The 72,089-nt window shown below is 42.3% G+C and overlaps 1 protein-coding gene across 2 annotated transcripts; it reads right to left on the reverse strand.

Moving 5' to 3' along the window:
- Window positions 1-15,471: 15,471 nt before the first annotated feature.
- On the reverse strand, window positions 15,472-60,201 carry wnt7bb (wingless-type MMTV integration site family, member 7Bb). 2 transcript variants are annotated; one of them, XM_049573251.1, is made up of 4 exons: window positions 59,555-60,201; window positions 51,926-52,152; window positions 29,378-29,649; window positions 15,472-21,492 (listed from the first exon to the last, which is right to left on the reverse strand). In XM_049573251.1, exons 1-4 carry the CDS (start codon window positions 59,623-59,625, stop codon window positions 21,013-21,015), a joined length of 1,050 nt encoding a protein of 349 aa, XP_049429208.1. In that variant the 5' UTR covers window positions 59,626-60,201; the 3' UTR covers window positions 15,472-21,012. The 2 variants fall into 2 exon arrangements, with proteins under 2 accessions (XP_049429208.1, XP_049429207.1); XM_049573250.1 differs by lacking the exon at window positions 59,555-60,201 and adding an exon at window positions 57,134-57,551.
- Between the last annotated feature and the right edge of the window lie 11,888 nt (window positions 60,202-72,089).

The following is a 72,089-nucleotide window of genomic DNA, read 5'->3' on the forward strand; positions in this document are numbered from 1 at the left end:
TCCGACCGTTGTTCGCTGGTGTCTGTGACAGCACTCATCAGCGCAGCATTAATTAAGGATAAATACAAAGCATAAACAATAAACACGTGACCACAAAAGCCACAACTACCTCCCATAGCAATTGAGAGCCTCGCCAAAGAAAGTAAATACAATAATCCTTTCAAGATTTGTTTCCCCCCCAACCAGCCAGAAAGCCCCCCCATATGAGGACTTAAGTGAAATGCATTATTCAACAGATAGGAGCGTAAGGATGTCATTCATTGGAATCAAGCAGACCAGCGTTAGATCGTATTTCACATGGCAGCTTGGCAGGATCCGACTGCAGATGTGCAACTTGGCATATCATGTCATTTCTAAAATAACCTGTTTTTGAGTGCTGTGGGTCTGGGTCCATGTCTGAGTTTTGCTGGAGCACCCGTTGGAACTGATTTGTACGTGTTTATGGAGAACTGTGTTTAAATGGTTCTGCCTGTGTGTGTATCTGTGTGTGTGTGTGTGTGTGTGTGTGTGTGTGTGTGTGTGTGTGTGTGTGTGTGTGGTTGAATGGGAGTAAGTGAGTGCGTGCAGAGGGGGGATGGTTGAGGGGACAGCTGTAACGGAATCACTTCATAAGTGAAATACCACTCCCTGTACAATAGCCAGCCACAAACCAGAGCTGTGGTGCAAATGTTTTTCCAACATGGCATGGATCTATCCCTGCATACTGAGATTAAAAAATGCATTTTTCACTTCCTTCAAACGAGAAACCAAAGAAGGTTATGACTGGTACGCTCAGGGTTTGGGGTCTCAGATGCACTTCACGCAAACAATTTCGAACAACGTTGGCTGCTTTTATGAACTTTAAAACCCGGAGATTTATGTTTCCAGTGCTGGAGTGCCGTCAGCATTGCTAGAGCTTGAGTTGATGATCACATATGTCTTCCCTGCTGTTTCACCATTTCATTTTGGAGACAAGTTTACCAAGACAGGCATCAGAATGCCTGTGTCAATGAAGACAGTCTATTGAGGGGCAGATAAAGGGTGCTAAAATGCATTCGTTCTACATAGTTTCACATGCTGAGAGCTATTTTGCATCCCCCTGAAGAGTTAAGATTCAATAGCCTCCAACCCTGAATTTGTAGAATGGCCTTATTGAGGAGGCTGAGGGGATGAACTACATTCCAGAGGCCTGCTGGGAGAAAACAAGATGGCCGTGTGTGACATGTGGCTTTGTTGGCGGGCGAGGGATGTCTCTCATGGCCATCAGGGTGTCAGAACTGGTTACCTCTAATCGCGCCTGATAGGCGGAGAGGGCCTGGGCACAACCGCAGGGCCTCGTGATTCAAATCACAACCGCTTACAAAAAACGCACCATGACCACACATTGACAGATTAACATTCCGCATTTTTAACTCATATCTCAGGAGCTGTGAACAAGCGGCGGCAAACTCCCTCCCAGATTCCAGATCACATTGTTCGACCTTTTTTCCCTCGCACCCTCCGTGATGTGAACCTGAGGGAACAGCAGCATTGGAATGTCCGAGAGGGAATTCCTCTGAATGGCCGTTTGACCTGACTCACCACTTAGTGTCAGCACAAGGAACACACTCAATCATTAACAACTGGACCATGGTGACCGCTGACTAGAATGGCTGTTGTGACCCAGGCCTCATGACTGGCATGGCCACTTACATACACAGGCAGGGAAATCCTATGGCCCTGATTCCACCATTAGCCATGACCTTCCTATTACAATGATGGAAAGGAAGCTTGGGAGGTATTTTGTTTGAGTTGTCAGCTGCTATTTGGATGAATGAGTTATCACCATGGTAATGATCTGTTGGGTGCTGGTGTGACGCTTAAATAGTGTTTGTTACTGAAGAAACAGCTCTGTAATTTGTAAGCCAGGTGGAACCATGAAACAAATGTACTTGTTTTTTGCACATACTCTGCTTTTGTGTTAACTTTGTAACCAGGAATGTGCGGATCCAACTTTTTCCTTCCCAAAACCCCTTCAGATACTTCAGCTCAGGGTATGTGGAGCAGTATATGACATTCAGAGCATTTGTAATGCTGCATTCAGGTGCTCCTTGGATGGTCCCAATTTCCAAGTTGCAGTGTTGTTCTTCTGACTTTGGTGTGTTCATGAGCTTTGAGTCATACTGTAGAAACAATATGGAAGCTATCAATCAGATGCAGGGTTCACGTTAGCCGGCATATGTCAGCTTTTTGATGGTATCATGTATAGTTGTCCGGCAGATGAAAATGGCCAAAATGTCCGTTCGAAAAAAGTGTAACATATTAAATAGCCTAATATTGTGTGGCCTATGAGATAGCGAGAGACAATTTAAACATAAACTTAGATTATGCCGTCTAGATTATTGGATATTAATTACCAATGGATCTATTTATCCACTGAAGCCGTACGGAGTGTGTCCCTGTCTCTTCAGAGCGTACACCACAGCAATCCCGGTCTTCCCCTTAGCGTGCTCAGTGTAGTTATGGATTAGCATCACAAATCACGTTCCCCAGGAAGACTTTCAACCCTCTGTGGGTCCCCTTGTAGAACAGACCAGAGATTTGCTTTACTCCACCATGGAGAGCCCGACGGTGGATAGCTGGCTTGGTGACTTACAGTGACACTTTGTGCACCGAGCTTTCCTTCTTCGCCTTTGCCACTAAACCTGTCATTAGCCACTCAGTTCAATGGACCACGTCTTCAAGTGTTTTATTGCTGTTTAAATGTAGGCTGGTATTTGGCTATTCAAATTTAGGTCTACTAGTCGTTCTATGTATATGGCAGTAATACTGGAATATTAACAGCCACATCAACCGTCAAAAAAAAGACGTCTAGCGTAAACCCTGATCAGATGTGTTGTATTTTTTTCTTTGCTTAGAGCGTTTAAACAACATGTTGATAACAGTTTGAAGCTTTATATTACAAACTGATTTATCCAAGACTTGTTACTGCATGAGTACACAGGACGCCTGCACTAACCACTGAGCCACTGGGTGCTCCATGAATAACTTCTCTAACTAATCTCGAGCCCTTTTAAACAGGAATTGTGCAAATTTGCAGGAAAGCCCAATCAGTCTTCTTTCAGCATTGGCAGTATAAAAACAAAATCGGGGAGTGCAGCAAAATGCCGCCTGCCTACTTTTGTTCATACAGAATGTGCCTTTTTCGGGGCAATGGGGGGCGTGAGCAGGTAACAAAACGTGTAGCTCAGCGTGTGACGTAAACAGTGACGTACTCCATGGGAAGCCGTGGCTGGTCAGTCCTTCGGCGATTCTCTCATAAGTCGGCCTGTCCTTCATCGTCCCCGTCATCTGACGGTTAATGGCCTCCTGGTTTGCGAGGGCAAGGAGGGTGTGCAATTCCTTGTCTACTCAGTTGCTCATCTTTACAGTGTCTGTCAGGTTTGCATTTCTCTCTTGCTACTAGCTGCTCGCTAATTCCTGCTATCAGCTGTTTCCCGTTTATCCACCGCCAGTGGGTCGCACGTGCGGCGTCATCAACAGCTCCTCCCACAAGCCATCAACAGCCCCTCCCGTTGCGGAAGGCCGCCTCGCTCTTTTCAAACTAAAAGGTTCCGCCAATATGTTTACCCTGTGAGGTGGAAAATTGGGCACCTCGGATCAACTCGCCAATCCAGCTCTGTGTGTCTAAACGCTCGCAGCTTGCCGGCAAAACGGCCCAACATTCGCGGAAAATCTGTCAGTGTAAAAAAGGCTTTGGTCACTCTACGTGGACAGTGACTAACACTTACAACCTAATACCATATTACAAATTACATATGAAAAGAAAATTGACCTGCAACATGTGAATCAATAAAAAGTTTATTACCCACAAACAAACATTTTTTTTTGACTGCCATGTTTCTGCAAAAATTTCGTCAACTTGCCAACTGGTCTACTAAAACTGTCTCAGACTTTCTGAGTTGTTGTTCGGACTTAAGGGGGCGTTTTCTCAGTAGGAAACTAATTTTTCCAATTATTCCAACACCACATGGATGCAGGGTACAATTCAGAGTAAGAGCCAGGATTTTTTGCACACGGCTCTCAACATGGAGATGGCTGGGCTGGCAGTTAGCAGCTTACTGGGATTTTCAGTGTAGATAAGATGAGGCCAAGCATTGTTAAGCCATTAAAAACGCAGTCCTGTTTTTAACAATGTGCCTTTTAGAGAGCTGTGACTGAATTAATATAAGTTGTAATTGATAGCAAATATAAGAGACACTGAAACTGTACCCATGAGAATAGATGTGATCAATTGGAAGGGACTGTTGTACCCTGTGTGTAACTTCTTTATAAATCAATGAGTTCCAGATCCTTGGTCGTTTTGCTCTGTATTTCCAGTCCACGGCCAGTTTGAGTTCATGTCAGCTACAATGGATTTCAACAGTGACCACTTTTCACAGTGGAAAAAATGTCCATACAAACTTCTCCAATCACTGCTGCAACAATATCCAGTTCTCCACTCTCCATCTGTATGCTCAGCGTGCTCCAAACACTCATATTTTCACCCAGAATATGGCTAAACACACAACTTCCAAGCTTTTTCCTCTATAATGTTACAGCTCATTTCCCACTGTGATGAAAAACACTTGTAAGTCACAAAATATTAACATTACTGATCACACTGGAGGCCATACCAGAACCCTCATTCACAAAACACAGCTTGAAACAAAGTCAACAACAAAGCAATGAAAATATGAAAAAATGTTAAAGAGAGACTGCTGTACAGCTTTGATAACTGAAATACTTGTAACAAATTCCACGTGTTTATGCAGCGACTAATTATATCGACCGCTAAAAGCATTCCATAAACCACAAACAGTGTCCAAATGTAAAATGTATGGCAATTGGACCATCTTCAAATGAATAGTTAAGCTGTGACATTTGTAATACTCATTCGGCCAGTTCAGAAAGCTTTGGTTGGCTGATAAGTTTAGTTCCTTGTCTCACACATGATTTCTGTGACTTCTGATATTGTTATTATAAATTTAAAATAAATCAGAGTTGAACTGATATAAAAATAAGCCAGATTTACACTGTGTACTGAAATGGTGTTGCAGTCTGGTAAAAATGTAAGCAGGTAGATCCTTAAATCTGCAATTGCCTCAAACAAATGACAGTGAAAGCAGCATCTGGTGGAGTTTTAGCACACGTGGCTGCCAACAGTGTGAGGCCTCCCTTCACCACTTTGACCACACGCGGCTCCCCTATAGCTCTTCTGGCACAGAACCATAACAGTATGCCATATCTCTTTTTCACGTGATGTATCCACCACCGTCCTCTTGCGCAATCCACAAGGTCTTTATGTGGATTGCGAGTGATAGTGGGTTGATTCTAGACATAAGACTCTTTCCATGAGGGTCGCGGTGGTGCACCTGTTTATCCAAAGCCCAGAAAATGTCAGAGCTACTGTGGTAGACGATGCCTTGTCTTTTCGAGTCAGAGCGAGTGTCAGTGAGTGTCTGAGACATCTCATTGCTTCGCCAAAATTGCAGAGCGGAGTTTTGCTCTCCACACGAAAACATGCCCTGTTGGTTTCATTTGATATCTGATCACAGATTATGTTCCCCAGTCATAATTAGGAAATATCTCTTTCAAACATTTTGTGCCAGCAACATTATATTATGGTTAAAGGAAACCATTCCTGCAATGTCGAAACAGCAGCGCTGAAAAAAATGTCACTTTTGAAAAATGTACTCAAGTGTTCACTCGCAATGGAGGCTTGTGTTATTTTTTTTTTTTTTTTCTATGAGCACCCAAATTAGTTTAACCAGCGCTTGTCAACAGCCAAACCATCAAATAACTTACATGCAACATATTTGGAACCAAATGCGAGCGAGCTACCACAACAACTCTAACAAAACCAAGCTCTCTACAGGCAGGGGGCCGTAAATGAGTAGAAATAATGACACAACGCCACCCAGAAACAGCTGTTGGGGAATGATGGGAAAGGAAAATGGACTGACAGAGCAGTGGGGACGCATGTGGGGTCCTTTTCAGGGCTGGGGAGGAGGAACCTGTGAAAGGGCCTGCCACGGGGGAGAAAGGAGCCCCTCATGGCCCATTGTGCATGAATGCTCCAACCTCTAGACCTGTCTCTCCAGCTCCAGCCATCAGCCTCCCTCCTGACCCATTCTCATTACCCAGGCTCGCCTGCTCTCACCCAGTAGGAATGTTTGTTTGTGTTTGTGTACCTCTTTCGCTTTCTTTCACCTCTGTTGTGACCCCTTTGACACTTAAGATCTGCAAACCTTTCCACATAACCACATATTGCTTTATAATGGGAGAGGAAAACATCCTCAAATTCAAATACACATGCATGCAAGGTGTTTCCAGTTTATAATGTTCGTCTATTTTCATGGTTTGCATTTAGCATTTATAGCATTAGCATTTAGCATTTAATAGCATTGAATGTCTTCTACAGCATACAAATCTACAATGTAAAACACTTGTCCTGCATTTACCTTTTTTCTTCCTTCAAATAATTAGGAAATACATGAACAATACATTTGATGACATGATGACATTATTTTTGATTACAAAAAGGAAGGACTGAATGTGATTTCAGTTTGACTGTAATTGCTGATATCGCTAAAAAGATGTCCAACAAACGAAGGAATACAAATCGATCACATAGTCGTGCAACTTTGAACCAAACCCCCAGGTCAGCCAAACTTATTTGGAAAGAGAAAAGGAATGCTTACTACTGTAAGTTCACTGTTTGACTTCCTTTTCTTTTCCTCTTGTAAACATCCATCACAATTTACAGGCTGACTTCTTGGCTAACCTCTGACCTACTTGCTGAACTACTTGATGTTTTTCTTTTGGATGCACTGATTCGACTTTTACTCTACTCATACCCATTTTTCTGCTGTGTTACTGAAATTCAAGGTATCTACTGAGTACTAATCTGATGCCAGTGCTCTCTTTTTCCAAATTTAAATTTGTATATTGCTCTGTGGAGCTTATTGGAATTGTTTTTAATGTAACATGAAGCCAAATGTTGCCATGTCATTAAAACCTGGGTCTATGGCCTGTCATGACTGAATTATGTGACTTCTTAGCAAAACACAAGATGTCAGTGCAGATCCGTCGCACTATAGCTAAAACTTGATCTACTTACTAAGGTCATTATCGGCCTAGTATCGGTGTGGCATATTGGGTTAGTGCATCCCTAGTTTTTCTGTGCATTGAGGGATTATTACTAACATTTTGTGTGCTTATTGTTCGTTTTTCAAATAAGGTGGTTTAGATAACCTGGCTAACCTGTTGGCTTGTTTATAACCTGTAACCTATAATCTGGTCATCTGACCACTTGTGTTTCCTTCCTTATTGAACATCATTGCAATGTCATTATGTTCTCAGATCTAAGCTATTAATGTGAGACTACAGTGCTGTCATTACGGACAGAAATGATGGCCACAACTGTAAAAATAAGACTTAATAATAAGTTGTAATAAACAGTAGTAATCCTTAAAGTTGAAGATAGAGTGCAGGATGTTCACATATAAATAAACATCCTAAACATTAAAGCCTATATCAAACAAGTTCACGCAATGCTGAAGCCTATTGCCAACATGGAAAGCTCTCATTTGTCAGTAGACCTAAAATAGTTCATGTTGGGCATCTGTGCCGACGTTCCTGTGCAGGGGCACTTGAAGTGATGTATTTAAAGTCAACCATCCTGAGCAAAATGGGGCATGGATTAATTTATTTATTTTACCTTACATTTGTGTTGTTTTTTCTGTTTGGCACTGCTTTTCGTTTTGTTTTTCTCAAAGCTTTATCTGTATTTGGGGAGTTTTTCCTTATCCGCTGTGAGGGTCCAAAGGACAGAGGGATGTCGTATGCTGTGAAGCCCTGTGAGGCAAATTGTGATTTGTGATATTGGGCTTTATAAATAAAATTGAAAATTGAATATTTAGCAGATTCTGGTGTTTTTGTCTGATACTATGCATGCTAACAGTTTGAAATAAAGATTTAAATGATATGATATAATGGCAAAGGAACACATGCTCAGTGGTCAGCTCTACTGTACACAATTTCAGTTTTTTCAGGCCTGTACTAGCATGACAAATTAAAATGCAGAATTCTTGGGTTTGAGGTCCTACAATACACAAATGGCAATAACTCAATATGACAGGGAAAACATGAAATACCCTGTACTGTTTCTCTAACTGCATATGGCCACCCTCTACCTATTTTATGAATCTCCATTCATCAGCCTCAATTTCATGCAGACTCAGCTTGACTTTGATAATTGAGTCTTCCATGCCATGTCTTTATATTGTGGCTATCCAGCACTGCCATCACGGGGCCTCTAAGTACCAAGTGTTGAGCTTGCAGATTGTTTTGCTTATACATCCAGCCTCTAATCTGCAAGATTTATACCTCGTCCCACCCCTGTAATTAACAGACTTCCTAATAACTCACCTCATACATTTATAACATTTACTATCCCCACATATCAGGACACAACAGGACCTATTGAGATGTCAGCTTCAAACTGAAAACATGAGGTGGTTGCCATGGTGACAGTCATCACTCATATTCCTCTAAAACCAACTCCGCTTCAAGCTGCGTTCGCTATTTATTCTTCAGCCAGATCTAAAGATCTCTCTGAGGCAACTTCAAGTAGCATATTTTAGGAAAGATAAAAGAAGGGATATGACCCAAGAACAGGATTACTGTGGGTCACAAATCACAGTTTGTTTAGCTGTGATGTTACTCAGCCAACTTATATAATAAGCTCAATCAAAGAAAGATGAATACACATGTAAAAGAAGCCGCGGACATCTTCTGTCAGAATTAGCCGATCCTAATGCGACAAAGCACACCCAGGAAGTCCAGATCATCGACACTGCCGAGTTTCACCCATGCTGTCATGGACCCCGACAACCACAGCACGTCAACCAGTAGTCTGAGGCAGGCTTTGGGGTCAACTCTCTGCCCGTGGCTCAGCGTAGCAGCACAAGTGTCTGGTCAGACCCGCTGGTCAGGCACCACGCCCTGCCAACAACCACCGTCTGACAGCTGCTGTTGCCTCACCAACCTGAGCGCATGGGAAAAGTCCACAGAGAGCCAAGCAGACGGTTGGGACATGACAAGACAGGAGTGCCCTATCACATTGTCTCCACGTGCAGCAGCTTGTATTCTTAAATGGTCTGAGTGATGAGAGGTGTAACTGCAGGTTGCAGGCCAGAAAACTGGCAGAAGTTAAAAATGGATTTAACCGCTGCTCTAAGACAGACCTAATAGCACTTCCCAATGAGGTCTAATGCGTTTATGTATTTGTGGATTACGTTTTATTGCAATTCAGCTCAATAAAACAGAGAAATATAAGGGTAGAAGTTTTCTTTGGAAGCATGCTATACAGGTCCATATGCAGAAACCATGATACTCAGAATTAGAAACACATTAATTTTTCCTCTGCTTTCTGCCCAAGCCCGCTAATTGATAGAACATATCCGAAAACTGGTAAGGTGATCCGAAAATGAACATACGGAGCAACTATTCTTTAAAACCACGTTTCATTTCAGATGTTGTGGGTGGCTAATGAAAATCATCACTGAACAAATTCAAAGTAAGGAATTTATTTTTACTGATCTTTCAAAACATAAAACAAAGATTTTGCTTTGCTAATATAAGAACATAAATTTGATTTGTTGTGTTTACAAAACTCAAAGCGAATGATCTGATTAACACCATATAATGAACCATTTCGCTCTGTTATGTTCTTATTAGATTTACAACACATATGGCACTTCATAGACGTGTTATACTCTCCCACCCACAGAAGTTAACCGGTTGAAAAAACAAGACTTCTTCACAGAATGGCTTGAAAGTACTATTCAGATGAACTATAAATAATTCTTAACACCAAGTTCTAGCTTAAAGCAAAACCTGTACCCTGTTTCTCAGAAGCAATATCGAATTAAATTACTTTGTGGTTGCACACAGCTTTCTGCATCCAAAAACATTGGGTTGTTTTGGTGCCAGTGAGGTTTCTGCTAACAGGCTGACACCTGCACTGCAAATAAAATGATTACTCACATTGCTGACTGAAACTGACTAATGGAACATGCTTCAAGCGTGTCTTACCAGTGCAATGTTTATGCATTACTTAAGTATTATTGGTACCCTAGGTATGTAACAGCTGTAAATATAAAGGTTAATTCAAAATGATTAATGTTAAATCAGATAATAAAAGATATGCATTGTGTAAGCCCTTTGCAGAGCAAAAATATCTGCCGTCTTGTTTCTTAGTGTAATAGTTTGACATTTTGGGAAGCACAGTATGCATTGCTTATCTTCAGGCAGAGCTAGGCAAGCTGCTTCCAGTCTTTATGCTAAGCTAAACTAACTGGCTGCTATCTGGCTGCCGGCTATAACCATGTACTCAACCCAGTTGCTGGAAAAATGTTGACATTGTATGTTTTTGCAAACCATGGATTTGTTACATTTGTATGTTACTATGTAGTGGATTTGTTGAAACTTAACATTCCAACACTGCCATGGTTAGTGCATGGTTAGGGTAAGGCACAAAAAAACTCTTGGGAATACTTAGGAAGAGATCATGTTTTAAAGTAAAATACCTGGTTTTGTGGCACAGTTCTGGCTGGAAATGGCACTATCTGGTGTTTAAACAGCGATGGGTTGGTAAAAAAAAACAATGTTTGGTGGCTAAGAAGCTGCTGGAAACACAGTGATGGCTAGCTAAAAAAAAAAAAAAGGTTTTGTTGCTTGTTGGTCTCAAACAGTAGTCTGCAGATTGGCAGGCTCACTTGGATGTCACGCCATCCACCATACCCTCCACATCCTGATGACAGTCAGCACATATACTACGTCACTTTAGATGTGATACGAATGAAATGTACAAATGTAACATATTTGCAGTTTGCAAAAATGTACAATGCCAGCATTTTCATCTGACGGATAGATATGACAGTGCTATCGAGCTCTTCATCTTGCTCTCAACAAGATATTTCCCAAAATGTCTGTTGCTTTTTATTGGTTAAACAATATGGTTGACTAAACAACTAGACAGGTCATTTAGAAAAAAAGCTGCAGGTTTTCTCATAGACTCTGGATCCTTCCTCTAGATCTTCTCCCTGGTAACTCTGGTGGGGTATTAAGAGAAGGAGAGGAGCTTGGAAGAGGACTGTCAGTGCCAGAGCTTTGCCTTAAACAAAGACATGTGTTACCAAAGGGATGTCAGCCTGCCCGCTCCCCAACACTGTGTAACTCAATCTCCCCACATTCTCATCCACTGAGGGGGGTTCTTAGGAAGAAAGGGTTAAGTATGTTGATCAAAGGCTCAATGATGGACCAAAGGACTTCTCTAGATCATCAGTGTGACCTCGGTGCATCCATCAGCCATTAGGACGTCAGGACTGCGGCGAGGCAAGGCCCAGTTGGTGTGGAGGCAGTGGAAGGGGGGCGGGGGGGGGCTGAGGGTCTTTTGGAGCTGGGGTGCTGACGGGCCTGTGTGGTAGATGGGGAGCTGGTGGGGGGAAACAGGACCCACAGAGACAAGAAAAAGAGGGGAAAAACTGGGAGGAGGGTTTGGCGGATTAAAGCCCCAACCAGCCTTTAACTTCTCCCAAACCACATGGAGCTGGTGTCCAATGCCCTACATATTCAAAGGCATGTACACTAGCCCACTTCCAGCCGGTGACACAGATGGAGACAGAAATATACAAGCGCCGGGCAACCAGTTTCTCTGATGTTGCTTTCCATGCGGTGCGCTCTGCTGACAGACTGAGTTAGCCATCAACTCTCTGAGCGGGAGATGGACAAGTTCACTTGTGTTAAGCAAACTTTGTCACCATGCTGCTCATCATTACCTGCCACAAACGCTTAAAATCTGGAGTACTTGTTGGGTTTGACACAGCTGAAAAATCCATTAAAAGTTGTAAGATAATTAGTATGAACAACAGGGCCCAGTGTTTCTTACAGCGTGCTGAGCTACATGTTGAGTTGGAGCTGTTTGTGTGTTGTTCCGGTGACCTTCCATCCCCATGGAAAAGCAAAGGATTCAGCAGAACTTTCCATGTATGTGACCCACACCATGGAACCTCTTCACCTCCACCACTGCTCTTTCCACAGGCGAGACAGGGAAGGATGATACACTGGCACAGAATCTCACTGGCACTGGCTGTGTGCTGGGGTTGGCTATTCCTGGACTATTCTTTGGACCCGACTCTAAAGTGTCGCTCTTTAGTGGAGAAAAAGAGTAATCGACTCATTGCCGGTGTTTAAACTTGTTGATTTACAGTAGCAAAGTAACTAACTCTGTCTCTCTGTGAGCTTGGAGATGGAGTGAAGTTGCTCGAGGTGAGCAAATTACTTCAAGACTGATTTTTGGAACTTGTTGACAACAATTGCGTGCTGTGTAAGTTAACCAAAACATAAAAATGCCAATATTTTCCAAGTGGCAGCTGTAGAGTGTCAAGTTCTGTGGTCTCAGCTGTGTAGCATATTGATGTTGTTTTATCAGAACAGATCATTTAGAGTACAGCGCTTGGAGCCTTTCTGAGTTTCTATGGTTTGGACTGAGTTAATTCTTCAGTTTTAGTGAGTTCAGTTTATTATTTGCAGCATTAACTTGAAATGCCAAATTCAATTTGCTAAAAAGATGAATCATGGTTTAGAGAAATGAATTGCTGAGCAATTAGCTGTAAAAATTCATACTGTGTCCTTGGAAATCCTGCACCTCAGTATATGTTAAAAGCAACAGGCCATGGAAAATGTATTTCCAAGACATAATTTGCGATCATCCTCGTGAAAATTGTAATTTGCCTCCCCCAGAACGTTTGTCTTCTGCTTAGTCTCACAGAGGGTGAGGGGTGAAGTGCTAAGAAAAAGGCCCTTAAGGGTCTTGTAGTTTTTCCCTAGGTGGAGTCTGCTTTTAGAACCCCGACCTCACTTCATGAAAACAAAACGTGAGGAGGAAAATAACCTCAAGGCGAAGCCGTGGCCGAGCCAACCACTGGACACTGAGCAGCACAAAAGCGCGTGTGGGCTGTCCTCGAACTCCCTCCGCCAAATGTCTCCACGTAGAAACCCACTTCCCATAGGGATGTGTCCGTCTCACACAAGCAGACGCAGACACTTGTACATATAGAGGTGGTATGCAGACAGAAACATGAAGTGAGGCGAGGAGACAAATAAATGCTTAGTCCCCTTTAAATCTAATCAGAATGAGCTTTGCACACATATGAACGCAGACACAAATACAGCAGTGCCTGGGGTTAAACCCATCCCATCGTCTCAGACTGCTGATGCTGTCCTTACTGTAGCTGTGAGGCCTGAGGGCGTCACCGCATAAGTATTAACCTCGCTCATATTTTACAAGCACCGCTTACTGCTCCAGTCCAACATAAACAGGTGTGCACGCCAAATTGGGCGTCATTACTCCCCAGGCTAATGTCTTGTCTGCTTATATATATAGTCAGAACTTTCACTTTAATATCTGTGAATCTGACGTTATTTACAGTGTCTGTGACAGACAGTTTTTGAACCTGTTCAGTCAGAGCCGTTTGTAGGAGAGAAGCTGTTTTTGTCTTTTGTCGTTGGTTAGGGGATTCACACCAAAACTCTTCAATTAAAACCCTGTTGCATCTTGTCCTGTTTTCTTTCCACTTAATCACTGTGCACAGTCATTGCTATTATGTTTGACAGTTGATTTCAGTTTAGTTTATTGTGCTCTGCATGCTACTTTGATGACACTGAAGATATCCTGAAAAGGCCTCTCGATTCTCTACTGTTTGTGCAGAAGAGACAGTACTCAGTTCTGCAATAACAACAACATAAAAAACAAGTATGTGTCAGAAACAGAGACCCCGCTGGCATGTTATTTGGACAATACAGTTGCAGATGGATGGAGGCAGTCAGGTAGCGTTCAGAGTCCTCAGTCTGGGGTCTTGACGATCCCCACTTTGCCTTGTGGTCTATGATGTCACACAGGGCTCTGCCTTTGAATGGCCATGTGTTCCTCACCACTAATATCAAACAGATGATGAGAAACCTCCAAATGATGGTCTTTCACTAAGACAAGCAGTCAAAACAAAGTTAAAGGAACACAGAAAAACACCAAGCGATCACATGAAAAAAATAAGAGAGGCTATACGTCCTTAATTGCTGCAGGCTGTGTTGCAGGCAGTGTTGAACTGCATTTTGCGCTCTTCCGCTTTGTTGAGTATTTTAACATTTTATATAAGCATTATTATGGTGCAAAGACTGATTGCATTTCTATCCACAAGGGCTGCAAAGAGATGTTTTCAGCACAGTAGTACTTCCATGTTTTTCCATGTTGTATCACCTTAACCAAAGCCTCCACATCCTGGAATAACAAACAAGACTTAAAGGATTGCCCCAGAATAATCCATCATCCATGGGACTGTTAAACATCTCCTTTCCTCAACTGTGGAGAAGTCTGTAATTGAAGAGTGGCGTCTGGAAGACAACAATCCTTTTCTTCTCACTTGGTATCTGGCTAATCTCAAGCGTCAGCTCGGAAGACCTCTGACTCCTCGATTTTTAATTTAATCCCTTCATTTGGGCAATTTATTTTTTTGCCACCCTTGCTTCTCTTCTCTTAACTCTCACAGATGTGTCTTATCTCTGAGAGGCCAAGCTTCTGATCTGAACGTTCCTGTCTCACTTTGCCAAAGTTACAAATTATAAGAAGGAGGCAGAATGTTGGAGCTAATTCAAAGGAATTTGGGAGGGCTTTTGTCACTCTACAAAAAGGGGGAAGAAAATTAGAAAAAAATAACTTGGCATGAAGCAATGTTGCTCCCAACAATAAAATTCTAAACTAAAAGTTGTTTTATATAGCTTTGGGTTGGATCCATTCAATTACCTAGACAGATGTTGTAAATTCTCTTTATAGCAGATAGTAAAAGGTTTTGTCAGCCAAATGAGGAAATCACTCTGGAGCATCGACCTGTTCTGAGCTACTTTATTGGCTGAAATCATTTTAGTTTAGTTCAGTTTTCTGTCTTTTCTGTCCCCTTCAATCACTGTAAATGAAAACAACCTCCTTCACATCCTCTTTGGAGTCAGCCGAACCTACCCTGGTTTCCGAAAGCACTATAGACGCTCATATGTCTTGCCAGTGAACTCTGAATAGCGGGATCATACGATAAATTTGCATATAGTTAATGCATGGCCTTGGCAGACGCAAGCATCCTTTCCAGTGATGTCAGCGGTCACGTTACCACGCGACTGTCTTTCCTCCCAACTGGGCCCTGAATTAGAAAAGTGGGTGCGTCGGTCGCTCCCAGTGTGAATTAGACCAGAAGCATTAGCTTGCAGAATATATCCCAATGAACTAATGATCCTGACACCCAAACAATAGCTGCTTTAGAAGAAGGCACACACAGCAGACTCTGTTTTTCTATCTCATATTTTTAATGACAAAATGTTTGTCAGAAACAAATGGATTTATTTTTCTCAATCCAGGGCATAGTATGGGGAGCTTATGCGGTTCCGGTCCCCAGGGCTTCAGACAACTAACAAAACACATCTTACTTCTGCTCTGCTGCCTGCCTACAATGCTTTTCACATACAGGAGGACGAGTGGGAGCGTCCAGCAAATGAATGAAATAGCATGGCTCTCTTTCACAGAGCTGGATAGAACCACTGACACTGATCATGTCCAAAATGGTAATTTATGAAGGATGTAAATTATCCCTCACTGCCTTACGAAGTACACACATCGATCCTCTTCTGTGCTTTTTCATTTTCTGTGATCAGCAACATTTAGAATAAAAAAAGAGTACCACAGAGATTTGAAAACTAGAACGAGTGAAAATGATGAATTAGCTCTCATGAAATTATTCCTAAACCGAAAACTGTTTTACCGTATATTTTACCATGCTTTGCACATAGTCCCTAACTTGGTCCGACAGCTGCTCCTACTTATATAGTGTACCCACTCTTTCTCCAAACCGCTCTCAATTAGCTCCTCTCCTAAATAACCACTCTTTTCACTTGCAGTTTCCGGCTACACATGCACCTCCTTGTTTCATCAAGCCATCCCATCCATCTCAAAAACACCCTCACAAAAGAACTACACTCTTGTTTGTGTGTCTAAAAACAAGAGGCACACTGAGCCACTTCCTATTCACATCAGGTCATTTGCATGAAGGTCCTCTTCCCATTTAGTGACTCCGAACGGCTCTGCCAACACAGAAAGCATGAGGGGAGGCTCAAGTGTTGAGCCCGTTATCCCGGTCATCCTGCACCCTAAATCCTCATTCAGTCAGTGGAGTATCATGAGTCGTACCACATCATGCTCTCAGAATACACTTCTAATATCATCAACCGTTCCAACCACAACAGAAAATAAACACGGAAAGTGGTGAGGTAAAAGAGTTACTGCGGGTGTCACAGGTGGGTGTGACCACCCAAGTAAGACAGCCCCAATGACCCTTAAAAAACAGCATGGGTGCTTTTCATCCTCAAACAAAAAACAATTCCAACTTGATGAATAATCACATTTTGCAGGCTTATGAGGGATTTATTTTGTGGGGGGGCATTGCTTTTTTGCTTTTAATGGAAAATAACAGTCTTCCATGATCCGTCTTGCTCTTTTCCTTCGCTTTCTGATCACATTTCTGCTTGACACAGACATGGAGAAGACGCTCCTTTCCATGCTCGGAGAGATAATTGACTTCTGTTCCGTGCGTGCCACAATCAAGACAGAAGACCACAGCACATTATGAAAATGTGCTGTGTACAAAATAACGTCAGCAAGTCAGCACACTGCTTGATTTATTTATTTCTGATTTTTTAATGATTTATGCTTCGTAATGCATTTGCCAGTTACTATATTAAGCGTGGTTGGAATGTTTGAATAACAGACTTCTACATAAAGTTTGGCTTCAAACCCGGACACACACAATGACCAGATTTAATGTGTGTGTTTTTCTTCGTAGGGAGAGAATTTATGAAAATAATAGCTTTGGATATTTGTTGGAACAGTCGATATGGGCAAGTGAACACTGAGCGGGAACATTCTTGTACCGACATGCGTTGAACAATAAAATGAAGAATGTGGATGCCTTACTCAGGGTTCAAGGATAAGCTTTCTTGTATAATACAACTCATCATTAAATTAAAGCCACATCAGCTCTTTGTCTGTGGAAATGTATTTGCATCCTTGTCAAGGGAAACACATTTTTTTAATGCCTCCAGTTGGAGTTAATGTAATCTATGTCAGAAGAAAATATAAATGTCAGAATGAGACTATATGCTATGATATATTAATAAGTTATTTTAACTGAGTAAATATGCAAATCTATATACATGACAACTGTGTCTGATCCATCTGAGTAGCCCCTCTACTGAAATAAAATAAGTTAAAAACTGATGCTCATACAAAATACTAATCATGCAAAGTGCAAGACTAGGCTACATCAGTCTCTAAATCTCTATAATGTGTGGTGTTATAAATGTGCAAAACTTATAATACATTCTAAACCTATGAATTAATATGTAAACCAAAAGATAAACTGGCCTGTATAGTCTGTAAACCTCACACGACCGTGAAAAAATATAAAAAAATATAGATTAAAGCTGAATAGACGGCAACAACAGGAACATGTCAACAACACAAAAGTGGTTATAACATAAAGTGCCACAAAGCACTGCACATTCTCAGCCCAAAGCTAAGTGTTAGCATATGGTTCATTTAGCTTCTTTTACGCTGCATGAATAAAAGGAATAATTTGGAAATTTGCTCACTGACTTTCTTGACCGCAGTTAGATAAGAATATCAATAGCACTTTTGTGTTTCTGTGTCACGTCAACCTGTTCTCATTCCCAGGTAGTCAAATACAGACGCTTTGTCACATAGCAATGCACACGGCCCCTTTAGCATATCGATCTGACACACAGCTGAAACACATTGTAATGTGGTTTGTGTAAAACAGTTGCGGTTAGGTTTAGGCAACAAAACCACTTGCTAAGATTTCGAAAAAATATCATACTTTGGGTTAAAAGAATAAGTTTGTTGCGTAATGCAACGTGACATAGCTATGTCACGTGACTAACATCAGTGCTTGATGACCATATGTAAATTGTGTCACATGGCATTAAAACGACACTTTTGCTTTCACATGGGACACAAGTGGTGGTGTCCTGGATAAAGGTCTGATAGAGTTTGTTAGACTTTCTTACTCTCTATACTTTGTCATTTGCTCTCAGAGTCAATTATTGCTGCAAACGGGTTAGATGGAAGCATCTCACAAACGCGTTAAAGGGTGCCTTTTGCGTCGATATCAAAATCGGAGAGGCCTGACAAAGCAATGATATTTAATGCCCTGAGAATGAGAACATGCTGGTCAAGCCACTTAAATGCTGTAGCAATTCCTTGTTAACAACATTTGGGCGCTTGGACTGTCTGGAGTGTTTTCGTCAGCAGCAACCATCGTAGATGCTGCATAGAGATACTGTTGTTTGTCAAGAAATAGTTACAATACCTAACAGACTTTTATAGTCAGCCAGTATTCCTATCAATTATGATAACGTTGTATTTACCAAATTATTAACAATGATCTGGGAATGATGAGGCATTGCTTAAAGCAAGTTAGCTAAAGTTATTTTGAAGAGGAAACACAGGGGAATAGCTGACAGACTGGGTCTCCACTGACCAACTGTACATGCCATGGTCGGGTGCCATGCCATTGTTCCAATAGCTCAATCATTTCAAAACTTAAGCGCTCCGAAAAATGTCACATTGGACCAAAACCCATTTATCGCCCACTGCTCCCTAAATACACACTCACTTTCTATGTAGTTAGAAAGATCCAAGGCCTGTAATGAGTTGTTCCATGCCATGTTTTTTTTGCCCATTATGGTGAAGGCTTGAGCCGGCCTACTCTGCCTCTGATTTGCTTACCCTGATATTCTTACCCTAACCATAACCAATCTCATTCCTCATGTCCAAACCTAATCAACTTAAGCAATGAGTACTCCAATCAAAGGCAAAGTACGGCAGGTCATGACTTCACCATAGTGAGAAAAAATGGCATCTGGGGAGGTCCTATTATCTGTGTGGGAAGGTGTGTATTTTTGGAGCAGTTGGCTGTAGAACCAATGGCAAAGGACTTTTTGGTCCAGTAAGACATTCCTCTGACTGTTAGGCTTTCAGAATAATAAACCACAGGAACAATAAGCAGTCCCCCTGCAGATGTGCACTCATTATAACCTAGTTTGTCTTTACCAACAAAGTGGTTTCAACAACTTCAGTCGGTAAACTGTCGCTGTCACTCTCTTGTTTTACAGCCTTTCTCAACTTTCTCATAATCTTACGTCTTGTGTTTTTGCCTAGTCCAACTTTGTTGTATCCCAGATCACAGCAATTATGTTGGTGGGTACAATGTTATTATAATTGATAGAAATTACATCCAAAACTGCTAAAATAACATCCAGATTGTAATAAAATCGAATTAACGTTGCAGCAGAACAGAGCTAATCTAGCCAGGACCAACATTCCCCTATAGCCCTAATGAGAACAAGCGAGTGTAAATCATCAGACCCAAGTTAGCCTTGCGTTAAGTGAAAAAAAATGTATACTCTGAACTGTAATTGCTTGTCCAGCAGCATGTCAGGCTAATTATAATAATAATCTCAGCTATATGTTTTATTTCTCTGCTTTTACATGCATGGGTGTGTAGGTTTAACTAATCATCACTCCACTGGACACAGTTTACATCTATTTAGCAATGATCTAATCAGAATCTCTCTTTAAGTTAGACTGCAAGTTCAACTCCAACTGATATTTTACTGTAGCAATGAACTGCCAAACTGAGTCAAATGGGAGTTTATTTAGTTCTCATGAGTCGTATCTGAATAGAAAATATCAGTGCAGCACTCGACAACACATCCAGCAACATATCAGCTTCATGTTCATTGAATTGAGGAAGGATCTCTGCAGTTAAATGAGTTTTCTTGCTACTGTCTATTAACTGAAAATAGATGTTACTGCTTGGGGGGGAAAGGACTGGAAACAATCTATGCTACAGTAAAATAGAACCAAGGTGTTTGAATGTGAAACACACTGTAATGATGTTTTTGTTGTCAACACACCAGTAGCAATGAAACCTTTTTTTTCTTTCTTTTTTCTTTTTTAAGAAAAGATGAGGTGTTTTGGGGGGGGGGGGGGCATTTTCTAATAGACACACATTTTCAGTCAGAGTTTCTAAAAAGTATTTTTCTTTACACTTAGTACAAAAAAGACATCTCTACCCGTTAGTGCTTCGTTTTAAGATACTATAACATAAATAAACAATTTATTTTCAGTGTTCAGAACAGACAGTTCCAGTGTGACTGGAAAACTAACATACTCCACCATATTCCAGTTGGCAGCAGAGGGTTTAACAGAGTTCTCCACTCAGATTTTGGCGCACCCCAACGCACCATACTTACAAAATGTTCTTCATTTCTACAAACCTCCAACATAAGCCCCAGCCAATTTGGGGGGTCATTCATGTCAAGATTCACTTTTGCTCCCCTTTAGTGAAAATACGACAAAACCCTTAAAAGTTTTCAATCAAAGACTTGACATATCTCTCCCAGTCACCCCTCATCAGCTGCTGTCATTTTGATCAACTCCCAGGTTACTGTGCGTCCTCTCCATGCGTGAGTCTCTTGTGAATTTAACAATTACAAATCCCAGAGTGCAAAGCACAGTTCCCACCGCGGGCCTCATTCATTACCTGTAGTCCCAACTTCACTGCGGATACATCAGTACATGAGCACAATCTCTATGTGACAGTAAAGTTCTGGGGTATTACCTACTGATATTTAGCATTTACTTTCTGAAAAGAAATTAGATAGATTCTGCTGTGCAAACGATGCCATGAAGAGCTGATAGTGTAAATTCCATTCCTTTATTTCGAAATCTCTCACTGGTCCACGTCACGCTTTATCTCGCTCCCTCGAGTCTTCCTCATTCAGTTAGTCCTTGGCGCCTCACTTCCTGGCACTGAGTTCCTCATGTCCTTATTTGCAGGTAAACACCTCCGTCCTCTCACTGCACGTGTTGCACTTGACGAAGCAGCACCATTGGAACTTACAATTGCACTGCCACACTTTGGTGTACTGGTGTGTATTGTAGCCCCGCCCGCAGCACATGAGGTCGCAGCCGTCTGTGTGTTGCGAGGTGCGGTTGCACAGGCGTCCCTGGGTGCCCACGCTCCCCGTGGCTGCGTCCTCCTCGCAGTAGTTGGGCGACCTCTCGATGTAGACGAGGTCTGTCTCCATGGGCTTGCGGTAGCCCTGAGTCTGCTTCACCTTGAGGTGGGTGGGCTGGCGCAGTCGGCTCGCCCTGACTACCTCCACATGCACGGCTTCGTTGTACTTGTCCTTGAGTACGTAGCCAATCTCTCGGAACTTGGGAAGTGTAGTCCAACAGGTCTTGGTGGTGCAGGAGCCCGAGACACCATGGCACTTGCACTCTAGCTTCATCCTTTCTTCTAGTACCTGGAGAGTAATAGAAAAACAAAACAGTTGTTGAACTGCAGCAACTATAGACATGGAATTAGACTCCAAACCCCAAATTATATTTCACTGCTCTAAAGATAGTCTTTTAATAAAACTGGGCTGTCTATGCAATAGAAAGATGCAAATCTTCCGGAAATTTGTGCTACTGTGCCATACCAGCTTGTCTGTTTTGACACAGGAAACAATATAGCAGCTGTCTGACAACAAACAATATCAAATTACAGTTAAACAGTAAGCTAAAATATGTTTATAAAAACATTTTTGGTGAGAAACAGGCAACACTGTAATGGAATCTTGGTACATATTTGATCAGCACTGCTCAGTTGGGAACTGCCCATTGGTTCGACATCCCATTGTTCCGACCATATTAAACTCATTGTTCCGAAGTCCGTTCCGAAATCATCATGATGCCCTGTGGTGAAGGTCTGTTTAGGTTTAGGCACAAAAACCACTTGGTTAGGGTCAGGAAAAGATCATGGTGTGGGTTAAAATGAAAAAGAAAGTGACAAACACATAAGCCGTGAGCCTGCTTCGCCTCAAGCTGGTGGCGGCGCACCATACACCCGCCGCGAGCCGTTCAGCACCGCGGACAGTCGGACTAATGGGATGTCGAACCAATGGGCTGTCGAACCAATGACATGGACCCGCTCAGTTTGACAGTTTGAGCTCAGTTTTTTCAGCCTGCATTTCTTTACAGCGCAGGAAACAGTATGGCGCCCACCTCCTGTTCGTGAATTCTCATATTACAGCCAGACAGAGCACTAAAATATGTTTCTCAAGACATTTCAGGCAAAAAAGGCACTACAGTAAAAGAACATTGGTTTATATTTCATTAGCACTGCCTAGTTTTACAGTTTGATGAGCTTCTTCTGAGTTTGAGAGAGAAACAGGTGGGCAAATTGCTTCTATACTCTTTGTGTGCGTGGTGGCGGCAAACATACAGAAAATTCGAAATTGAATCTGTAGTTCGAGCAAAAGCCCTCGAGCCAGTGAAAATCCACCAGGTGATGCATTTGAGCTGAGAGATGAACAGGGAGATCTGGGCCATGATTGTTGTTGATCATTGTTACGATACAAAGTAGGGGTGCAACAATCCAGCGATCTCGATCGATTTATCAGTTCAATGATCAACGATCCAATGTCAGTGATGCAAAACATTGATCCATATGTGCCCTTATTTTGAAAGTCTGTGTCACCAACGAGATGATAAGGATAAGGTTATTCACTCTGGAATAAATAAGCAATGTGGAAATATTTTAGATTTCGGAGAAAATGCAGGTCAAGAAAAAACACGTCGTGTGTAAACGATGCCATTCAGAGATAAAACACGACGTACCTGCCTGACTTGGCATGTCACTCTGCTAACTTCTCACTAAAGTAACATCAGCTGCTCTGTTTCAGTTATGCTGAAAAAACATGCATACAGGAATTGAAATCGTATCATGGCAGATTGTGTAATATCGGCAAATATTGTATCATTGTCCAAAGAATTGACACAGTGTGGTATTATGATGAAACTCCTGATTTACACCCATAAAGACAGAGGACTCTGTGTCTCTCTGAAAAGGTCAGTTCACCTGAATTACAAAACAATGTGCATGCCTTTACAGCATGCTCGTACTCGTACTCGTACTCATGCTACTAGAGGTAAAACTGCTATGGTGAACCAACCAAATTTAACTTCTGTTATTTTTTTGACCATGCACCAAGCCACTGATATTATCTTAGATGAAACACACATCAACAGCACTCTATAAGCTTGTAATGGTATTTGAACCATCGAAAGCTCTCCATTCTTTTTTTCTGCATTTCATAATCATTGATGGATAAATTGTTTGAGTTAAGAGGACACTAAACAGAGACTGGCTGAACGCTAGCTTTGTGTTGTGCCACACAGTGAAAACAAATGCAAACTATGTCAGATCAACTAGATGGTGAGATGTTTATTTGATTTTGTGTATTCGTGTGTGTATGTGTGTAAACTGTGATGGCAATTGGGCATTTCTTATTTGCACCCATGCTTCCAGTAAGCGATAATTGTGCTGGTAGCTTCTACTGTAAATTCAGTGCAGGTACTTCAAACTGCCGACCTGGCTTGAGTGCAGAGCTATAGATCTCTTTGAAGCAGACAAATCGGAGCATATCTGAATGTTCAGTCATGAATGACATGCAGTTGCATGTCCTGAGGGCGGGAAAATTGCACTTACTGGTAATATTCCATCCTGTAATTTCATCTACCTTCCCTAAACCACATCAATGACAGAGAAAAATAAACATGGCTCTCATACAGCTATCAATCATCTTGGATCATTTGAATCCAGATCAGTGTGTCATTAATCGTGTTGCACATGCAGCACAAAACAAAGACACTCTTAATCAATTGTTTACAGCTGGACAAGAGACACAGGGTTTATTTGACTGCTTAAACAATGTGATAAATAGAAGAAAGAAATGTTGCCACATGCATGAAAGTGCATCAGAGTTATAGATTCAGATGCTTTTAGTCAAAGAGTAATTTTAAATGCAATAATGTCACATTTTTTAGGTTATTCCCTTACTCAGACTTGGACTTAATTTCTCTTTGAGGTTATGTCCAACATATGGTACACAGGGCAGAATGTCTTCTCCTTGAGGCCTAATCCCGGGGCATATGGGAAATATTGTGTGCTGTCGTCAGTATTTAAGTGTCAATCCTTTGCCCTGTGGGACTAAGAAACTAGAAAACCTCAAAATAAAAACTGTACCCTCTTCATTTTCTGCTGAACTGTACTCAAAGGAACAGAGGAGAGGGGGGAGGGGGGAGTTGGAATGGGTCATATTAACGCGTCTGTAATAGTCCTGACATGACTCCTTTACCCAAATTATGAACCCCCGACTTGCTCGAACGAAGCGTGTGTCTTTGTTGTATGAGATGTAAGTTTGGTTGGCAGGGCATTTTTCCAGTGCAGCTTTTTCCTGGCACCTCGCCTCGCCAGAAGCACAAGTCATCATTTCTATCAGACACTTACGAAATGTACACAAGAGTTGTTCAATATCTCTGTCTGTCTTGTCCACGCACTCATGTGGTCACAGTTTCCCGATTTGAGGACATTTGATTGAAAAAACATGAGCTCCGCCGTCTTCATAAAAAGCCGGGGTCAGCTGTCAATCTCGCCTCGCATGTTGATTTAGAACGAGGATTTCCAAAAATGTATAGCGCAGAAACCACAAGGAATTCCTGGCATAAGGAGTCTGACAGATGCATGGAAACATTTACTTAAACTGTGTCCATCAAAGCCTCTGATCTGTTACTAATTAGTCCAGTATGAGCAGATTCCCATCTAAAGATCACTTGTCAAACACATAGCCCCGATGCAAGATGAAAGAGATCTGGGGATTCACTGGGTGTTCTTTTACATTCGGTTTAGTCACGGAAACTATTGTAATTATAGTTTTCTGTTTCAATGATGCTTCTTATCAGTGATTAGAAAACACAATCTCAGCTGGATCCCATTGGAAGAATCCACTTCCTTCCTCATCAGAGTCAGGATCATTTTCATCACCTCATTTGTCTTGAACATGTCAGCGCAAAGACCTTTTATATACTGAACTTCACTGGATGTGATTAAAGATTGATAGAAGAACGAAACAGACAAGGAAAACAAATAAGTAGTGTTGTGCACATTCACAAGAGCTAGCTCAAAGTTCAGTTCACACGGATTAAAATGAATTAGCTCAAATTCATACTGCACAACGTGAATTTTGAACTAAGTCCATCATCCCAAAAAAACCCCAAACTTTTTAACCCTTTATTTCATCAGTTTTCATAAAATAAAATCTTGTGATCATTGTTCACACACAGACATATCCCAAGGCTGGTCAGATTCTTTAATTCAATTTGTCGTTTCCAATTCACTGCAGATGTAGCTGATGTTTGAACTTGTTTTCTCAGACCTGGTGGGCACAAATTCCAAGACTTTTCCTGTTCGTATCTGCTAATTTATTCATAAATATCCTTGAAATACCCATATGAACTGGCTGCAGCAGTGCCAGTAGCTGCAAGGCCCCTGCATTGTCTAAGGTTCCCGTCAGTACTGCCAATGCTGTGTTGTGCCATTTCAAACTGATGCGTTCAGTTACCAGGTTCTTAAACAACCCTGCAAATCACAATAAAGTAAGCCTAGCAGAAAGGGGACGATAATCTCGTTCATAAAAACAACAGTTTTTGAATTTACATTTGTCATTTCAAGCCTCTCGTATCGCAACTGGTTCTCATTTCCAGGTTGTCAAATACCGTCCCTTTGTCATGGTCCTCAATGTCTCAAACCAACACACAGTGCATCAAGGTAGCTGTGGCTCACCGGTAGAGCAGGTCGCCCACCAATCCCTGGCTACAGTCCGCATGACGAAGTATCCTTGGGCAAGGTGCTGAGCCCCAATTTGCTTCCAAGCGTATTCCGTCAGTGTGTGAGTGTGTGAATGGTAACTGAGTAGCACCATGTATGGTAGCCTCGGCCACCGGTGTGTGAATGTTTGTGTAAATGAGTGAATGTGATATGTAGTGTAAACGTGCTGTGAGTGGTCTGAAGACTAGAATGGCGCTTTACAAGTGCAGTCCATTTACCATTTATATCCTTTGGCAGATCTGTGTGAAGCACAGCTAAAACACATCGTAACATGTGGTTAATGTTGTGAAACAGTCTCAGTTAGGTTTAGGCAACAAAACTACTCGGTCAGGTTTTGGGTTAAAATAAGTAAGTTTGTTATATAACCTGACGTGTGAGTGACTGAAGTGTGTGAAGACTGTATGTAAATTACACATTGTCGATATCTAACGTTATGTGAAAACAAACTTGGCTTTTGGTTTCAAACGGGACATGAACTGTGATCTCTTGTGTTCAAAGTGTTGCAGTGGATGGGCTTATACTGGAGTTAGTTAAAAGCATCTCAAACATGCCAAAGGGTGCCTTCGGCTTTAACATCACATTCCTAGGGGTGTGGTAGTGTGTTGCTATTTAATGACCTGGGAATGAGAATGGGCTGCGTTTCCAGACAAAATCCACATGCAACACTTTGATCTACACTTAACTTCATCGATGTGTCTCTGTCGGCTAGATCTCAGATCTGATGGCCATCTGTCTAGGTTTTCCCCGCCTACATGCAAATCACAATCTACGCCTCAGTCCACAAGGTGGTGGGAATCGAATAGAAATTGTTTGTTAACTTGTCAAGAATGCGAGACAAACACTAACTTGCACACAGTAGCAGTTTCATTAACAGTTAGCAATAATTGCGAGCTAACTAAGAGCTATCCATGAACCAACAGAAATGTATAGATGAATCCCATTTACAGACTATGAGCAAGACTAAAGTTTCAGAGGCTCAGACTTCTGTATCCTTAATAACCTCTTCCAGTCTAAGAGAGATTTCAGCTTCTTACTGTCTCAGCAAAGAGGAAATCTGACTTTTGCACATCCTCCTAGAATCCGAGTTTCCGAGCCCCAGAGTGAGAACAGCAACAGTGCCAACTGACAGTCCAACATGCCAGCACCCTGGCATGCAGCACAGACCCTATCAGTCTGCTGTGTTAACACCGGCATTGTCGGCCTGCTTTCACACCCTGAATAGACGCAGTCAAATGGCAGTGACATGTTTTGGTATTGTGCAGAGAACTGCAATAATATCCTGTTCCTGACTTTACACTTCATAATTCCATGAAAGGAGCTGGAAAGAGGGGATGGCAGTCCTCCATCTGGCAACCATTGGCCAGGCCCCACTTTCCCAGTGGACACGATAAAGCCCAAGTTATTAATTAGATCCATTTGTCAACATAACATCATCTCTTCTCTTTTATTTACCTCTCACACTCTTTTTCTCTCTTTTGTCTTTCCTCCATGGCTGTTCTGAGATGACTAATAGCAAACAAACATGTCCATATTGAAGTTTGCCAACACTCTCTTAGAAATAAAAGACGCCCTCTTAGAATGGAAAGACATGTCAATAATTGGCTGGAGCAAAACAAGCTGCTGAAAGGCTAACTGGGTGATCAATCAGTCAGCAACTGGATCAAACACAGTGTTTTGTCACATGACAGTGTGACTTTTAGCTCTTAACTGGAACTGTTTGCTCTTGTGCAAAAGAACACATTAACACACACATGTATACATCAAGTTTGTCATAAAGTGTTTTGTGTCTATAAAGGTCCAGTGTGTAGGATTTAGGGGAATATATTAGCAGAAATGGAAAATAATATAATAATATAATATGTATGTCTTATTTGGTGTACAATCACCTGACAATAACAATTGCTGTGTTTTCATTACCTTTAAATGAGCCATTTATATCTACATAGGGGGCGGGCCCTTGTTACAACACTACAGTAGCCCAGAACAGCCACACCAAACACTGGCTCTGGTTTTTGTGCTTTTGCGTCAGCCACCGTTGTTAGCAGCCTCTGCGCAACATGCCAGACAGCGTCAGAAAAAGATTTGAAAGTCAAACTGCTTTATTCCGTGTTTCTACAAGTTTAAAAAAGTGGGTCTGTTTGTTCTGGAGAGGGGGAGACCTCTGCCAATAATTCAGCTTGAAACAAAAACCTTCCCAACATCTGGATCGTAAGTTATCAGAGAAAAAAGGTGAGCACACATTAGCAGGTTGTCTGCGACAAGCCAAACAGCTTTGGAGAAATGCTGATTTGTAACGTAAAAACTGTTTTATTCAGTGTTATACCGGTTTAAATCACCTGGGGTCTCATTTATAAAACAGTGCATAGGATCCATACTAAAAATGTACGTACGGACAAAAGCCAAAAATGATGTGCACTAAAAAATAATCGACAATTTCTACTATCAGGCTTCCACCTCCACCAATTTCCCATCTTCAAAATGTTTCCAAGCATGGGTCAAACTTTCTCCCATCAAGTCTGTTTCGTTTAAAGTGGCATGCGCCTCTTTCAGGCCTCATTTTGGGCGCACCCAATTTTTATAAATGTGACCCCTGGTCCTCTTTATTTAGGCAAGGAAGAACTTCTGTGAATCATTCGGCTCCTGTAAAAACCTCCCAAACAATGAACACTGAAGGTGTCCTAAACAGGAGTTTGTGCTTGGCATATGGGAGAAGTTTCAGCTGGTTGCAATCTTCAATCCTTGCCAGTAGATGCCACTAAATCCTCCACACTGCTGCTTTTTTTGAAGGATATTTTTGGGGGCTTTTTGCCTTCATTGATGGGATCAAACCCGCAGACACAGCCTTTGTATATGGGGTGTCTGCTTTACCATGTAAACTAGTGGGCACCCCACACATTTTCAAGGATAATTCCACTTCATTACATCTTGGGTCTGATAACTGTAATTTCTATTGCGTACAATAACATTGCACTCCACAAAGTAATTGCTGAGATACCAGAGCACAACCATGCTGCTACAACAATGTGGCAGCAAGAAGCATGAGCAGTTAAGAGTTAAGGCAGATTATCTAAACCACTTCATTTGGAGGTGAAAACATAAGTGAACGCACCCAAAATGTTAGATGATGGCAACCTTTATAGTTAAATAATAAGGGACAGTTTGGGTTTCCATAGAAGTTTGTCTGAGTTCTTTTCTTTTTCTAGGTCTCAGCAGTTGACTGGTGAGTACAGTGTTATTATCACTGATAGAACTGATTGCCTGAACTGCAAAAATTAGATTCAAGTTGTAATAAAATATAATTATCCTTTAAATTGGTTCATTATTTTTTAAAGGTGGAATGAGTTGCTTAATTTAGTAATATTGTCTGTTCATTCAAAAAGACTTCAGAAGAGTTTGGCTGTTGCTTTCTCTGAAACACTTGGAAAAAACAAAACTTGTAACAAAGCATCTGAGAATAAGAAGAAAAATAAACTCTTTACCTTTCTCCCTGCCTCATTGTTATGCAAGTTCATCAGACGGCGTGGGGTCTTTTTAATCTCGCGGGCATCCACGAAGCGGCGAGAGAACTCGATTCCGTATTTGATGTCAGCCGAGCAGCCTCCCCACTTCCAGCCCTCCTCCTGATTGTAATACCCCTGCTTCTCCCGGTCGCAGCCACACTGGCTCAAGTTGCCCTGGCTGCATGCTGCTGTGATGGCGTGGGCCACCCCTGCCGCTGTGATGGCGTAGGTAAACGCTGCTTCCCGGCTGCCTGAAAGAGGGAAAAGACGTCATTTATTAGAAATCCAAGGATGAGATGTGGTATAAGCAATTTCTAGATGCTTTTTGACATTTATCACGTTTACCATAGCTAAATACAAAACCAGGAACACAGTTCATGTTTATCACCCACCACATCCATTAAAGACCCATGTAAGTCTTCTCCATTGTCTTGATAAGCTACCAATTTTTCCTTCCCTCTCCTAAACGGCTTCCCTCCTGCACCTTGGTAGAAATGTGGTCACATTTCCGACCGCAAAGTCCTTGGGCCCAGCCTGTGAGAGTGCAGTGTTGGAATTCCAGTGTGGGGAGAGCTGGTCTAGGTGCTGTCCAAAGTGCTGAATTCCTCTACAGGAGCACCTTGTGCTGCTGCCCACACTGCAAACAGCTGGGGTCTGCAGGTCTGGCTGCCTCGCTCACACTGCTCACGGACATGAAAGGAGACACTCCGGGGTTCAAAAGCCAGATGGCACCAAGACTACACAAGATAAGATCAGCAGCTAAACCTAAACAGGAGATATTTTTTACCTGTGCTCTGTTTGAGTACTGATGAGTGGAAATATTGTAAATCCAATTTATGTTATTTCATCTGATCGTGTGACATTCAAACTGAATTACTGTCTAGTTCAGACAGTTATCTAACTGCTTTGGGTTTGTACCTCTGGATAAAATGCAAAAGGCACGGTCATCAAGCCAAAAAGAGGCGCCATTTCTAATACTCATGAATCAGCCCCTGCAGCATGCTGCGATGTTGCAATCGCAACAGTTAATGAAATATCAACCGATCCTGAATTATGTGCAACCTAGCAGTTTTGTCTAATCACCGCAACTTTCCTGAATTTGACCAATAGTAGTAGTTTCCTGTGAGTTTCACTAATCATAGCAGTCCCCTGCTTATCATCACCAAACTCACTTCCTTGTTTCTGGTTGTGAAGATGCAACGAGAGGCTGTTGCATCCAGATCTATTGCATGTGCTGAAAGAATCAAGGTGAGATAGATTGAATTATGCATCGTTTGTGGAAATGTTAGTGTAAGTTATTGTTATTTTTTAAGAAAGCTGCCATGAAATCCGGCATTCTGGGCTGCAGCAGTCCATGAAATTGCCAATGAAATCCCGGAGGGGCTACAATTTGTTAAATTAAGATCATTTCAATAACTAACTCTTGTGGAAACAAATTTGTGCAGCAACAAGGGGTGTGCCATATCCTCTCATCACGATAAACCAACAAGCATGCTGAAAGCAAAATTATTATGACTCCGTGGTGGTTCCAAAAAGAGGAGCAGCTTCAGCAGTGTGGAATAAACTGTGGCCTCCTGAATGTTTTATGAACAGCTCCAGACTTCACAGACTCTTTTAGTGAGTTACCGCGAATTACCATCCCTGCAGAGGGAACTCATTCAGCGGCTCCTCTGGCAGCAGCACAGCATCTCTGCCTCTTCTCTCTCGCTGCTCGCACACGGGAGTCGGTGTCGTCAAGTGATTTTGTCATAGACCTCTGGTAATGTAAACCTACTTGATGAAAGTAGAAGTAAAAGAAGGAAATCACCTGTTGATGTATATAGATCCCAGGGGACATTTCTTCATATTTGCGAGCCAGAATCTGGGGGCGCTGGTGGCTTAGTGGTAGAGCAGACACCCCATGTACAAGGCTCTTGCCGCAGTGGCCGGGGTTCGACTCCAGCCTGTGGTCCTTTGCTGCATGTCCTTCCCCCTCTCTCCCCCCCCTCACACTTAAGCTGTCCTATCAATTAAAGGCTAAAACGTCCAAAAAATATATAAAAAATAAAAATAAAAAATTGTATACAGAATCTGAATCTCACTCTGAGTTACTGTTGTTGTTCACAAACTAAAGAAATAATTCCGTAATTTTAATTTTACTGAATATTTAAAGGGAAACTGTTACTGTAAACTATATCACTTCTTAAATGAATAATACTTTTTTTTTTTAACTACTTTTTATATCATCAAGAATATTGTTATCGCAAAAATCCCCTCAAATAGCATGATATTATTTTAGGGCCATATCGGGTGAAAACAGCAAATGATTGACATTTTTCCTTGATATAACCTAAAAGATTAATTAGTTATGAAGATAGTTGCTATTGATCGTCTCAGCACTAAGACAAATGAGGTTTTTAATCATAAAAGCATGTTATCAAACGACAGTTCTTTGGGATATCAGTGATGAATTTAAGATGAAAAGAAAGCCAAAGGACTCTGGTACACATGTAGCCAAAAGGTTGGTGGCAGTAACCATGTCATACTATTCCTTTCTCTTTCTACATATCTCAAAGTCCTCTACTTCTCCCCTAATGGCTGCAGAGGGCTGGCTTAAAAGGCCTGCCCTGGTCTAAAACAGACTGTGGGCTATTACAACTCCGGTCTCCCTTCAACTGGCAGTAATCTGGAAGGGGCTGAGCAGCAGAAACAAGGCTAACCGCAGAGCAGAGAGGAATGTTTTGTAAGTCTTTTGATGTATGTTGTGTAATGTACTCAGTTGCAATTATTTGAATCTCTCTAGGTAAAAAGCATTTTTTTTCTGCACTTCAGAGAGCCAAAAGCTACTTGATGATTTATCATTTCCTCAATGGCTTTCAGAGGAACAGCCAAGAAGCTTGTCAGATCAGTTTGGCAACAAACTTCACTGTATTACGTCACATCTTAACAGCAACTCCAGCGTTCTGGACATTGTGACTTGATGTGACTGCAGAGGATTTGGGTGTGAAATCAAACGACAGAGCAAACTTCCTGTGGTCCGAGATTTCTCAGAGACTGATTTAAATAAGTCTTGTAACATCTAGAAAGAGCTGTTATCATATGTAATGAATTATGACGAGTTATTGGGAAATATTAACCAGTGAAATCACAGTGCACTAGATTAGACTGTGTGGCTGTTACATGTTGAAACATGTCAGATGTGACAGATTTACAAAACGTTGTCAAATGAATGGAGTTTAAACAAATACGCAAAACTTTCTGAGTGCAAAAAAAGAGCTGCAACAGTTTGGAATCTGGTGAAACACTAAAGGCAGAAATAAACTTTGTAAACATTCAGTACCTTCAATAAATAAACTGATACTGCAGACGCACCCACAGCCGTGTCCACCAAAAACAGAAATAATATCCTAAAATGAGCAAATGGAGGAAATGTTTACATCTGCAGCAGCAAAGTACAACAATAAAGTGGAAATTATAAGGAAATAAAACACAAAAATGCCCCAGCATGGCCTGTGTCATTTTGCCTGACCAAATAAACTTTTAACAATTTTAAAAGTTACTAGACGTAAAATCTTTGCTTATTTTACCTAATTTAATGGGCCCAGACAGTGCGGTCAGATAGAGCCAAGGCTGCTAGCTGGAGTCTAGCCTTGGCATGACAGCTTTGCATAAAGCAGAATAGTCAAATGTACTTATCTTTTGGGGTTTATATTCGCCTCTGCCTAATTTTATGGAGCTTTTTTGCATTAGGTACTACTAAATAAACAGCTTATACGCAGCTGTTTTTTATTTCATTTCCTCTTCTTCCTTCAGAGGGATTTTTTGCACCTCTTATTCTGGTCTCAGGGGCATTTTCTGAACTCTCGCAGACGTTTTCACCCAAAGCCACTGTTAATTTCCTATCTTGGCACTGGTGCTGCTGCGCTAATACCACGGCCACAGGTTTGCCCGGTGGGGACTGACTCACAACCACTTGCTTCTTTGGTTAGCAGCAGAGCTGTGCCCCACCAGCTTGCGGTGCTGCCCCCACCTCACACACATGCACGCACGGAGGCGCACAGCCATAATGTACGTGCATTCACACGCATACGTATGCACGCACATACTCAGCTGCTGGCCGCATAATAAAAATACACAACACACTCACACTGCCCTCCACCCTCACACACATACACCGTTAAAAACACATTTGCACATAGACGCACAAACAGAGCGTCAGTGTAATGTTTAAAACAGGATAAAGGCAGTTTCCAGAGAAAGGGTGGTTCCCTCAGCCATAGATGCATGCCCATTTCTGGGCCCATTGAGTTGTGCTGCTCATGGGGAAAATGATGATGATGGGGCTTGTACTGGTTGTCACCCCCTGGTGGGTCTGGCACTGCCAAGGCTCTGCCTGGCCATAATGAAAGCCAATTACACAAGCCATGGAACTGTGGCGATCAAGACCCTCTTTTTTCCTTGTGCAATGAACCAAAGAAGACATCGGAAATCAGATTTTTAAAATATGATGTCCGCTGGGTATAAATATCCATGTGTATGGAGCCTTCAATCTCCCCCATGCCTATACAGCCATATTAAGTGTGACAACTCTTTCAATCAAAAGCATACAAACTAACTATTCACGTCATAAAAATAAGAGCACTGTGTAATGCTTGGAGTGTGGTTAACCTTATTTTCAGGTCAGAATTTTAAGTAAAAACTTATGATGAATAGACCCCGCACTTTGGTGACTGAAATCAAACACCCAAAGGTTCTGAATGCACTCAACAAAACAAATACAATTATTCAACCACAACCAGGAAACTCCATATTTCAGCAACAGTGCTCTGTTGTCTTGTGTTGGATGTTGTGTGTGCAACATCATTTTACTCCCGTGCCCTCAGGAAAGGAAGGCCCCGCTTTGCTGAACAGCCATGCGGTTGTTGAAATGCGAAGGAGAAAAAGCACCCATAACAGCAGCTGAAAGCCCTACAGAGGCTGGCCCCAGAGTCCTGACAGCCCTCCAGGAGGAACCACCCTGGGATAGCCTCGCTAGCTGCCAGTGGAAAATTGGAGTGACCAGAAAAACCTCAATGAACTTGGAAACATCCAGGAGAGAAGAATGGGGGAATATTAAACCAGATGTCTAATGGAGTTTAGTGGCAAGTGTCTGCTACACTATCCAAGAAAGTAGGGAAGAAGACGATCAGCCGTGCTTGACTCAGAGCAGGTACAAGCGTTCATAAACAAAGTATCCTCTTATATCCATGCGTCAGGGACTAAAACCAGAGATGTAGGGAAGGCTACTGACTCAGTACGCCTTGGCCTTCACATTAACTGACCACACCACTTTGGACAGCGGCCCCTGCTGCAGCGCCTGTCGTGTCTTTTGACCATCTGCTGAAACTGGGACACAAAAAGAAATCTCTGGATGTAGTGGCTTGCCGCTAAAACGGCAATCTGTGTTTAGAGCCGGAGGCAGGCACACCGCTAGACAAATTTCACATGACACAGCACAGGAGATTTACAACCGACGACACTATACAGGCAGCACTGGTGTAGTATAGGCTAGCTGATGTAGTAACACTGCAGCTGACCTCAACGGGCCTCGCTTTCTTCGCCGCTCACAGGCCATGGTTAGGCTATGCTGCTGACAAGATATACTGAAGGGACTTGGAAAGGGATGTGGAGGCCACTGCTTTGTACAAAAACCAACCCGGGGTCATTTTTGTTGTGTGTCTACTCCATCACAGGATGAAAGGCTGAAATCTAAACTGAAGGGATCTGTTTTCTAGCCGGTGAGACACCAAATGGGCAGCAAATCTATGTTCATGTTTAGTTTCTGGAACTGAGAAAGCTTCTGACAACCAGAGTCAAATTCCTTGTTTGTGTCAGCATTCTTGGCCACAAAACTGATTGATTCTGATTTCGGCAATTAAGTTTGCACACGCACATAAGAAGGTCTGCGGTCCATGCGAGCTGCAGCGAAGCATGCTGTAAGAGCACTGGAGCACAGATACAATTTAATCACTGCAAAGGTGAGAAGGACATGATATTGTAAGAAGATAGGAGGAGAGATTCAGCAGATGAAAAGAGCTGGAGAGAAGTAGTTTAGGCTGGAATACTGGTCGGGGTCTGGCGAAGGAACAGGAAAACACACACATGCACAAACACAGACACACACACACAGACCGGCAGAGCCCAGCAGTGCAGTTGAATGGCCCTCTCCACACAAGCCAAGCCTGTTGGTGGAGCAGTGAAGGGGAAAGCTTTTTAAAGGCCCCCTCATCCCCGGACATGCACTCACACCCTGGGGACAGAGGAGGATTGGATTGCATAAGAAATTACATCTCAACAACACGACGTTACACCAGAGTTTTAGAGCTTCATATCCATTAAGCACAAGGACATGTTGTCACGGACAAATGGCACTAGTGAACAAAGGGAAAAGTGTCACCTGCTGGTGGCCAGGGGTCTTTACACTTGCGGTGATGTTGACTGACAGAGTGTTACAAACAGGAAAGGAAGCTTTTTTTTCCATCTAAAAGACGTGGCAGTTGAAAAATTCCAAAAAACACCACCACTTTGCCTCAATTACCCATCAACTGTATTTTTGAGGTGGACATGGAGATAAACGAGGTAGTTCAGATTACTGTTTGTGGAGCCGCATGTCGATTCTAACTTTGAACTAAAGCCTGTTAAAGATTTTCTACATGGTCCTCCTACGCTTTCTGCCTTGCCGCACTTCCACTCTCCAAAGTGAAAAGCCAAGAAAGTCCCTATGCTTCATCTTAAAAGGCAAAAACAAAACTTTATACACCAAGATAAATGCAAAATATGAAACACACCACAAAAAATGCAGCAAAAGAGGGAATCAAATGGAAATCTGAGATACTTAAAGGCAATTTTCGAGCACCAATTGTACGTATAAGTTTAAACACACTCTGTTAAAAAGTTATTTTCCACACTGTACCTATATAATAAAGTTATGACACCCAAAACACTGAAAACAAGCTCTAACCAATGCCTTGCCGGCGCTGGAACTGTGTCTCCAGGGCCCCATGGAAGGGGAAGAAAGTTGGAGGAAAACCCCTTTGCTTTGTATACCAATCACTGTACTGACTAATGCGCTCTCTACTACTGTTTTCCGTTCCGCTTTATGTACCGTTGCTATGAACATATGCTCCCAGCAAATTATAGACAAAGTTGTGGTCCGTGAGGTTTGCAGCTTGAGGAATTAGCACAGCCGTGTTCCTGTACAATAAAATAATATTGTTTTACCAGAACTAGGCTCCACATTCTCAGTGTACTCACATCATGGAGCTGGGGAAGTGACACGCTTTGGCACAGCCGCTTACTGTAGGGTCCCGAGTTTGATTCATATAATAAGGAGGGCTTTGAGCAGTAAAGCTAAAACAATTATGAGGGTATTTAACGTTGCCGGTATTAAATGCTAAGAATCTAAGTAAGCTGCCTCCCAGGCATAGAAAATTGGGCTGGCAGAAAACATCTCAAAAGCATCCTTTTTCTTCCCTGATCTCCCTGAGGTGGAGATAAAGCTTTTTGACTGAATACCGAGACTTGCTAAAACAGGCACAAATCCTTCTTCCCACCCTTTCATCCTAATAATGAGGCCGAATCAGGACCTCACCTGCTCAGATCTGGAAATGTAGGCCTCTTATGTGCTGTGCACGGTAATCATCGAGTTCATTTGAGGACAACGTTGAGGATTTTCCTCAATTTCGATCCCATTTGACTTCGTTTCATCTTCAACGGAAACATATTTACTGAGATATATATCAATCCCACATCATATCGTTGAAGATATCATTATCATCATCACTATAATCAGCGAGTCAAATATGCCACTGATGACATGTTTCCTTTCTCATTACAAAAGAAACCTCCAGACCTAACATTTCCATATTCGTTGATATCCATCAAACCCTCAAAATAAAGCTCCAGGTCTCTTCACATCCTCTTCCACCTACCAGTGTCTCTCTGCCTCAAACCCACTAACTCTCACTCAGTCTGAGCTCTCACCTTAGTGGGCCAGTAGCGGTGTGATTGTTGGCACATGTAAATGTCCAGTGGCGGCCCTGCGTGTAGAGAATACAGTGATCGGCCTGGGATTGTGTGGAACAAAGCGCACTGTGAGATTACAGTTGATCCTCTCGCATCCTGTTTCCTCCTGCGTCTAGCGGCACTGGCAGACACAGACAGACGCAGATCCCACCGATAACACAGCGCCGCGGGGAGGGGTGGGGCGAATGACACACACATGCACATGCACACACACACACACACACACACACACACACACACACACACACACACACACACACACACAGGGGCCCGAGGGCCAGGGCCCAGAACGACCCCAGGCCACGTCAGCAGACAGACAGTGGGTGGGCAGGAGAGGGAGAGGGGTGAGGGAAAGGAGAGGAGAGGGACCCCAGCTCCCGACACACCCACACAGTCTGAGACAGAGACAGAGCTGATGAATGAACAAGGGGCCTGGCGATGATAGCGCTGTTTGGTCGCGTAGGATGAGAGGCCCCACCCTAGATACAGACGCATGTTGTGGGCAGGGGATGTGAGGCGAGAAATTGGGAGAAAAAGAGTAAGAGATGACCTTTACCGAGCCTGATGACCACGGCCCACACACTGTAGAACAACACCACATCAGACTCCCCTATCTGATAAAAGTCAAGGGAAACATCCTACACATTCGGACACACACACACACACACACACACACGTACAGTATATATATATATGACTGCTCTGTTTTCTCTGGACTCACGTAGAGAGGGGCTGAGAGGATTACGGCTACCCACATGATGATGGGCTGAAAAATAGGCCTTTTATCCACCACCGTTCCACCATAACACAATGCACGCATCATTTCCACGCTGTTATCCGCATAGCATCAAGTACTCAGCTGTCTGGGAGTGAATGTGCAGTTTTGCTGGTACAGCAGAGATATTTGATCTTTGTGCGATAGCAGCTTCGATCCTTTTATGATGATGACAAATATTCTTTATCTGTACGGGATAACAGAATTAGCTGAATGATTTCAGATCTAAGTCGATAACCACAATTTGTCCGAAGGGTGCACAACCAACAAGAAACTAATCCCACAAAGGGAAAAAGCTCGGCGGCAGTGAGATGATTGATGGTATTTTGGGAGAGTTCACCAGTGTCAAAGTACCCAATTGTGTGCTCTTGAAAAACCCCCAGTTATGAAGAATGAGTTTTTGACTGTCTTTATTACACTAGTCCTGGGTATAACACTCGTAGCCAAAGTGCACTAAGCTCATATGTCAACCAGGGCAACGTTGTAGTTTTTTCAAGGAAGAATTTAACTGTGAAGCCTCTCTCTTTAACGATGATCGCCTTCAAAATACAAGAAAAAATCTGTCGAGTTTACTTTTATTTTTATTTTTAGGAGGAAGCATTGGGGTGACAATGTAGGTGGCTACAGTTACTGTATACGACTGACTCATATGCTTTCAAGGAAAGAATGTTTATCCTGTAGTTGATATTTAACTTGAACGTCTGTTTTTAAGATGGCGTCACATGATTTAAAAGGAGTTTGTTGAAAGAGTTCAGCTGGTCGAAATTAATATTTCAACTTGCATTTCCTTTTACTTTGTCAAAACGAGGAAACAAAGCAGGAATGGAACCACATGGTCATTTGAATAGATTTTCTCGTCCGTTCATTATTAGCCTTAGGTTGGACTGTGATGTTGTACTTGCATTCTGCGGGGATATGATTTCACCACAAATGACCATCAACTGATTCCGAGAAGGGGAAGGAGCTCCGCCAATGCATTTATAATCTGCAAGTATTTTGTTGTCCTCAAACCAGGAGCTTGTAGTGCAGCATATGAGAGGAGAAATGCTGGGATATGTGGGGGGAAAAGCAAATGAATAGCTATTTTAAGCCTTGTGAGAATCGTAATGATTAACTACGACTGCCTCTGTCATTTTTTTATATTCCACCTTCTTCTTCTTAGCGTGTCCACACATAAACTTTATCTTGTTCAGCCAGAGCTGGGCAGTCTTTTGTTGTGTCATCTTGTTCTGCAAGGTCTTCAGGTGTACATGACTACCCAGGTTACCCAACTTCTGCAGTGTTAAATTGCATCGCTTGGTTCCAGATCACAATCGGTCAACACATGTCCAGTCCACCCACTGTTAAGAGGTAGAGTTTCCAATAGTGTACAGATTATAGGAAACATGCTAGGTGAGACTGGTGAACCTTTAGTATCATGCTGTAATTGTTGAGCTAGGTTTACTCTCACCGTGGCGTCCCCACCATTAACTTCATCTTGTCTTTCACGCCCAGTGCAAAGGCTCTGAAAGTCACAGCGCTTGGTCATGCACCTCCGAGTTTCACAGATGCACGCAGAGGCCACCTAGTGTGCTGCGCATTTCAGTTCAACCTGGTTGCGTCAAAGGGAAAACTGGCAGAACAAGTTCGCCTGTCAATACATCTCTATAACTCTTCATTGAGAGACCACAGGAAGAATCAAATGGCCTTAAATACTTGGAGAGAAACAGCCCACCACACTGGGGAAAGAAGAGGCTTTTTGCCGCAGGGTGTGAAAGAACATGAGAGATGCTGCTGGAGTTAAAAAATGGTCTCATGGAAAGAGTGGTGACCAACAGAAAACTGTGGTATAAAATAATTTTGACATGGAAGTAAGCAAAAGTAATAATTACAGTGCACAAATGCAATGTTTGGAGGTATGTCTGCATTTACTACTGTCTCCGGGCAGCCTACTTTTCAGGTAACGTTCTTCTGGTAACACTCGTGGAGTTCTTGCTAATCCACAGGATATTCTGTTAGCACACTCCCTCGTGTTTTCGCAATGAGCAACACATTGATCATGCCTCTGTGCATACTCTTAGCCTGCATGCCATCTGCTGAGGCCAGTGCCACAGTGTTTAATGCAAGTCAACGTATTCTCATTCAGCAGTATAATATCTAAGGAATTAGTGCCCTGATTACACGAATGACGTTAAGTATGTAACTTTACATTAAGTACATAACGTAAAGCTACGTAGGTTAGGTTTAGGAAAAGAAACATGGTGATGACGGGCCTTTAAGTAACTCAAAGCTCACTTGGTTTCACACAGTTCCGGTCTCCTGCAAATTTCTGCATTCTTGGACCCATCCACAACCCCAACCTGCCTCCTTACATGGACTGTAGGTCTTAATACTCCTTCCTTCTTTACTCCTGTCACCACATTGGTCATGTGATTGCAGCCTTCCAGATCACTTGGGTTATACACGAATTACAGGCTCAAAGTATCGTATTGAAAGTAAACATTCAAACAGTGCACGAGAACAGGCTGTGCGAGAATAAGCAAAGCTTTACTGTGCTTACAGCTTCAGAAGTTGTTACAGTCTCCATAAAATTCTTCCACTTGATTCTATGTGAAAAATCATTGTGACTCATTTTTGCCTAAAGCTGCTGTGTGGCCACTGTCTTCTGTTATAACATTAGTTAAAGTGATCCAAAGAACTGTCTTCAGTAAGAGAACTGTTAAGGAAAATTTGATTGACACCACAATGATTCTCAAATAAGAGCCAAAGCCACCATCGATCTTTTAAATGTAAGAATGCAGGGTTATATCAACTATAACAATGTAAAAAAAAAACATGTTCTGTTGTAAAAACCCAAATCCTGTGTATCTATTGTCTCCGACACGCTGCATCCAAACATAAAAAAGACTCCGAAACCTTCAATCTTCAACAAATTTAGCTTTTTTAAGGGACATGGAATGTAAAACACTAAACCAAATCCAAAAACTTGTATCAACCACATCCTCTTTGCACTTATCCTCCTCCACTGTTTAAGCTGAGGATACAAAAACCAACCTCAGCCCTGAGTTATGTCTGGCTCTATCTGTCTGTAAGTGACCTTTCCCCTCCTCTGAGAGGGAGCTCTGCTCGGAGAAGTCCTGCATCTCCAGCTCCCGATCAAGTACGTGCCTGTCCGGGAGTTCTTTCCACACAAGTGGTTTTCAATGAACCTGCTGACTTAGACATCCGTTATCTGACTAGACGCTGGTTTGGCCCCTGCAGCCCTGCAGTCCTGGCAGGTGGATCGGCCGCTGCCTTCACCACACTCTAAACTTCCAAGGGGAGATGGGTGAACAAGGGAGGAGGGAGGTTGGCTGGGAGGTGATATTATAAAGAAGGGTGGGAAAATACAGACATGAACACACCTCTCTTCAGCCTAAGCCTTGGCATTTGATCATACTTGCATTTGTTTTGGGAACTACTCAGACAGACATTTCTTATCCGGTTCCCCTATTCTCATACTGAGAGTTTCTAGTCATGACGTACAGCTCACAGCAACAACTCAGTGCATGTCTGAGGTAAATGACAGAGAGCGAAACAGAAAAAGAGAGTACATTGAAGAGAAAGCAGTGGGTAGAGAGGTATGATGTAGGTCACAGAGCAGAACTGCACCTTTTGTTTCAAGTAACATCAATGACACCACATCTTGACTGCAGCTCTAACTAAGCATGTCTTCTTTAAACAACAGCTAAATCTGAACACTGCTAAATAAAAATACACAGCAGTATTCCCTCTGCAGCAAAAGGCTCACCTTCTCAAGTGTTGCATCTATTCTTGTGCAATGGGCCAGAGGCAGAATGATTGAACTTTTGTAATATTTCACTGCCGGCAACAACAAGAAACCTCTTTCAGATGAAAAGCATGAATCAGGACGGTGACAAACTGGCTGGAAAGTCAAACAGAGAGTAACCAGAGCAGGCCGTTTTATGACAAGGGGGCCAGTGTTGGCCTTTGATGCTGAGTGTAGCCGTTGAAAGGTGTCCATTTTCAAACTCTAATCGCCGACATCAAGTGCATTGCAATTTGAACGGAGCTGTAAGGTGTTCATGAGCAGGTCTTTTAAGTGAAGGGCATCTCTATTACAGGCGGTCAACCAAAGGAATGTCTGATGGAAGATGAGCCTTTTTTTCAGTCAGGTCAAAACATAACATTAAAGCTGTAGTTTCATGTAAAATAACTTTTTTCATATTTTCTTAAAGTGTCACTATATTCACACAACACTAAATGAGGCAGATAATGTGTGAAAGCACCACCAGTGGGAAGTGTTTGGTGGACTCAGACTCTTATTTTACAGTTAAACAGTACACTAAAATATGTTTCTGACAATTCAGTAACAGAGTCTTGATTCATATTTGATCAGCGCGGCCTAGTTTGACCATACACAAACACTTGCTAACATGACTGACAGCTGCGCAGGGCTGGGTATCGTTGAAGAAAATTACAATATTGGGGTGCCCGGTGGCTTAGTGCTGTGTTAAAAACTGAGTAGCAGGTGGCACCTTGAATGGTAGCCTCAGCCAGTGTGAATGTGTGTGTGAATGGGTGAATGTGACATGTAGTCTAAAAGCACTTTGAGTGGTCAGAACACTAGAAAGGTGCTATACAAGTGCAGGTGTATTTACCATATACGAAGGTAATATTCTTGCCACAGTGGCCGCGGGGGTTGATTCCAACCTGCGGCCCCTTGCTGCATGCCACCCCCCTCTCTCTCCCCCTCTTCACACCTAGTGTGTTCTATCTAATAAAGGCAAAAAGCCAAAAAAGTAATCTTAAAAAAATATATAACACCAGTACCCTTGATGTGAAACTGATACCAATAGAGTACCTTATTCGATATCCATCATGTGGAGTCAATGGAGTAGCGTTTAGTATAGCCATACTAAAAACGTTTTGGTGGCGAATCAGCACACTGAACCTCCATCTCAGTCAAATATACCGCACTCGACTTCACCACACCACAGACATAATGGGTTGTAGTTGCTGCTGCGGAAGTGTGAGCTCGGCACGGGAACAGTTGTGTGCTTGGCTGTACAAACACAGTCAAAGGACTTACTATTAGTATCACGTGGCAAATTTTACACAATGGTTATAAATGAGTTTAATAAGTCGAGCCATTGAGTGTCAGTTTCACAAACTGTCTGTAGAGGAGTGCTTCCAGGACTCAAAGTGTTTGCTTGAGGTGCTCTTTGGATGGGACAATCATATATAGCAAAACTCAGGAAACTCCAAGGCAAACCTGTTTGTCTCCCTGACGAAGGCTTGTATGCCAAAACGCGTCAGAGTTTTTAAAGGTTTATGATGACCAAGCCATAACAATAAAGGCTTTTTAATTTTTCCAAAGAGAGTGCCTTGGAGTTTCCTGAGTTTAGCGTTCAGTGTCAGTGTTTGATGTTAGACGCTGCTGCTGTGTTAGCTTGTGCTAACCAGGCAGACGATGAATTGCCCATCCTCCAAGGAGAACAGCTCCGGAGATGGCTACAACCAAAAGCTTGTTGGGACTGTTAAATGGCTTGGTGTTGGATGTTAGTCACAGCTGCTATGTTAGCTTATGCTAACTGGACAGACATAGAGGCTCCGGAGACTTTAGCAACAGAAAGTTTGCTGATCCGCCAAGGAGTCGAGATGGTCTGGGATTAGACCCACAGCGCAACAAAGGATCAAATGCAGGTATCGTTCACCTGGAGATGTTTTGTTACTACTTGGTACTGGGTTATTTTGGTTGATACCTTAAAGGTAGTGAGCAACAATACCCAGCCCTACAGCTGCGTTAGAGACTCCTCAGCTCTGATTGGTTGTCACTGCACCTCAGTTGATGTCTTGCAAATGCCGTTAAAAGCAGGAGGAAGAGGAGGAGGCACTATCTGTCTCATGAACACAGTGACAGTTTCAGCAAATATGACACAAAGTTATTTTCATTAAAGTTACTAACTACAGCTTTAAGGGAGGAAAAAACAAATATACAGTAATAGTGGAACTGATTATTAAAATCTGAATCACCACAGTGCAATACAATAAATGAAACAGGAAAATAAAGTGTGCTCATATTATACTGTTTGTGTGTAAAAGTTGAGGTATGGGGCAAAGATCACTGGCTGGATCTAAGACACGTCAACTTATTATGTGAGATGTGTAACAGAAACCACATGGGGCTTTCGATACACTTCACGCGTGGGTGAACACACTTAAATACGCATAATAAAACGGCATCAACAAATCACAGCCCGGGGATCAGTCTTGACAGAAATATTTAAAATAGAATGATTCATCCAGAAACCAGGCCAAGGATTATGATTGGAGGCTTGACCACGTTTGCCATTCTCATCCTGAACCCCCCCTCCTTTCCTCCTGACTCACTGATGGATTTGTCTCTAATTTCATTATTACTTCTTAATAGACTGCAACAAGCCACTCAATAACACCCATTTCTGTTAGCACAGGATAATTCATTCCACATTTTTTACAGACTCAAAGTACCAACTCATGCCAGCACCATAGCAGGGCACAGGGAGAGGACTGCTACATCTGCTTTTGCAGAGGAAACAGAGACGGGCTTAAATTGCCAGTTTCAAATCTCACTGCGAGTTTATGGTGTTGTTCTCCAATTTGTCAGTTAGAGCATAATAAGGGAGCCAACGCTCTTTGCGAAACAGAGAAACTGTTGAGGGATAGAGCTGCAACAAGATTGGGGATGCTTTCATTTTTCCATCAATCCATCTACCCTCAAGTCTTGTGTTCAGCAGAGTGTCAGGCAACAGGGAAGGTGCCAGCAGAAGCCATCTTCTGAACTGAATACACTTTTTCTGTTTACAGTAGGAGAGAGAAATAAATATCATATGACTGGTCTTTGAAACGGAATCACCTCTGCTGAATGGAGATATCTCAGACTCTGTAATGCTCAATAACCCAACTATTAATGTGCGTTCTCTTGGAAAGCGAATGTAATACCATGGAGAAGCTCCAGAACAGAAAGACTGCCTCCAAGAGCAGGCAGCACAGAGAGAATGCATTAGACTTGCGGTCGGCTGATCTTTAGTTCTTGAAAAAATGCCGACATCTCCTCCCTCCAGTCCAAAACTAAGACTGGATCACAGAGCGGGGGGAAAGGTTTAGTGTTCATAATTTGGGGGATTTGAATGAAAAACTTAAATGGGAGCGGAACGGGAATAGCTTTTCCCCTGTACTTGATTATGATGATGTGGGAATTTGCAGATTCGGAGAAGGGATTGGAACATTTTGTTGAACGGGTGTATTCCATGATTTCATATGCCATGCTAAAGAATTCCATAATACATACAGACACGGTCAGAAAACATGGTAACATCTTCAATCGTCAGCAACAAACACTGGAAACTCGTCACCACCGGGAATGTCGTGTGCGAGCCGATGGCAGTTTGTCAATAAGGTGTTGGGAGAAAACGCTAAATCGCCCACTTTTGGCAGTGGAGCTCTGCAGTAGCTGTGGCTTCTGTGGTCTCCCACGATGACCTAGTGGGACACTGCTAAACTGAACGATCCCAACCAACAGCCTTCCCAGCTACAGCACTGGAGAGCCTCATCCCACTGCCTAAAGATGCGATACCCAATTACACACCTGTATCCAGCAGTGTTATAGCTTGGTTGAACTTCAGAGAAAACAGCCACAGAGTTTAACTTTGACAATTTTGTATCTCCATGCTAACAACGTGAATAATTTTTGAATACACTGAGAGAAAAAGGCTTCAACATCAAGTAATGGTAGACTGTAAATTATTGGAACTCTCTAAATATGCTTTAAAGGCTACTAGAGCCATCATTTAAAGGGGAACACCACCTAAATCGAGAATTCCAATATGTTATTTCCATGACCTTGGATAGTTCAATCAATATTTGTCTCTCTCTCAAAGCTAGAAACCAGAGAAGTCTCAATCTTGTGATGTCATAGGGTTCAAAGTCTGTAATGCTCTGCAGACAATGAATGGGAACCTGATTTTATGGACCACAGAATGTTTGTTTTCTTTTTTTTTATACCCAAATAAGCTGTTTTCTATTGTAGAGTTCTCAGTTCTGAAACAGAAAATGTACCCATGTACTCAGAACTTTCCCCAGGGTGCTCTCAGTGTCATCTATAACATATTTCCCAATTCATTGTCTATGGAGCAGCTCCAGATTTTACACCCTATGACATCACAAATTTGAGTTTTAGCACTCTAGTTTTTGGATTTGTGAGGGAGTTGTTCATTTTAACTATTATTTTTGGACTGTCTTAGGCCATATGAATAACATATAAGAATTATGAAAATAGGCGTAGCTCCCCTTTAAGGCACTGCACATAAAAAATCAGTATGTTACTGCACGATGATAGAAATCAATCAAAATTAAGGTTGCAATATGTCACCATTGTTCTATTAATGCTCAATCACTTTACCACTGCTGTGACACACAAAAGAAATATAGTTAATATTATTAACTGGGCACATCAGTGGACACTGCCACTCTTCAGACAACTAGACTGCTTTCGGGGAATACTTTAAAACAAGCTGGATTCACGGTAGATCATTGTAGAAAGTCAACTGGAATAGCTGCCACACTTCACCTATCATTTCTTTTCAGCAAAGAGGATGGTGGCTGATACAAAGCTGGTTTTATTAGTGTAGCAAGTCTGTAAGACAGAAGTGCAACATATGTCTTGTACCCACAGCGCTCCTCTAAGTGCTGAGCGTAAGAGAAGCAACGTAACTCTCTCTTAATGATGCCGTCTATCAGAGCTAGATCAAATGACTCTGATTCATAACGGATTTGTTATCTGAAGACTAATTTTTATACAAGTAATATTCATACTTGTTTACGTAAACAATCTGATGGTATTTCCCATCTTTGCCGAGCAACAGTTTTGAGTCACAGGAATTAAAGGCCTGTCCCAAATATAGGCCTATTGATTTCAGTGTTTTAAGGAAATAATAGCCCGGGCTATTAATTGCAGTTTTACAGTAGTATAAAAATATATGGTAATGATGTAGTGATCAAGAGTTTTGTGATTAGCTCCCTCAAAATATGCTGTCAAATCCTACAGCATATGGTGGTTGTAGTCAGTCATCAGATCAGTGATCAGTTTTCACTACTTTAAAGGTCCAGTGTGTAGGATTTGGTGGCATCTAGCAGTGAGCTTGCAGAATAAACTTTTCCTGTGTGCCAAGCGTGTACGGTGACTGATGCAAAAATGCAAATGGCCCTATCTAGAGCCAGTGTTTGATTTGTTTGCTCTGGGCTACTGTAAAACAACATGGCCACTCTGTTAAAAAGGACTCAATCTGTATAAAGAGCTCATTCTAAGGTAACAAAAACACATTGATTCTTAATTTTAGGTGATTATAAATTAATGAAAGTTATAAATATTATATACCAGTTCTGCCAATACATGCCCCTAAATCCTCCACACAGGACCTTTAAATGTGTAACATCCCTCAACACAGCTCATGGATCAGGTAGCATTAAGATACCTGTGCAAGCTGAAAAGAAGCCATGAAGACATTTGTCATATTTCATGCTTCCACAATGCCCAGTGGTGAGACAATTTCTCAACTCACTTCAGCTCAATTCAATACAACTTTATTTTCTGTGCAGCTAATGTTCCAGTCAGTGAGTGAATTTATTGTTCATCTCTGAACCTTTGGCTTGCTGTTTTGACCGCACTTCATCAGAAACACATTTTTTAAACAATAATATTTGTGTGTGAATGGGTGTGTGTTCTTGTTTCGAGCTGTCACTTGCCAGTGCATTTATGGACAGGAATAATTCATCAAAATGTAAAACATGTACTTGAACTCTTGATTTTTACAGTTACTGATGCTTTTATCACAACAGATTTTTTTGATTTTGCAACAAAACTTGAACCTCTGTAGGACTGTCACATCACCATCACAGAGCCAGCGCACGAGCCTCTGTTTGGACAGTTTACGGACAAAGAGCTGCTTTGTGCACCTCAGTGCAGCCATGGGTTCGACATAATATGCCAACACTGTCAAGAGGCACAAACAATGTGACTTATCCTCGTTTTCACCCCCGTGGAGTAGAGTAATGAATATATTCACTTGAAGGAGAGGAAGAACCCCAGTTTTTACAAACAGTTAACAACAGAGCTACTGTGTGATATTACAGTGTGCCGATGACACATGGATGATGCTGTAGAACCTGCGTTCGCGGTGGTGATCAAGTACGAGAAAAATAGTCTTTTGTTCACAAAATCCCCAAATCAATATTTTTGTAAATCTGTCATGGGAACCAACCCCGAGCGAAATCAAGTTCCACACTGGCCTTTAAGAAGACGTCATCGTTGGAATACTTTATAGAGAAGGCCACCAAGTCCCATCATTATCGGACAATCATGGCAGGCCCAGTAGTCATCACTCTCCCACCAGAACTGGACACCAACAGTCATGTGCTCAGCGCGGGCGCATTAAGCATTTATTTGTGCAGATCCACTATGGAAACCAAACATGAAGAGTCAAAGCGAGCATTAAATTCAGATGACGCCACCATGGTGCATCACTGATGAAAAGTGAAAGAGCCCTTGTACTGTGGAGCTGAATGGGCTCAACCTGATTGAGCACACACATGTAACTTTGCATCAAATACACAGAGACAGTGCTTACACATTCCCATTAAAGAACAAGAATTGCTAAATGTAGATTTTTATCCTATGGAGTGCTTTAGGTAAACATTATAATATGCAAAAACACGAACATGAGTCTCATAAAAATACAGAGTAGACACACAGATGCTTCTGATGAACCAGTGCCTAATATCACTCTTACATCTCTACGCCCTTCAAAGGGGCATAAAAGAAGAGAGCAACAGAGCAAAAGGAGGAGGAAAGGGGATGTTGAGTGTTGAGGAAAACAACATGAGCTCCATTACAAAAGAAAGCGCCACATTCACAACAAAGAAAAAATGCTTTTGGAGAGGGAGCTGGAGCTAATTCAGCTACTCCTTAAGAGGAGTGATTGTTAACAGAGCCACTGGATTAAATGCACAGCCCAACCGCAACGTAATGGCAACAAAGCATCTTCTAAATGAAAGGAAATATATAAAAGTCCCTGTAAAACAAAAGCGATGCAAAAGAAGTCTGCGGAGAGCCAAGTCTCTCAAACAAAAGCATCGTAAATGTAAATGTTTGTCTGCTTAAGGTCTTTTTCTGCATGTATGTGCACAGCCAGGCATGGACACAACCAATTTAGCCCGATTAACAACAGATGTGTCCATCTATTTTGGTTCGACAAGCGCTCTCTGCAATAACACCATTAGTTGTCTCCTCATTTGCGATATCATTTTTCAACCATACGTTTTCCCCATTAGGGCTTCAGTGCCTTTCGGTAGCTTTTCCATAACTCTGGCATAGCCAGCAACAGTCGGCATGCTGCTAACCAACAGTCTCATTGCAGAACTTACATCAACAGAAACCAGAGCGCGCTGGAGAAATACAACATTGTCAATTGAGAGGAGGACAACTAAGATGGGCTGGAATCAGCAGTATATGAAGTCCTCTTGAGCAATGCCAACGCCAATGGTTATACAATAGAGAGTCAAAGAGGCTGTGTGTTGCTGGTTTGAGTTTTGACTGTGTGATGTGTGCAGCTTGGGTTTGGCTTGTGAAGAGCCATATTTCATGGGGCTCAGAGGGTCGGGGGCTGGTACCACATTTTTGATACTCCTCTTGTACTGTTGCTTAAAACTGAGACAATAGGATGGCTTGAAACACGCATTACGTAACTTCTGTTCCCTCCTCAAGAGGAAAGTCACTGGTTTTATCACAGCCGACTTCATTATCATTACCAAATGACAATGAGCGATCACAGGCAGCTAAATCCATTTTGATGTTGCAGTGTTCAATTATTCATTTAATGATCCGCTGTGAACAACACGCACATGTGTACATCTATCATTAATAATATTCCTTATTCTCAAGCAAACGCCTTTTCCTTCACACAGAATTAATCAGCTTCAAAATGACAAAAACATGATTCTGTGCTGCACAACAGTGTCTCGTATAGCGTCATATGCTGGTGTTGGATTATTCCACTAAAGCAGTATTTTTGCTCAAATAAAATCCAAGGTGTCTTTTTCATGGCTGCAACATTTAATCTAAAATCTTGTACTTCATTTTAGATGAATGTAACTGTAACGCAGGGTGACATTTTCAGGATTCCTGGAAAATTGTAGGACACAGTTCAGAGTTCATTGCATGTTGATTGTTTTTTGGCATTTTGGTTGACTGCAATTTGTCTGAGTCAGTGAGACAGACTATCAATCAAGATGGGTCCTGTATTAAAGGAGCTGTATGCGACATTCAGAGCATATCTGTGATTCAGAGTCTGAGGGGGGACTGCCTATGGCAAAGCTGGCAGCTAGCCGCTAACTGCTAACAGCATGAACAGTTCTAACTCAGGCATGGTTCATACATTTTCCTAAGAAAAGTAATGCACCAAAATTCTTCATATTCTACATAATCATGAGCCAGTTATTCGTATATAATCCATGTATTTATAAGGCTTTGATCACATGACCAATGAGCTGACAGTAGTAAAGAATAAAGAAGGGAGAGATGCAATCAGGAGGCAGGTTGGGGTGGTGGATGGGTCACAAAACACAGGACTTCCAGGAGACAGGTGTTCAGAACCATGTGAACTTTTAGTGAACTTTGAGATACATCGTCACCATGTTTCTCTTCCTAAACCTAACCAAAGTAACTTTACATGCCTTAACACAATCTCTCCAAGTTTATATTAAGAATGTAGCTTAATTCTTGGGGCACTAATTTGTAGGATATCGTGCAAACCATTGTACGAGGATACTTTAGCTAACAACAGCAGCAGTGCTGACAGAGCTAACGGTGTTAGCCTGCGGGGACCCAGACAGTCGGTGTTACGCTTCCACAACAACACCATTCCACCACCATACCACTAGTAACCACCGTAGGAGTGCAGTGCAGAGCGACAGCAAAAGCTAACCAGTGGGATACACACTCAGGGACTCATAAGCGCTAACATGCACACGCTGCCAGACCGGCTACCACAACAAAGAACAGAGAAGCTCGTATTTTAACACACACACAGAGGAAGCATGACTTCATTCTCTGCTCAGGATGCCTTTACTCCACCATATCTTTACGTAGCAAATAGCTGTTTGTTCTGAATGACATATTCAGCAGCTTAAATGCCTACTTTTGTGACAATTTCTTGTGACCAAATCTGTAGATCTTTCAGTTTATTTTGTGCTATTCCTCAATAGAGGTGTGTTTAATTAAATTGTCACAACTTGATTAACACACAGAAACAGGGCCTCAACATTTGCACTCCTGGCGGATAAACCCAGCCATGTCCAAGTGTTTGAACCAAAGCTCTGCTTCATAATATGCCATGATCTAGAGAGTCCTGCAGGGTCAAAGAACTTAACTCTAAATCAAAGAATAAACTCAAAACCACCTGTAGAGTGTACATAAACCTAAATTCAATCCGTTCCGATGAAAAAAAAAAAAACAGTTTGACACTTTGACACACAAAACTTGCAATTTTGCAAAACAAAATATCCTAACACCAACCACCAAAGCTCCAAAAGGTTCTCACAAGGTCAGCCATATAGGAACACACACACACACACATATATGCTCACAAGCACACACTGTGCCCTTTCCCTTTCGTGATAGAACCCAGACTGACCTACTCGCAGCTCCTGACCGAAGACTGTCCTTTCTCCCAGCGCCGAACAGTTCCAGCGTCCATATCGGAACTGGTACTGACACTCATTGATGCCCATCTGGGCGCCTTCGCCCACAACAATGATGGCGTCCGGGCGGCTCTGGCAGATGGCCCGCTGGCGAGGTGCCAGCCCGGGAATCTTGTTGCAGATGATGTTGGCACCCAGAGCCACCACCGAGGACAGGGCCCTGCCAAGGTAAGAGAAACACACCACCACGCGTGCACACACGCATCCATACGCACCCATCAATGCACACACAGACACGCACACACACAGACTCAGTTAGAACTTGGTCAGACTGACTCATTTATGTGAGACTGTCCAGGACAGGATTCAATTCAACCAGTGATTGATGCACGTTCCGTAGTGAAGTGAAAGCTGCACTGCATGAAAGTATTGCTCTTTAATGGATTAGAGGTAAATCAAAAACCTGAAAACTTAATCCAACATAAAACATAAAAAAAGCAGACAGGGAAACTTGCTAAAACAGCACAGAGACAGAAAACAAGATGCTTATTTGACTACTGACAACGCCATTCCACATTGGTTTGGATGGTGGTAGTTTGAGTAATGAGTTGAGGTTTCTGTACTAATTGTAAGGTAACATAGTGGCGTGAATAGGTGCCAGACTTACGCAAATACAGCGTATACACTTGCTCAGGGTCTTGTGATGGAGATGTGGGGTTCAAATTTTAAACAAATGTCATGCAAAATATTATTCTTTATGATTTGTGTGATTATGTTTGAAAGTTATTCAGAGTGTAAAGTGTCGCCTCTAAATTTCATGAGCGAGTCCTTCAGCTTTAGCCACATCCTAAGATTAGTTTGCATGGAAAATATGTAAGGTTTTCAACACGAGTTGCTCTAATTTGCAGTGTATCAATGTGCTGTATAGCAGACGACACATGTCTCTCGTAGCTCTCTCCTCAGGGAAACGTCATTATCTGATCACTCGGTGTGATAATATCGGAACATGTGTTAAAGATGGCTTTGCAACCACTGAGAAAGCCAAAACAGATTACAGCTAAACAAAGCACTGACTCTGTTTATAGCCCTCGAAACCATGTAGATACATACTTTTCAAACATGTCAGCGACAGGGAGCCATAAACGAGCGCGGAGGCAAACGCCGGCTTTGAAGTATGACGTCGACCTCCGAGGGCTTCACCACAAACGGGGCAAACTAACGCAGGCAAGTTGTGTGTCAGCGAAAAAGCGACGGCAGCGTGAGAGGAGCAAAAAGGAGGAACGGATTGGGGTGGGGGTGGGGTGGGGGGACAGTGAGGACAGACAGTGATTTCTGTTGAGTCTAGTTCACAGTGATCTTGGTAGGAGACCCCCTGACTAAGAACGAAGATATGAGCGTTGATGAGAAATCGCCCTGGTACAATCATGCTCCCTTTCCGCTGGTTGTCCACAAAGGCAGAAAAACACAAATCTCAATTTCAAACACATAAAGTTAAAATAAATCCTAAGTGCAGCGAGGCGAGTATCTGTTACCAGACTGAGCACTGCGCACATTCTCCTGGTCCTCTCAGTGCAGTCAGGGGAACGCACAGCAGTATATAAAAGGGAAAGGGTGCCATTGTGTATACTGTTGATTTTCCAACCCATGCTCTAAAAGTTACCACAAAGCTAACTGAACTAAGATTGTTTTACTTCAGTTGAACATGCCAAGATATGTGTTTCTGGAAAAAAAAAAAAAAAAAACGGATAGCTCCAGAAGCAAGATGTTAACGAGACAAAGAGCATCACTATAGAGTCAGTTGAAACCGTCACTTCCAAAATCTGAAACTCAAAATGAAAACCAGAAGTTCATCAGGTGCATTCAGTGTCCGCAGTAAACACTCGGGCCTGCTGCTGCTTTCAAACCCTCTCTCTCTGCTGTTAAACAAGCTTGAACTCCTCTGACCCTCTGTGACCCTCTGCTGTATATGCGGTCGTTCATGGCAACAATGACATGTCGTCCATACAAACCAAAAGGTCAGGCTCATTAAGACAAGTAATGTGCAACTGGAGAAATTCACTGTCCTGCATAATGAACATTGCGGGTGAATGCAGCTGGTTTGTTTATGTAAATCCAAAGGCAGTAAAATACATCTGAGTCTTTTATATCTCTGATTTTTCAGGCTAACACAACAACATGTTGATGTTTTCAAGTCTGGCAAACAGAAACTCCTATTAACTACACCCCCCCCCCCCCCCCCGGCTGTTTCTCATGTCATTCACCTGCTAATTCACAGAATCACAGTCTACCATGGGCAACCCAAAACCATCAGACAACACCAAACAGAGAATTCCACAGCTAAGCTTTTAAATCCCTGAAATCATCAAAGTGCACAAATGCGATTCTGTTTGCTTAGCGTATACTCTGTGTGTGTACGCCAGCGGCTTGGGGACAGCTCACCCACGGTCACAGATCCACCCTCAGATAGGCCGCCAGCAGAAAGTCATGTATCTAATGTATTAATCAATGAGAAGTGTGTTGTGTTTGATCGATCACTGGTGTCATTCGCCCAGCTTTGAGAGAGAGAAGTTTTTGTTAATTACGGAGCAACAGGTGGCATGAATCTTTAAATAAAGCTCTGATATTTAAAGGCCATATTAGCGTTACATCCAAGGGTGTAAGTTTTGTTCCAAGACTCAGGGGGACACATATGAAACAGGTGGTTTGGGGTTAGGAATTTTTGAGCATCAAACACTTAATTTCCTGCCTTCTGGTGAATTGTTCTGCGCCAATTTACAGTGGAAATGTCTTTAATTTGTCAATATAAAAGTCCTCTGGTACTTTTATATTTTTATTGAGAGGGACAAATGCACATGTTCTTAATATGGAGGGGGACATGTCCCCGGCATCCCTCCCACCCCCTGAAATCTACGCCTGTGGTTATACAGTATGTTCTTTCAAAATTTGATACTGTTGGATTGATTCAACATCAATAAAGTGGTTGTGCACACAGGCTCTGACACATATCCTTATCCCTAATAATTCTACCTTGTTTTTGACTGTCTGTGTGACATTAAACACAAAATCTGTGATGCGACTGAAAGAAAAACACATCACACAAAACATCCAACATGTAAATGTCAGAGAAACAGAGGCCCCGGCCAGTTGGACCAGACAGTAAATGAATTTCTTTGGTAGAAATATGACTGAAAAAAGCTCACAGACTCCATCACAGGGTAGTTTGGCCTTAAGAGAGTCTAAAGAGAGTCTACGTCACTGCATACAGCGTGCTCACAGCCACCTACTTCATCAAATGGAACACTTTGAACCTTACTGACACACTATTAAGCTCCCAGGCATGCATCTTCCACCGAGGAATGCACTCACAAAAATGCCTGAGACACAACTTAACTAAGTCAAGTGAATAAATGTTGTTCTTTTTCCAAGAGAGGGGAATTAAACTTATTTTAGTGCTGAATATGATTTTCATATTTTGCTGCTCATGCACAAACATAGGTGTAAATTTCAGGGGGGACGCAGGGGACATGTTCCCCTCAGTATTTAGAGGAACATGTGCATTTGTCCACTCCTATAAAAACATACAAATAGCAGAGGGCTATTATTTTGACAAAATCAAAGACATTTACACTGTAAATTGATGCAGAAAAGTGACAAAGTTGTGCATTAAAATTCACCAGAATGCAGGATATTAAGTGTTTGATGCTCAGAATTTTCTGGTGGACTACCCACAACCCCTTGTTTCATATGTGTCAACCCCATGTTGAAATAAAATCAACATCCTTGTCTACAAATAAAAGAGCTTGAGATGAATTCGTAATAAAATCCTGTTTACGTCTGTTTTAAACTATACCCGCAGTCACACACTGGTTAGGCCGGTGTGCTGTTAACACAACAGGGTGAAAACGGTCAGATTATTGTCATTGGAACATTGAGTGTGAAATTCCTGATATCAGAGTGTGAGGTGTGCAACAGCCCAAACGCTCTACATGCTCAGATCCTCCCGCTGAAGGCTCATTTGCCACCCACAGCTCTACAAATTTTACAGTTTAACAAGCCATAACATTAGCTGTGTAGCTCTGAGGAAGGTGCACTGCATCACGCTGAGTCCATATAGAAATGTTTCCCCTCCAAAACCTATTTTGTGGTTAATGCTCAACAGAAAACATACTTCAATAATCCAAACAAACAATGGTATGTAGTTTTAATGCGCAAGCCATTCCTATACTTAGTAGTGTAGCCCACTTTTAACAGAAAACCAAAAACCACATCTATTTCAGCATCAGGTTTGGGGTCTCCGGGCAGCAGAGGAAGGAGCGAGGCAGCATGGGTGAGTAATTATTTTGGAAGCTTTAAGAAAGCCAGTGTTCTCCTGCAAGAGTAATTCTCGTTTAATTCAAAGCCGCAGCGCATTACAGTGTCAATCACGTGCATGTTGCAGGCACATACTCTCAGATGTGGCTTCAAAACGATAACATCGAAAAACTGAGAATTAACCAGAGATGAGGTCATGCTCGGAGATGATCTTTCACACGCTCTGACAGGTTAACGGTGCCTGCGTGCGTAAAAAGTGTCCATATTGTGTTCAAACCTCCTCACGGGGGGAAAGAAAAGACAGAATCTCAGCATCCAATTGTCTTGAACATCTCTGCCACTCTGTGGCCAAAATGAATCCATGTAGCAGTTGTACCAAAAAATGTTTTCTGATCTTGCTAAATATTTGCAACATACAAACCATGACTGCTTACTCAACAAGACGTGCTCGTCCGCCTGCACACGGCACATTAGCGCGTTCAGGTTTTCACCTAATTAGTTTATTCCCACGTGGATCATTTTCCCGGCGATGTTTCCCCACTGCTGAATATTCTCTACGGGGAATTTACGCGTGTGTAACATTAGGAAGTGTGTGAAAATATCCAAGAATTAAATCACATTTACTGCTTAAGTTGCACTTTTGCTACGCCTGCTCCCTGCGCCGTTACACTTTGATGACACTGTATAAACAAGTTAAAATGAATCTCCACTCTGCAGACGCGGGCAAGTAAAGAAATTCATGTCAGAACCGGCATTTAATGATTAGGAAAAAGGAAATATAGCCCGCTGTCCGGTAGGAAAAGCAAACCCGTGCGTCTTTGTGTTGCTGAGGATGAGCGCGCGCTCTCTCTCAAGTTAATTAAGGACCCCGTTAATTGGCTCAAACTTACAGGTAGCTGCCACTCGTCAGGATCAGGAAGATCTGTGGATAATAGACTGACAGCAGTACACTGCGCGACGAGAAGATGATCATGATGACATTGAGCAAATGGCCACGTTCGGACTGAGTGAGACGACGCGGAGAGGATGAAAAAAAAGAACTCCCTTAATTCCCGGTTTTAAGTCCCTTTCGCACAAAATCAAAAAGAAGAGAGGTGCTGTGCGTCTCCTTGTCTTTGGTGCGGTGGCTCTACGCAGCTCCAAGCTCCCAGGGCCGTGTGTGCGCTGAGATTGGCTCTGTCATCTCTCAGCGGCGGAGGCTGTTACACAGTACTGTGGGTTCCCGAGCCGGAATGATGATGGTTTTAGGGATTTTGCATGGCAGAAAAGTGCCTCTCTCCACTCTCATGAGAGTCGTGCCTGCCATTGGGCAGGAAGAGACACTGCTATCCGCCCACTTTGCCACAACGGGACAATAGGGTGACACTGATCCGATCCCCGTTGGACGTTCAGGAGGTTTCATTCATCATCACACCCCCACCCCCCCACCCCCACCCCACACACACACACACACACACACACTCCACCATCCCACCCCACCATCCAGCCAAAAAAATAAACAAACACAGAAGCTGGCTGCTTGAGCCTCACACCATCATCACAGCTCCAAAAAAAATCAGCACATTTCTTTGGCAGGATGTGTCACTCCGAATCAACAAGTTGGTGTCACATTAACAATAAAGTCCTTATAATATAATCTCAAAACTCCTGTATGAGCGTGAGCTTGAATGTGAGATCGTGATCCTGCTGAAAAGACATTTCCTCACCTCCTATGACATTCCTATAACAGAGTTATAATATTCTTGGGACCTACACAGCGTCATGTCCTCTTGTAACAACTTTTCCTACAATATTTCCTTAGAAACATAAAATAAAGCATATTTGCGGTGCTCGAATATAAGTTTCAGGGACCTTATTATTTCCTGTGGTAACACTATAATATTCCTATAGGCGTCTATAATATTCGTCTCTGTCTGCCTGTCTGGTGCGCTCTGATGGTCTTTGATGGCCCTTAATATTCTGCCGCTGTTATTTGTATAATCCTCTCATCAGATTGTAAAGGTGGAAGTATAAAAAACAGCATTCCTCTTGCTCAGATTGGATCTGAGCAGAGAAGTAAAATACTGGTGGAGATTTGGACGCAGAGCTGAGTGAGCGGAGAGGCTTTTATCGCCTCAGCGTTGTGACTCTCACTCAACACCTGCAGGCTCCGGCTATTGTAAATGAAGAGGGTACCATGAAAGATTTAGCCGGAGTAGAAAAAAGAAAAGGATGGAAGGAATGAGCTAACTGCTCGGGCTCAGTAAACACGGAGATGGGTGACTTTCCCTCCACACAGAGTGGAGCTACTGTCATGTGATATGAGCATCTGTGGAACTTGAAGTCATTTACACGCTTCACTCCACAAGGAGGGAGGGCTGACACTTTTCTTGTTTGGCTCGGTGTAGCTGCAGAAAACACTATAAAATAAGTACATGAGCATTAACGCTGCATGCACTTAATAACTTCTAATTATGTCATGCGCAATTGGTCACAGTCACTCCACAAATCAAATATGATTGCGCACAAAGCGTCGCCTACTTATATAAAAGAATAATCTGTAATAGTGTTGGAGAAATTAGGAGGAAGTTCTGTTAATTTAGTAGGTTTACCTCCACTGCATCTAAGTTATGCATTGTTGCATACCTGTTTAACTTTAGGCCCCTGAGGCAAGTTAGTTTGCGTTTCAGGGAGGCCACCGTCAAAATAAGAGCTATTTTTATTTCAGCATTCCATAAGTAGAGAAACATTAACCGCCACATGAGTTAATTCGTCATAATGTGTGTGTCCTAATGTGATCATGCTGCTGTGTTATAGGGCCGCAGAGTAAGAATGGATAAGTCCCTCTGTGTTTATGCATCAAGGTGAGGTATTGCAAAACAGGTAAAAACTCCGTCTGGCCGATGGAATGTGGAAATACAACTCAGCCTGCCGCTATTAATGAAGGTATGCAGGGGTGAGCTGGATCTGGAGCAATGACAGCGGCTCAGATTATCTTGTGCGACAAATGGAGCAGGAGTCTCACGAGGCGAAGTAAACAGCTCTTTGATAGTGAATACGAATCGATCGTATTGCCTGTTGGCATGAGACCTGATCTGCCACTTTTACGCACGACACATTCCCCAGGTGCAGCCGTTTGGATGTAATGCTTAAAATGTTTGTTTTTTTTCAAACACAACTGCTCTAAACATATTTTTTTAACATGAGTGTGAGGTCAGAGGGCAGCTTTCCTGTAAAGAGTTTAATAGTCAAGAGTGTCGCAATTTGATTTTCACGTTTGCGCATGTGAAGGAAAGAGTCTACGCATGTAACCACAGGTAATGAAAACTCACCCAAGTCTGAGGTATATGATGCCAAAACACAGGAACACGTAGAGACTCCGCTTTCGGAGGGGTTTGTGCATGATCGTTGCCACTTTGTCCAGAGGCCATGCACTGTAACATAAAGTGGTCAGGCTTTTCCGTTCACATTGGCAGGTTTCCTAACCCTTCCAGATGCACGTATACCGCCTCTTTTCCGCGACGTGAAGCTGAAGCGCCTTTGAAATCTTCGACCGTGTGAAATCCATGGTCCTGCAGTACAGGTGAGATGCTGATGACGACCTGAAAGGTGGTTAAGAACTCCAAAATGAAACTTGAGAGAGGGTCGGACTTGAAAGGTGAATGAGTTCTTGGAGGAAGTGCCTCCTATTCGTCCTTACATTCACCGTACAGTCTAATTAACGAGTCCCATTTGCTGCGCCATGCAGGTAGAAAAAAAAATAGGTGCACTTACTGCCCTGCCAACCCTGTGGATTGTGTTTTGTTTGCACATCGCTCGCTGTTTCTATTCTCTGCAGACATCTTAAACTCAGCCCACGTTACCAACTTGCAACAGCCAGGTATTCTAATACAGGTAACAAAAGGGCTCCACGCCTCCTCCTCCTCCAGCATGGATATGCAGGGAATGGGACGGGCTTCCAGTCCGAGCTCAACACGTGTAGTTGTTGTACAGAAAACTAAAAGGGACGAAGTGAAATGGCCTTTTATAGGCCTGTGGCCCAGGCAAGGCTGGTGCTTGTCGCTTGCAACACTGGGCAATGCCCCACCAGCGCGGGCTCCCCGGATGGGCTCCACCACAACAGTAAGCCCCATAAAGTCAAACAGACGAGAAATGGCTTTCCAGCTGCATGAATAAAAAGTCCTATTGCATGACTAATAATGACTAATAATAATGAACTGGCGTCATGATAAATATGTTGCAGTGAGGTTCTGTCAGTCACTTTGATTAACAGTGCAATGCATGAACAAAACAACATAAACAAAACAGCAATATTCCCATTAGTTGGGCTTGAGTCAGACTGATGAGAATTTTGAGCAGATGTTCAGAATACAGTCAACTCCTCTGGGAGCTATGATTTGACTAAGAAGACTCCCTCTGGTGGCAACAAGACACTGCTGAACGGATCTGGTTAAACACAGTGAAAAATTCCTCTGCAGAGGGACGCCTGCATGACAGAGCTTTGTAAATCAAGAATGAAATACAGTGGGCGCCCTGCAGAGCAGCTCTGACTTTTAATCTGAATGAAGATTTAAAAAATGCATTTATGTGTGCGTTACAGAGAAATTAAACTAAAAGGCAGCTTTCGAACTATTTCCTATTTATTTTCATCCTAACACTTTGAACTGAAATCATTTACTTCCTGCAAGGGCAGTGGCGGATCTTCCTATATGTGACTTTGACACCCAGATGGGGGGCCAAAAATGAATTTCTGCAGGTCCCACAACTTCACTTATAATTAGGCCCTTGCACAGTGCCGGACCTCCCTAATTTGGTGCCCTAGGCAAGCTTCCCATTGCCCACCCCCCCTGCCCCACCCCAAAAAGAAACAATTTGCTGTTGTTGTTTTACACTAAAAAAAACACACATTATGTACACAACAATGCGTGTGGAGAGAGTAAGAGAAAATAAAAAAGAAGAAGACGAAGTTTGCAAATTTGCACATACGATATTCTTTTATTGATTGTTGTTTATTTTTTATTGTTTGTTAGCTGAGGTGTTTATTTGTGTTGACTGCTCTTGAGCTGTTGTTCTTGTCTGTAGCCAAATAAATACAGTAAATCTAAATAAAGAATAATAATAATTATAAAATAACTTAATTTAATTTTAATCATATCAATAATAATAATAATAATAGTAATCATAATAATATATTTTTTATTTTATTGTTTAAATCATATTTTTGGGGGGGGGGGCAGTGGGGTGCTAAATGTCTCGGTCTGGCACTATGCAAGGGCTTAAGATTTAAGCAGGGGTGTTGTAGTGGGGGGGTTTGGTTTTGTTTGCAGTTTTTTATTTCCAAGTAATTACTGCCATAACCAAATAAAGATTGACTTAATCAAGTGGATCAGTTGAGAGACTGAAGAAAAAAAAATGTTTGGGGAGGGGCGGAGACTGCTTATGCTTAGGGCCAAGAACTTAGTGCTGCTCCCTTGAATTTAGTTGTGGGACTCCTGCAGAAAGTTTACTATAATACCACCATTATCTACTACTGTTTTTTAATTAAAATTCCACTAAATTTGTAGTAAACAGGGTGGAAATCTATAAAGATATGTGAAGAATATAATTAAAGTAATGTCATTTTGACACGGCCACTCTGGTCTTAGATTTTCAATTTACCTCCTCTTCATCAACACCAGGTAATCTAGAAAAATGACCTTTTTTTCCTGCAGCAAACAGCACTCATCAGGATGCTTTTCTCCTCTGCCCCGCTCATCAAAAATCTAAGGAACCCAGCTCTCTTCTCTCTAAATTTTATAGTCTTAGTTCAATTTCTTAAAAGAGCACATAAACCATCAATTCAGTATATTTCCAAGAAACTGCATGAAAAACAGCTAACGTGTTGTAATAATGATGGCATAAACTAAAATTACAGACATGAGCTATCTGAGCACAGAGACTGCCGGGCTGTTGTTGACCACGAGAAACAGACAAAACCGCAGAGACCTTTGTTTCAAGACATCCTTGCATTGTGGTTTCAAGGCCTTTTCCTTCAAAACATGCCCATCAAAATTCCAGATGGATTTTAGAAATAATGAAAGTCAACATGCGGGCCCAGGGTGACATAAAAAAGACATGTATTTGATGTCTACCCCGTAACAGATGGTCTTGTTTGTCTTCAAATGTACATAGCTCATCGTTGAGGCCTGGGTGGGGATGGTCCCTTTTAGTTTAATTAAAATGTTCAAAGAGCCAACGCTGTTTTATTAAAGCAGGATCGAGACCGGGGACAGTGTGCGTCAGCGTTATTTGTCACCCGCCATTGTCATTACAGACGTGTCCCACACATCCACGCTCGCTCGTTGACGGCGCACACATTCCTGTGCACGCTAACACACATTATCTGTCTCTCTCTGTGTCCACACATACAGTAAGTGTGCTGCATTCAGACTCACAAATCACGCCCGTAGACACAAGCGCTGCGGACACACACAGAGGCTCTCACACACACTGTAGCACTTGGGTGGTATGTGGAAGATCTTGTGACACACTGTTTATTTAACTTCAAAAAGCTGAGGCAGGGATGAGAGCATTTGGGTCAGCGAGGACATATCAGTCTGAGTAAGTCATACGCCACATCACCGCCCGTGCTTTATGCTGCATTACAGGCCATTGTATTTGAAATATTTCCTCGTACAGTCTCCTGAAAGGCGGTCGCTGTCCTCCTTGCTCCGTACTTACCCTCTTCCCAGTCTGCTCTATTACTTTAATAACCGTCAGCCAAACTTTTTTTTTTTCAAGATTGCACCATTGTGTATCTGTTCCTTTTCATCTGAATGCACTCTTCCCAAACTGTAGAGGGGAAAATGTTGGGAAGAAAGAGGGGGAGAGAAAAAAGAAGGGGATCATATTTTGGCAAGCGTGGGATGATATGTCGCACTGTCTTTTTGAATATTATTAAGTACTCTTGACCGACAACTAAATAAGAAAACCCACCGGTTGCCCATGTGTTTGCATGGGAGCTGGTTCAGCTGGAAACAGTGAGAGGGCTGAAATGCAGAGCGTGCCAAACCATGGAGTGGCGTCTGGGGCTGGGTCCACCACATCTACACTGGGCCCCAGGCAAGAGGGGGGAAACGGCTATGCACTCACAAAGTCCCCCTCTCCACCTCCATTGGCCATCTCCCTCTAACTCTCTATTCTTCTTGATCGTAACACTTCCGTCAATTAACCGAGCTCAGATTTCATCAGAGGACATGCAACACTTAATGAAGCAGCCACAGAGGAAGACGATTCACAGAGGTGCACTGAGAGAAAGTGACCTTTTCGACCTGGATGTCAGATGTGTCATTGCAGATCTGCGAGGTCAGAGGTTAAACCAACTCCACCAGTGCTCCCGTCCTGACCACTGGGTTTGACCTTTTCCTCTCCCCTGCTCAGTCACAGCTGTGGATAGGGAAACAGGGTGTGGTCTGATTAATTCCTCGCCATGCTCGCTGATATATCAGGGCCTTGGTGGCTCATTTGTGTGCATGTGTGTGTGCACACGCATTCGAGCAGATCTGCCAGGCTGCATGTGTCCCAGCCTGCTTCTTACTGGCTGATTAGCCCGGGCTGAAATGCTGCACCATGCCCTCCCGATGGAAAGCAGGTTTCTCTGAGGGTTGGCCTCGCTAGTGTCCGATACCACTTGGGGAGCTTGTATAAAGTTTGAAGCGAAGCTCAAAGGGAGAGCAGTGTTTTTTCTCATGTTAAAACCTTCAAACACTAATTTGCAATGTTGCTATTTTAAATAGGGCTCACTTCTTAGCGAGGCCGCTAGCCAAACTGTCATGGGTGTTTTCCTGATCGGACCAGGGCTGCGAGACAGAACAGGGAGGCAGGATCAATTTACCCAAATCTGACAGTCTGGGACACCACGCCAAAGCTGTAGCCTCTATTCAAGAGCACACTCAGTAAAATGAATGAAATGGCTTAGAGGAAAGAAAAGAGTCCAGTTTCAAGTTGGAGAGGCCTGAGAAGGACTGAGATTAGAATTTGTTGCTACTGTGCCATGTGTCTAGACCTGGCTCCTGAGAATATGAATGTGACTGTAGTTGGGTATGTATTTTTCACAGACCTAATATAATATACATAATATTTACTGGATTTGACAGTTCAAGAGACAAAATAATTTATGGTTTGTTTTTCTGACTTTACATCTTCTGCTCAAACGCGTTAGATTTACAAGCTAGTATTTGCTAGTGAGCCGGAAGCAAAATAAAGTACAATCAGAAAAACATGTCCACATACTTCAACTCATGCCAGTTCATCCATCATGTGTAATCCATTGTTGAATTTATGATTTTGTACGTAATATATATGTAAGATGTTTGATTATTCTTTTTAGCCTTTCCTTCCCAAATGTCTGAAACAATAGACTGAAAAACCAGAATAGAGAGTTGTCGCTGTCTGGGGGGACTGAGCTGAAGTTACATTATTTCCAGAGATCCCAGTATCATCAGTGGCTATACCCACATCCGGACTTTGATATGTAAAACACAAGATTACTTATAGTTTGATACGCACCATAATTTAAACAGCCACATACCGCACATCCTCTAAATCCCTGTGAGAATATAGCATCATATAGCATCAGTGCTGCCATCTTATTCTCAAGGTGTCACATTGCAGAAGCTTCCTAACTCTGAAATCCTATTTTATGTCAGTGTAAGATTATGTTTAGGATTTTTGATATCACAGAAACATGTTTCCAAAGAAACATGTTTCCAAACTGCATTTAAGGGCAATATCCTATCTTATCTTAGGATGGGAGTTTAAGTATTACAGAACCGTCCTGATTTCACAAGTTAGGACTCCTAAATTAGGATGGCATAAATTCAAACAGCCTTCTTCTGTCTTTTTCTATCACTGATATCATGGCTTGTCCATTTCGTGTAGCCTACCGGTACATTCTCGTCAAAGATATAGGCATGGCAGGACGAGTGAGGATTGCAGAATTGATTTTACAGTTATAGTTAGGATTTCTTAAGACAAGATAAGATATGAGGTCTGAGATAAGATAGGACACAGACATCCATCCATTTTCATCGGCTTATCCAGCAGGGATCACGGGGGCAGCAGGCCAAGCAAAGCACCCCAGACGTCGCTCTGCCCAGCAACACGTGTTCTGGGGTCTGCCCCGGGGCCTCCTATCAGTGGGACATGCCAAGGGGGCATCCTGATCAGATGGCTGAACCACCTCAACTGACCCCTTTCGACGTGAAAGAACAGTGGCTCTACTCCGAACTCCTTAAGCCCCATTTATGCTCAACGTTAAATACGGATCCGGATACGGACGGAGCCTTCTGTCTGTGCTCCGCGTTCATTTCGTCCGTATTTCTGCACGTTTCCATAAAGCTTACGGATACGAGCCAAATGGAGCAATACCACCGGGAACCGTGGGGGCAGTGTTGATGTCACTACCCGATACGTAGCTCTAGTGAGACACGAAAAAGAAATAACAATTCAATATTTCTCATCGGCAGTACTAGAGAAAGGAATTCTCCGTCCTCCAGTCGCGATCCTTCACCCTCCGGCTCAGCCTTTCCCTTGTCATGAGTTAAGAAATTGCTTCTATAATAGGTAGATTTTTTTTTTCTTTTTTTGAAAGTTAAATTACCAGTTTGTATGATTTAGGGGAATTTAGTGACATCTAGTGGTGAGGACTGCAGATTGCAACCAGCTGAAACTTCTCCCAGTTAGTATTCCTTCAGTGTGCATTGTTCTGGAGGTTTTTAGCAGGAGCCAAATTATCCACTCTTCCTCCCCGAAACAAATGGACCTGGTGATTTTAATTAGTAAAAACACCAAATAAAGCATGCAGTGTTTTGTTTGTCTGTTCCGGGCTACTGTAGAAATGGGCGCCCACCAAGGGGCCTGCATATTGTGTTTTAGGGGTCATGGAGTAGAAAGTGGAGTACATATAGTGTACGTTGCTGTTACAGCCCAGTTTAAATTATTAGAAGATGAGAAGCAAAGCTGAGGGCAGCGATCACTAAATACAGGAACAATGTATTTTATCACTACAAAACAACAACAACCAAAAAAAAAAAAAAAAGACTGATGTTACAATAAAAAAAGCATAGACCACATTCGGTCTCCTTGGTCAGAGAATGAAACCCAGGCATTTACATTCACAATAAAATCTGACAGACATATGGCTTGTGTCTGTAGCAAAGGCCCCGGACCTTGTGTGCAGTGGAGCGAACACAAGCAATACTCTCTGTTGGCCTCTAATAAGCCCAAGGATATGAGAAAAGGTCTGAGAACAGGCAGAGTCCTCGTCAATTTGGCACTTTGGACGGGGGTTTCATCTGAAATATTGATATCATGACATGTTCCCTAAGTCCAGAAGCAACAATTCAACTGGATAATTGCTGTTTTGTTTTCAAAATGGCAGCTCGGCTATGAAAAAAAAAGGCATTAATAAAGCATAAACGACATAAAACAGTAAGTTTGAGGTTCGTTTTACGACATTTAGAGGGCTCTTAGCACTCCAGCATGGCCTATAGTTCTTTAAATAACCATCTTGCATCATTGATTCCAGCGCATATTGGTCTCATTGGCTGAGAGCTATTAGTGAATGTTCTGAGCATGTTTTGCCTCAATAGGCAGGAATATGGATGAGATAACATTGCAAAACTGAATTAGGTATTAACTTTCCTCCCCTTTTGGGTAAACTTTGCGGATACATCAAATGCATGCTTTGGCGTTGGAGTTTACATACCTGTGAAAGTCAAACAGAGAGCATTGACATAAGGTGTGGCTCCATATTTGTATCTGACCGCAGCTATGGACGGGCACAAGTGCATGGAAACGTGCACACGCGCACACACACGCATGCAAGCCTCACTCTGAACAGCTGGGAGTGTTTGCAGTGCGAGCGGGTCGTTGGTTCTCTGCTCTGTCTCACACAATGACCCATGCACTGTCTGTGTTTGCACTGCACCTAGCTCAAACAGCATTCGTTTCCGTCCCCTTGCCATTCAAGCACACTCTGAGGCTCGCTTTTGTGAAGACGCACACAAACCAGGGAAGGCTTGGCCTCAGGTCGCACTCGGAAAACAGGGGCCAAGTTCATTGAGAAATCAACTAGAATTTCAGAAATGCACCTGATAGATTTCGCCTCGTGTTTTCTCCTCCGGCATGTGATAATGTTTTGGCATTCCTGTCAGGGTCACAGAGATATTAGGCGTGCAATATTTCATTTCCTTAACAATGGCAGTGTCACAAAGACAAACCTGCTGTCGGGGAAGAAGCTGGTGCGCCAAGTTCACGAAGCCAGTGGAAGATTGTTGTCCTCGCTTTCTCTCTGCTCAGTCACAGAGAGGTTAATAAAAAAACGCGGATAAACAATGAGCTCCAGACTGTCTTTATGAAATGAACAAAAGGCATTTTCAAAAGAGCAATATCTTTTATTGTCTTAAATCACATCATACATTACATGTGCAATTATTTATTTTTTTAAAGTCAGATCAGGTTCGGAAAGAGCAGGCTCTGCTGCTGCTTGCTTTTAATTCTCTCAGAAGTTCATTATTCTGCTGATGAACCCAACATAAATCACGCTGGATAAGTGCATCAGCTAAATGTCAAACTTTTTTTTTTTTTTTTTTTTTTAAAAAGTATTTGGCTATTTTCAATCCGATCCGTCTCTGCATATGCCATTCCCCTCAATCCATCCATGCTGTTTATCTTCAGCATTGCGTTTGGCAGATTGAGGTTTCTATACCAATGGCCTGATATGTTTGGATATAAGAACGCGGTTTTCCTGTTTTGGCACTGTCAGTGTGTCTTTTCATATACCATCCTGACATCAAACACTGGGTATGTAATATGTAAAGGCCATCTGTGGCGTTCACTCCTGCTCACTGATGGCTTGGCAGCTGAATAGTAAGGCCTAATAATACCGGCCTGATAGACTGCGGTATAAAGAAATGGCACAAAAATGTTTCCTTACAGTGCTGCCTTTTTCAGGAAGGCTGATGTGAAATGATATTCAAGCTAGATTTGCTGTTGATATAAGGGAGCAATTAGCTCGACCAATCATCCTTCAAATCGCATCGTGGCGCATGCCAAGATTTCCTGTTATGCAATGGTTATATTTCTCCCTGCAGGTTTGAAGCACATGAAAAAGCTGGTACATTTTGTTATATTGTTGTACCTTTCACCAGTTACACAAAATAGCTGGAGATTTTTGTCTCTTCTTTACATCATATTCTATTATTGCAATAATGCATCGTCCAATAACACCAGTTATTGACAAGCAATCATCTATTTACAGGTGATACGTGACTGAGATTGAATCCCTGAAATCCCTGACCTACTTTCTGCCCACTAAGGAAGACCATGAGATGCAGTTAAAAGCTGTGGAATAAGCTGGTAAGTGTTGTGTTTGATGTTAGTCATGGCCATAGCTGCTGTGGTGAGCACAGTGTTTGCAACTGTCTGCTATTAACTAGGTTGCTGTTGTGTTAGAAGTGGTAGTATGTAGAGTTATGAAACATAACAGTAAGTGAACCTTGGGTAAGATTTTTTTTTTTGGTCAAGAAAGAACCAAGCACTTTTATTCCCAAGTTGTCAAATGCTTTGTCACACCCCTTTGCGTCTGGTAGCAACACACGGGGCACCCTTTAGCGTCTCGATGTGACGCACAGCTGAAACACATTGTAACAGGCGCTTAATGTTGTGAAATAATCATGGTGAGATTAAGGCAACTTAATTACCTGGTTAAGTTTAGAACAAAGATAATGTTTTGGACTTCAAACAAGAATGTAACCTAACGTGACAAATATGATGTGCCCGACTGTACGTAAATTATGTAATTTCACACGGGACATGAATTGCAGTCTCCTTGATGAATGCATGGTTTTCTTTGACCTAGTCACCTCACCCTCCTCCCACCTTATGCATACTTTCTTGCTTTTTATACTACGTTATTTGGGTTTACATTGGAGTTACTTGACGGCGAGGTGTGACTCATATAGACGTTAAAGGGTCCGTGATAAAGCAGCAGTATTTGATGCCCTAGAAAGGAATTGTCCTACTTATCAGTTTCGAAATTATATTCACATCTACATTTCAGTTAATATGGTATTCCAACAGCCAACCTTGCAAATGACCTAGTAGCAAAAGACGAAAGAGAGAAACCACCTTTGCTATCAGCCAACCAAATGACCATTTGTATATCACTTACTCACAACCTGGTACTCCGAATTTGTGAACAGTTTTTTTTTTTTTTTAAAGTAGTCTATAAAACTATATCAAAGCATCCATTTACAAAGTTGTATAACTCATGCATTATTATTGACAAAAACAGTAATTTTACTTTGCTGAACATGGGAGCTGCTGGTCTACTGCTGCCTCGATCAGTTTGTTAGATTGTGTTATTATGTGACCAGAGTTGGGTATAACGCGTTACAAAGTAACGTGTTAGAGTACTTTTATTACTTTTTGCAGTAACGAGTAACCTAACGTGTTAGTTCGCTGTTTGAGTAATCAAATACTTAAGTACATTTTCAAACAAGACATCAGTTACTTCCGTTACTTTTAGAACGCTGGTCCTTAAGCTCTGAAACAGCAACGGCTGTCGTTTGGTTCTAATAACGGAGATAACGTTAAACCTATCAGTCTGAAAGAAGCCACGGAGCGTGTGGCTCGCTACGTGGTCGGAGAAATGCTGCCGTTGTCTGTGGTGGAGTCTAAATAAGTGGAGTAGGACTCACTGACAGACATATTTCAGACTCAGGACTTGCATTATGCCTGGTACACGCTACACACTGGTACTCACCAATTATCCCCGGTCGTCTTTCACGGCGTGTGTGATGTCATCGGGTTATTCTTGTCCTATTTTTATCACTTATACTATTATTTGAGTCACTGCCAGAACTGTGTCTGTTCATGTGCCAGCCGACATGTTGTTGTAGTCACCTAAAAGCGTCAGCAGATGGCAGGAGCTACATTTGAAGCGCCATACGTAAACTATCAAGCTACTGTATCTTCCACAGGAAGTTCTGACAAATGTTTCAGAATAAAAGCCTATTTAGAAAATGGAGGGATTCTCTCAGCTGAGGTTATAAGGGGCTTTTAATTTGAAACAAGTGTTGAGTTTGAAATGACGGTGCGATATGTTAACTTTACAAAGACAACAGAGTGGATAAAAAGTAAATATATAAACGCACAGAGGGATTAATAAATAACGGACCATCTATAATGTAGTTTGTTTCAAATGAAGCTGGGAGCCTCTGCAGTTGTGAGTAAAAGCCCCGCCGCTATTTGTTAATGTTATTACTTTATGTCTGACCGTGAGGATGTACCATTGTTTGCTAGCTTGATGCTAATGACAGTAACGTTAACTCAGCGGGTTGACAAAGTGCCTCTGCTGTTTGACACCATCATTTCCCCCTTTTACTCTGTGTGGTAACATCCCTAGAGGAAATATTAAAAACGCTGGGGTGTTGTTGTCATACAGTTGTCTAGGGCAGCAGATCGTTGTGTGTTTCTACTGGTCAAAGTGATGGCTGTGATGGGAGAATTGGATCTCAGTGAAGGGCAAGTGGTCCATAACTTTAATTTTGGAGACAAAAAAATGTAGGCTTAGCGCCCTGTGGTCCATTGCCCAATAGGAAATGTAGAATACTCAAAAGTACTTTAAAAGTGCTTGAGTTACTTTACTCAGGGAGTAATGTTGGAAGTACTTTTAAAGTAATTGAGTTAGTTTACTCAGGGAGTAACGCAGTAAAGTAACTGGTTACTTTTTTAAAAAATGTAACGCAGTAACGTACTTTGATTACTTTTAAAGTAACCCTTACTCCATCACTGTGTGTGACTACTGGTATTTTAAAGGGCTGCTTCAGACTCACTAAAGTCACATAGTAACACAAATGGACTACTAATTGAGGCAGCAGTAGACCAACAGCTCCCATGTTCAGTAAGTAAAATGACTGTTTTTGTCAATGGAGTCTGGCTTTGAACAGAGAATACATAAGTTTCATTTTTACTCCAGTTCCCTGAAGGAAAGGGCTGTCTGTTTGGGAAGATATTTTAATATGGTTTTGCTGTTGTTAAACGCAACCCCCTTCTACTTAAAGTGATCAAGAATTATCTTGGCTTTTTTATTCTCTGTTCACTGGAGGCGTGTGAGAAAAACAGTTTTCCTTACAAATTCAACATGTGCAAATGGTCAGTTGAGGGGTGAAGTATTCCTTTAAATGTTAATGGCCATCTCAGTCTTCTTCTGTTGTGGTATCACCAAGCAAAATACAGTGATGCAGTGTATCCAAGCTAAAAGATCAATAGCAAAAAAGGAGCTTATATTCTATATGATGACACATTGGACAAGTCCAGTGTTCTGCTTCCAGGCTGACATATTGTCCAGTTTCAGCATCAAATGGTTAAACGCCAGATCTCAACTGGGCACATGAAGATGAAAGCTTTTTAGATACATTATACAGAACGTAATTCTCATTATACTCATATTTTATTATCCGCAATGCAGTTTTGTTTTACCTCAGATGTCATTAGCCCCCTTCTCTCTACTCTCAGCAAAAGATACTTTTCTTAGCCTCGTTTCATTATTCGAGAATACGTCACTGAGCACATCATTTATTAATCCCAACTGGATATCCCTTAGTGACAAGAAGTTACAACATAAAAGACATAAAAGCAAGTCAAAGCCAGTAATCCCTCCCTAACATGTGAATACGTTCTGGATTTGTTATCTGTGTGTATGTCAGCGTCATGTCTCAGAGCTGGACGTGCTGCCTCAGGTGGGTTCAGAGTGTCCCTGGCTTCCCCGGCAGCCTTGGGTTGGGCCTGGCTTCAGGCTGCTTGACAAACACAGGTTCCCTT

Source organism: Epinephelus fuscoguttatus, linkage group LG4 (genome assembly GCF_011397635.1).
Source record: "Epinephelus fuscoguttatus linkage group LG4, E.fuscoguttatus.final_Chr_v1".
NCBI lineage: Eukaryota > Metazoa > Chordata > Actinopteri > Perciformes > Serranidae > Epinephelus > Epinephelus fuscoguttatus.

Excerpts from the sequence above, each read along its gene's own strand:
- wnt7bb (XM_049573250.1), bottom strand. The coding sequence starts at position 57,216 with ATGATCATCTTCTCGTCGCGCAGTGTACTGCTGTCAGTCTATTATCCA. Across the intron at positions 52,153-57,133 it reads CTGACGAGTGGCAGCTACCT|GGCCCTGTCCTCGGTGGTGG; the intron begins GTAAGTTTGAGC and ends TTACCTTGGCAG. Across the intron at positions 29,650-51,925 it reads CGGTCAGGAGCTGCGAGTAG|GCAGCCGGGAAGCAGCGTTT; the intron begins GTCAGTCTGGGT and ends TCCCTCTTTCAG.